Below are 72089 nucleotides of genomic sequence, written 5' to 3' on the forward strand. Positions count from 1 at the left end.
GACACTCCAAATCTTCTAGCTATTTCAAAATATACAATAATAGTCACCCTACTGTGCTATTGAGCACTAAAATGTATTCGTTTTATCTAATTGTATTTTTATACCCATTAACCAACCTGTTTTCATCCCTCCCTCGCTCCTACCCTTCCCAGCCTCTGGTATTTATCATTCTACTCTCTACCTCCATGAGATCAACTTTCTTTTAGCTTTCAAATATGAGTAAAAACATGTGATATATATATATATATATATATATATATATATATGTATATGTATTTAAATAAACAAATTTATGTTACAAACTTTACAAACTTACAGGGTTTCAACTTATTAGAGAATGAGTCATGAAGATTAGGGGTTTTATCCTTATGTGATGATAGATATTCCCAGGTATGGACAGATAAACGTACACAAACACAGAGTTCTACAAAATCATTTCCCTTCTCATAAGACTTAAAATCATGATGGAAAGAAGAATGTTAAGGCTAGTGTTTCAATGCAGCTTCTTTTATTTAATTACATAACTTGGTTACATAGTGACATAGTTAAGTTAGGGGCAAAGTACCCAGAAATTGACTATAGACTTGACGAGGTGTTTTGTTTTATTTTGTTTTGTGAGACTGAGTTTTGCTCTTCTTGCCCTGGTTGGAGTGCAATAGCTGAGCTCAGCAAACCGCAACCTCCGCTCCCCAGGCTCAAGCAATTTTCCTCCCTCAGCCTCTCGAATAGCCTGGATTACAGGCATGCACTACCACGCCTGGCTAATTTTCTGTACTTTTAGTAGAGATGGGGTTTCTCCATGTTGGTCAGGCTGGTTGGTCTTGAACTCCCGACCTCAGGTGATCCGCTTACCTTGGCCTTCCCAAGTGCTGGGATTTCAGGGGTGAGCCACTGCGCCCAGCTGACGAGATTTTAGACTACGCCGCTGTTTAGAGAACTGCAGCAGGAACACCTTTCTCTCCTTGCTCTACATAGATGAAACCAGCTTGACTACTGGAAGCATGGCAGAGTGTATTTCCAAGTGAAGATACCAAGGGGCATTGAGAAAAACTTCTTTTCTTTTTTTTTTAATTTGTCTAACTTTAAAAAAAAATTATTTATTATACTTTAAGGTCTGGGGTACATGTGCAGATCATGCAGCTTTGTTACATAGGTAGACACGTGCCATGGTGGTGGTTTGCTGCATCCATTGCCCCGTCATCTACATTAGGTATTTCTCTTAATGCTATCCCTCCCAAACCCCCCCACCCTCTGCCATTCCTTCCCTAGCCCCCACCCCCCAGGCCCCGGTGTGTGATGTTCCCCTCCCTGTGTCTGAAAGCACATGATATTTGTCTTTCTGTGCCTGGCTTATTTCACTTAACATAATGAACTTCAGTTCTATCCATGTTATTACAAATGACAGGAGATCATTCTTTTTTATGGCTGAATAATATTCAATTGTATACATATACTACATTGTCTTTTTCTTTTCTTTTCTTTTCGAGTTGAAGTCTAACTCTTTGCTCAGGCTGGAGTGTGCAATGGCACAATCTTAGCTCACTGCAACCTCCGCCTCCTGAGTTCAACAATTCTCCTGCCTCAGCCTCTTAAGTAGCTGGGATTACAGGTGCCTGCCACCATGTCTGGCTAATTTCAGTATTTTTAGTAGAGACTGGGTTTCACCATTTTGGCCAGGCTGGTCTTGAACTCCTGACCTCGGGCCATCCGCATGCCTTGGCCTCCCAAAGTGCTGGGATTACAGGTGTGAGCCACCACGCCTGGCCACCACGTTTTCTTTATTCATTTATTCATTGATGGACACGGGCTGGTTTTATTTCTTAGCTATTGTGATTAGTTCTGCAATAAACATAGAAGAGCAGATATCTCTTCCAAACCTTGATCTCCTTTCTTTTGGATAGATACCTGGCAGTGGGATGGCTGGATCATATGGCAGATCTATTTTTAATTTCTTGAACTTTTGTACTGTTTTCCATAATGGCTGTACTAATTTGCAATCCCACCAATCATGTATGAGCATTTCCTTTCTCTGCAGCCTTGCCAGCACCTGTTATTTTCTGTCTTCTTGATAATAGCTATTTTAACTGTGATGAAGTGATATCTCATTGTGGTTTTGATTTGCCTTTCTCTTATGATTAGTGATGTTGAGCATTGGCTCATCTATCTGTTGGGCATTTGTATGTCTTCTTTTGAGAAGTGTCTATTCAGATCATTTGCTCATTTTTAAATTGGATGATGATAATTGTTATTATTTTGCAATTGAATTTTTCTTAACATCTCAACTATCAGGGAATGAAACTTATCCAAAGTTTCTGCTTTGCTTGGAGCCCAAGATTCTTGTGGGAAAAACAAGTGAACTCTGTCCACTTTTGGAATTTTAATATGTACTGTATTTTCTGAGGTACTTGCAGGGGGTGTCTAAAGGAAGCCAGAATGAAGAGAGAGAGACAAAACATTTATTTTAAAAATATCTCTGTGTGAGAAAGAATTTTGGCCGGTTGAGCTAAGCTGAGTAGCAGGGCCTAAATATTAGAGTTCAGATAGAATGTGAGGCTGTGATTTTCAACCCAGACATGGCCTTTATTCTCCAAATCCCCTTGCACAACCACCAGACCCCCTTTCTAGCCCTGCAATGCCTTCTTACTCTATCCAATCTATGGGGAATGGGGCTGTGTACACAGGAGAGAACCAGAGGGTTCAGCAACTCTGCTGTGGCAGACTCTTCTGCAAGAGTTCTGATGAGAGGCAGCAGGTGTTGCCCAACTGGCTAGAGTTGAAGCGCAGCTGATCTGCATAGCTTAGAGGAGACTAGTTGGCCTGGAGGGGTAGTGGCCTGTGGGTGATGGAGTAAAAGTGGTCAACAGGGCAGGGAGAAGAAGGCAGGTGGGGGCCATAACCGTCTAAGCAACAATCTCCACCTTTCTTTATGACCCCTAAGGGAATTGGTCCAAAGACCTACCAACCAGTGGACATTTGGGTTACAGCCCTGAAAATTATTTGAGCTGGTTGGGAAAAGGAAATTCAAAAAAGTACTGGACTTCCAGCTAATAAGTAGGTGCGTGTGTAGAGGGGGCAGTGGTGGGGGATGTCAGGGCTGGGGGTGGTTTTGTATTGAGTATTTAGGTTTGGGATCTTATTTGTAACCTCTCTATACCTACTGGCTAATCTTACTTAGAATGTATGGGTTGTCCCCAGTATTTAGAATCATGACTTGCTGCTGTTACCTTATAGTTTATCTTGTCTTATGGCAAGTGCTTGATGCCTGCTGTGTAAAAAAGCCCTCACTAAGTGCCCCATGGGGGCTGTGGTCCTGCCCTTGGCTGCTCACTGTCCACACAGTCTGGTCTCATGATCCTTCCTCCTCATGAGTAAAAGTGCTTCTTTCATCCTTGGATATTTCTCTGCAGATAACACAAGCGGTAGACTAGAACATTTCCAAAATAATATTTTTATTGTAAAAATATCATTTTTATAGGAGGAAAGTTAAAATTTTCTCTTAACAAAAAAGAGTTTCACTCAGATCTCATTACTGTCAATTTGATATAAATTCTTAGAGTCTTCTTTTAATGCATACTTATCTTTCAATAAACATTGAGTCAACTGCATTTACAAAATGAATCACTCTGTGTATATGGTTTTGCAACTTGTTTTTTCATGCACTAATACTTTGTGAATAGTTTTGCACGGATAGACAGAAAATCATTCCTTAGCTGGGTCTTGGAAATGACCTGGCACTTTTTTTTGGATGCTCTCTTTAATTAAAACTTAAGTTCCATATACAGATCTTTTCCTTCCATCCCTAAATTTGTATATTCCAAGAAGCCCATTTGTTAAAAATTATGAACGGAAGGATTGAAAGGAGAGAAATATTTCTTTCCATTTAAGAATCGCATAAAAATGCTCTGAATGTATATTTGACATTATCATCTGCTTCACAGATTTCTTTGGGTGGTGTCCATTTAAATTGTTTTACTCTGTGCCACATGGACTCTGTGAAGCTATCAGCTGGTCTTCACTGGGGGACATGTGGCAGAAGAGAGCTGAGAGGTAGTAGGAGGTAGGAGTGGGGGGCAGGGAGAATCATTGAGAGTAACCAACACTTGTTCCCAGTCCGGGGCCTGGGATTCACGGAAATGTCAGCATCACTCTTGTGAGGACTTATGTACCAAGAAAATTTTCTTTGGAGGCAAATTTGCCTTTATCTTCAAACCAAACAAAATCAAAACAGCCAACAGCCAAATGCAGGCTTTTCTTTTGTGGGGCAATGTTTTCTGCAGAATATTGATAGGTGTTAGGAACAAAAAGGTTCTGTGGTCAAGCAAATTTGGGAAATGCTGTATTTTCCATAAACCTGTTTCTTCAATGTAGGACTTGTCAAACTTTAGCATGCTAATGTGTACTGTGATCCAAGAGAAGGAATCTATTAACTTTTCCCAAACTCATACACTCTTATTCTTTTGATTTTGGGTGTATGTATATTAACAACTTTGGAAAATGCTAGTCTTGGAGGTATAGTCTTCTATTGATACTGAAGTCAGGAAAAGCAAAAGTGGTTCTGTTTTGTATTTTGGGTTCAGATGTTAGCTTGTAACTTGTCCTTCTTCAGGGTACTTCAGTCAAAAGCTACCTTCTAATATTGGGAGGTGGATGTGGCAGAAATCATTATTGGGCATTTTAAGTGACAAATTCTAAACTGAGATGCTTTTCTGAGCAATCTTTGAGTAGAGCTGGTTCTTTCCTTAGACTGCTTACAAAGCTTGCAAAATAGCAGGTGTTGGCTGAGAGATGAAAATTGTGTTTATAGGTCTTAGTATTTTCCCTCTTAGATTCCTCAAACCTTTCACCTTTGTAAGGGCTGTCATCCTGGAATGAGACCCATGCAGCCTTCCTTCCTGGACGCCAGCTGAAGGATCTCCAGTTGCCATCCATGCCCCGCCTCCCCTTCTTGGAGCTGATGATTTACTGCTGTAGTCTAAGCACTGGAGAATGTCCTTAATGAGCCTTAGGACTGGGGGCTGTGCTTGGAGCTGCCTCTAACCACAACTATTCTTAGTGAAAAAAAAAAAAAAATTACCAGAAAACTAAGACCCCAGAAGAGGACCTCTGATGGAGGAGTGGTGGGTGTTTGAAAAAAGAAGGTAGGGCAGCATTCCTGGTCATCCATAACTTAAAACAAACAAAGACAAATCATATCCGACTGTAGTCAATTGCTCCTGTAAGAGAAGGAGTGTAATTCAAAGAGGTTTATGTATTTTGGCGGAGGATGGCGTGTGTGTGGGAGTTTGAAAGCATAGAATAACATGAGTAGGAACCAGCTCCAGTGGCTGGGCAGCTCGTGCTTGCTCACTGCGTCCTGCTAATGTACCTGGAGCCAACCTTTTTTTGCCTCCTTTATCCCTATTTGATCTCTTCCATGTCTGAGGCACCAAGGGGTGTTGGAAGAAAGGCTGCATGTATCTGACATAACATCTTATATTTTCACAATTAGGAACCATTTTAAAACACAGTCGAATATTATGCTGTTACTCTCTCTCTCTTTTTTTTTTGACAGGCTCTCACTCTTGCCCAGGCTAGAGGGCAGTGACACGACCATAGCTCACTGCAACCTCAAATTCCTAAGCTCCAGCAATCCTGAGTAACTGGGACTATAGGTGTCTGCCACTGTGATTGGCTATTTTATTTTTTTTGTAGAGATGAGGGTCTTTCTCTGTTGACCAGGCTAGTCTCAAACTCCTAAGCTCAAGCATTCCTCCTCCCTTGACCTCCCAAAGTATTGAGATCATAGATGTGAGCCATGGTACCCAGCCCTGTCTTATTCTTATACCAAGCCTGTGAGCAAACATAGGATTTGTCTCCATTTTATATATAAGACAGTAAAACACAGAGACATTAAGATCTTATGCCTGAAATTATAAAGCAAGTTAATGGCAGAGCCAGGAGGGGACTTGGCTTTCCAGCTATGGGTCCAGGCTTTTCTAACCCTTTGGGTTGCCACACTAACTTTTTGGGCTTTAACATTTCACATGAAAAAGGACTGAGTTGTGGTCATGCTGGTCCACTCAGTACAGGCTGAATCAAAATTGTTAAATGTGTTTATTAGAAAACTTTTTTGAGTCACCTTTCAGCTGTGGGGCTTAGGTTGGGATTGTGAAATAAATGAAGACCACTCAAATTAGAACAAGCAAAGGCTATTTACATATAACTTTGTCTCACAAGGGAGTCAGTCACCACCACTCATATTTGGCAGAGACTCGAAAGCAGGCATAGGAGTGGGAAAGTTTCACAGTAGAAAAAGGAGAAGACCTTCAGTACACCTTGATGAGGCTGTTAGCATAGGGAAATCACAGGTGGGCTAATTGGAATGGGCGTCTATGTGATTAGTTAAGGGTGCTTATTTGGTTTTCTCCAGTTGGCCGTAAATTGGAAGTGGGAACAAAAATAAGGGAAGCAGTCAGTGTCAAATGTTGAGTCCTGACCCTTTTGCATCAGTTGCTATAGAGATTATTGTTTGGCTTTCTGGACTGGTTACTACAGAGAGTAGGTTGGCTTCCTGGGCTGGTTGCTGCAGGTTATGGGTTCTGGTTTTATTTTTATATATAATCAACCCGTTGTCCATTTGTACATTTAGCTTCTCAGGATTGAGGGGGAGTGAAAGAATAGGGAGGGGATCTGGGAAGTGCATGGAGTGAGGGTTCTGGCACCACTTGGGGGTTAACATTTTGCCCCCACTTTTTTGGTCAGGTACTGTTGGTGGTTATCAGGAGATAGAAGGGGTTAAGAGCTAATCCTATAGTCTTAATATCCTCTCTTGCTCAATTTCATTTCATTTGACAATATTAGTTTCTGTTGTGTGATGATTACTTTTTTTTTTTTTTTTTTTTTAAAGTGATGGGGTCCTGTTATGTTACCGAGGCTAGTCTCCAACTCCTGGGCTCAAGCTGCTTTCCCACCTTAGCCTCCCAAGTAACTGGGGCTACAGGCACACACCACCATCCCTGGCTGAGAATGGCTTTAATGCAGTAGACTATTGCTTACTATTTCCAAAGTAGTGAACTTTCAGATGCTATTAGCAAATGTGGACCCAGACCTTGGCTACCTGGTCCTGGATACTCTGGGTATTTCTTGATTCTGGTTCCTTGGAGAGATTCTACTTTGGAGGAAATGGGGAAGGCTTTTAAAAGAAATGGATGTAAGAAAGAAATTTTGAAGAATGGGTAGCTTTGGGGGCAAGTTAAAAATATGCTGAAAAGTGAAAAAGGCAGGGAAATAGGAGCAGTGTGGGCAAATGTATGAAGTGGAAATATCATGTGTCCACGGAATGGCAGATAGCCTGGTATAGGAATGAGATTGGTATGGGGTGAGATTGGAGGGACCTTGAATGTCATTTTTAGGAGCTTGGATTTTATTGGTGTTGGAAGCCTTAATGTTTTAAGCAAGATCTGAAATCCAGCCTGGGCTACGTAGTTAGACCCCATCTCTACAAAATAAAAAAAAAAAACAGAAAAAACAAAAAAAAACTAGCCAGTGTTGTGGCACTCCTGCAGTCCCAACTACTCAGGAGATTGAGGTGAATGTAAGTTGATTGTGCCCAGGAGTTTGAGGCTGCAGGAGCCATGAATACACCACTGCACTTCAGCCTGGGCAACAGGGCAAGACCCTGTCTCTAAAAAGGGAAAGAGAGAGGAAAAAATGATCAAAATTGCATATTTAGGATGATTACAATGGCAAAAGAGTGTGTGTTGACTTTGAAGAACAAGACAAGGTTGCAAGTGGTGGAAACTGATGCTTTCAATAATGAAGAAATCAGTTTTAACAGAAATTAACACGTCTTTTGAAAGGCAGCTGTCAGCATACTTCCAATTGAATGTTTTGAGGACATCCGGCTTTTATATTGACATAAGCATGAACCCACCCCAGATCCCACGTGGAAGTTCTGAAGGTATACCTCAGGCTCAGCTGTGAGCCCAGGTAAGGTCATCAATAGCCAATTTTAAAATGCAGCTGATAACAACAGGAAAGACCAAGGGGAGGGGCTATGAGGAGTGAAGGCAGGAAGTACAGTGAGCTGAGAAAAACAGCTTAGTTTGTGTGGCAAACGGTAACAGGGTATAGAATGAATGATTATACAGCAAAATAAGAGGAGAAACTTCAAATTATTCTGTTATAATGTGTCCTTACAAACCTTGGATTCTTATTTTAAAAAATGTTAAATTATGTCAAGATTTGACTAAATCTGTATTGATTAAAAATCTAGCTTTTTGGAACAAATGTGTAATATTAGATTATTGTAAGTATTCTAAAAGGCTTCAAATAAGTGCATCATTTTGACATGGTGCATGAATTAATCTTACTGAAACAATCAGATGAGTTTTTGAAGTGTGCATGAGGATGCTTATTATTTACAATGGTGAAAAAATGGGCACAACAGAAAAATAAATATGTTATGATATATTCAAGCAATGGCATACTATGTAGCCTTTAAGATGATATGACTCTATGTTGACTTGGAAAGACATCCATGGCATGCTAAGTTTTAAAGAAAGGAGGTATCCAAACTTTGGATATAACATGTTCCCATTTTTGTGCTTTAAATATGTAAATATTCTTATATATAAACATCTGGAAGGCTACATAGCAAAGGCTAACAGTGGTTTGATCTAGGCTGTTTGACACAGGCTTCTCTATTTTCTTATTTCCCCCATTTTCTGAAAAAATTTTTTTTGCCACGAGGAAATAGAAATTCATTTAAAAAGTTTACTTCTGTTAAAAGAAATAAAATGATATAATTCTCTTGGAACGTCTTTAGAATAGAAAGAGTGTTTAATAAACATCTACATATTTATAAATACATATGTAGTGTACGTGTGTTTGGGTTTCTGTGGCTAAATATACATGTCTATGTAAAGGCTATATATGCATAGGAAACCTAGAAAATATACTTTTTTGATGTGGTCAAATTTTCTTTTGCAAAAAGATTAAGTGACTCTGTGTAATGGTGTATTTTTCCCCTTAGAAATTATAGTCCTTTCCAGGTGGGAAAAATCACTGCCTCAGCCCTGGATCTTTCAACCAAGCCTTGGAGAGTGGTTGCATAGCAACTACTGTTGACGTAAATGACCAGTCCTGGTTCTCTGGGGGATGATATTGACTTGCACAATAAAATGATGCATTCAGATACTTTTCCAGCTATAGTAGGATAAAAGAGCTAGGACCTTTTGGGAGCCATTTGAAAAAAGACTTGGTGAAATGGAAAGCATTCAGTTTGTTCTGTTAGAAATGATGGACTGAATACAGGACAGCTTTGAACAATGAAATTCAACGATGCAAACTCCTCAAGAAAGGAATCATTTTCCCTTCTTTTCATCAATGCTCGTACTAGGTACCAAGTGCTGTACTAGTTGCTAGGGATATAGTAATGATAATAAGCAGTCTCTACCATCTGGGAACTTATAGGACAGTAGGAAAAACACAAAAGCTAAGAATTCCAATACCTGATGCTAAGTGATCGAAGTATACAGGATGGTGTTATGGGACACAGAGAAAGACTATCCAATGCCACCTTGGGATTGTTCCATAAGCCTTTCTTGAGCAGTGACTGTGTGTTTTGGCATAGGGATACAAAGATGAATGAGGTTTGGCTCCTGGCCATAAGGATTTAAAACCTGACAGAAGAGACATATAAACAATTCAATCTAATACAATGTGGTAAATGCTCAGCTGGCAGAGGGATTAAAGTATGAGAGAACAGAGGTAGAGATTAATGAATGAATTAATGCCTACTTAATACTCTATTGTTTGCAAAACCCTTAAAACATATGTGATCTCATTTGATGTTTATGGACAGGTAGGATTTATCTCTATTGATGAAGAAACTCAGGCTCAAAGATGTTGTGATTTGTCTAAGGTTGGTGTCATAGTCTGCTTGAACTGTTGTAATAAAATACCACAGACTGGATACCTTAAGCAATACAAATGTATTTATTATTATTATTATTATTGTTATTATTTTACAGTTCTGGAGGCCAAAACTCCCAGATCAAGGTCCTGTAGAGTTGGTTCCAGGTAAGGGTTCTCTTCCTGGCTTGCAGATGACTACCTTCACAAGGTGTCCTCCCATGGTAGAGAAGGAGAGAGAGTGAACAAGCTCTCTAGTATCTCTTCTTATAGGGATACTAATACTATCTGACCAAGGCCCCACCTTTTTAAAAATCTTATTTAACTTTAATTACTTCCAGGGAGGCCCCATGTCTAAATACAGCCATGCTGACAGGTTAAGTCTTCAAAATAGGAATTTTGGGGGAACACAAACTCAATGCATAAGAGTTGGGCTATGAACTTAGGGGCTTCAGCCAACAAATTGTGTGTGTGTGTGTGTGTGTGTGTGCGCGCGCGCACACCCTTGTGTATTTCCTTCACCATATTAGATCTAAGAGGCATTTTTTTCCCAATGTTATGAATCTGTGACTTCCTCTTAACACTGAGGACATAAACAGGTCTGGCATTTGGGGTCTCTGGCTACTCTTCCTTTCCCAGCTTGTCTTGAGGACTTGCTGACATGCAGTCCTTTCCACAGTGCTTTCCTTGGGCTTATGTACAGTCCATCCATACCCATTTGGGGCTTGTCACTTGGGATCTTTAGTTTTGAGGACAAGGTGGGATAATAGTGGAGATCATGACCTGGAGGCTAGTTCTATTTAAAAAGAGTTGGATGCCTGGGGCAGGTCCCCATTGCCCTGTCCAGGATGAGACTGCAGCCTGCTCCAGGACCATTTAGAGGAGTAGGAAGGAGGTGGTGAAGGTAGCCCAGGTGGCAGCCAGGACTACAGGGCTGGGAAGGGAATTTTGCCCAACAGCAGCAGCTGCTATTCCATGTTGGGCTTCCTGTCTTCTTACCCTCCCAATCAAGGAGCACAGTTAATGTGTGGGGCTGGTGTGCCCCTTTCCTGGCTTCCTCCATCTATGCCTCACGTTCAAATTACTAGGGGGACATTTAAATATTATTAGTGCTCACCCCATCCTGAGAGATTCTGCTTTAACTGGAGTGGGACTTAGGGTCCCTATTTTTGGAAAGCTCCTTAAGTGATTTCAACATGTGGCCAAGGATGAAAATTGGACACATTCCCTCTGCCCCATTTTCGAGGGGGGTGGGGCAAATGCTGTGATTCCCAGGCTCCTACAGCCCCATCCAACTTGATTCTCTCAAGACCTGTGGGATAGAAGGTATCATTCCCTTGCATTTGGCCTGTGAGTTGGGAGGCTTTTGTGGGTAGGCAGGTTTAGGTAGAAAGAAAGGCCAGTCTTGGTATAAGGAAATCAGGAAGGAATGATATTGTGTTCTTGCTTTTTAGAGCAGACAGGATTTCATTCAGTTATTCATTGAACAGTATTTACTGAACAGCCCCTCCATGCCAGGTGCCATACCAGGGGATGGGTTAAGAGCTAGCCCTTGACACGTGACACCCTCTGGGGCTCAGCCTTAGTGATTCTTTGGAGAAGCGTGTGTTGTCAGAGCACTGTGGAACTGGAAAAGATACTGCCAGGCATGGTTTTCTTTGCCTACACGACTCAAATACTGAAAGAATGAAAGTAATTTATTCTTCCATTTAAAATGAAGCCTAGTCAGAATTTGTAATCTTGCTGAGATGTAAATTCACAAACCATAGCAAAAGATAATTATGGCAAATTGAAATTATAGCTTGATGACCAGGAAGAGAGAACACATCACGCTAGACTCACAAATTCTACTCTGGCAAAGCTGATGGCTCTGACACCCATGAAGTCCATCCATCTCTGCGCAGGGACATTCCGCTAAACCAAGCCAACTGATATCTCACATTCTGAAGATTTTTTGAATATTACTAAGGCATTTTCCATTGTTTTGTTTTAATTCAAGTGGGTTTTTATTTGAGACTTAGAGGTCATAAGTTTCATATCCTCAGGCTTGATTTGAACAGCCACGGCAGATAGTAAACAACGGTCTCATTTTCTTGTAACAATAGTTCATGACATTGTGGTAATAAGCTACGCTTAGCAGCTGAACATAACAAAAAAACGCATGGTCTTTGGAGTTGAACTGGCCCAAATATGAATCCTGGTTCTTTCATTTACTTTGTTGGGATCTAGGGCAAGTTACTTAAGCATTTTAAGCCTCTGTTTCTTCATTTTAAAAATGGGGATAGCAATGTGAAAGAGTATATGTATGCCTTGAGCAGTGGCTAGTACGTAACTGGTTTTTGATAAATATTCCTTTCTCCATGTGTAATGACATGACACATGGCACATCTCAGGACCCTGGTTTAAGGATAAGTGAAGCACACAAGAGGTCTTAGTTGAAATTTTGCATTGGAAAAGGAGATTTTATAATTTCCACCATGAATTATAAATATCTAAGGAAAAGAAATGGTGTGTTTCTTATGCTTGTAGATTGACTTTAATCCTGTACGCTTGTGAATAGTTGAATAGTAGGCAGACACAACGGCTTTATGTTAAAGTAACAAGACAAACAATAATACCTGTCAATAGAGCCTGCCTTCTGTGCCACACACTTTGTATCTTCTTATTATTTTTAAGGCAGAGTCTTGCTCTGTTGTCCAGGCTGGGGTGCAGTGGCATGTTCACAGCTCACTACAGTCCCAACCTCCTGGTCTCAAGCAATCCTCCCACCTCAGCCTCCTGAGTAGCTGGAACCACAGGCACGTGCCACCATGCCCAGCTGATTTATTTTTATTTTTGTAGATATTTGTCTACAAAAAATATTTCTCCCTTCAAAATATTTTGAAGAGAAGATGGGGGACTCACGATGATGCCCAGGCTGGTCTCAAATTCCTGGGCTCAAGTGATCCTTCTGCCTCAGCCTCCCAAAGTGCTATTTTATCCTCATAATAACTTTTATGAGAGGTGTTATCTGTATTTGCAAATAAATAAACTAAACAGTGGACAGGTTAATTGTCTTTCCCAAAGTCACACAAACAGTGGTAGAGGTGGGATTTTTAAGCTAAGGTTTGTCAGTACATCACTGGAGATGGTGGCTATCATATTAAGAATGTTATTTCTTAAGCTCAGTCATGAAATTAGCATTCCAGTACCAATATGCTGGACACTTGCTGAATAAATGAATACATAGAATCAGTGCCTGAAAGCAGGGAATGCTTAGTTATTTAGCACAATTATTTCTTAGATGAGGGCTTGAGCCAAGTGAATGCGGTAATGGCCCCTAATGAACCCAGGGCCCTTGGGTCAGTGGCATCTGCAATGCAATGATTACATGTTAATAATTTCAATTTGCATTGTAGTTCAGGAAATGGATAGACAATTCTTATTGCTTTGCCTTTGTTGGACATTTTGGTTGAGTACAATTTTTCCTTATTGCCTTCTCAATACTTTCCAGAATACTTTCTTATTTTGGTTTAACAGTGTTTGCAAGTGTATCCATTGAGTGATATGTATGGTTTTATGACATTGATATTCTAATGACACATAAGGGCTTCCAGATTTGTAGTAAGTCTAGAATTCATCTCCAGTGACTACACTGAGCAAAAACAGAATATGTACTTTGTAATGATAAAAACTTTTAGTAATGTTTCTCTAATTAGCTTAATGATTTCAACAACTGATCTTTAATATGCATGAGCTTAATTCCTGTCAAGAACAGAAATCTCAGATTCCTCTGAAGGTCTCCCTTCATACTTATCTTCAATAATTTAATAAATGTGTATGAGTCTATAGTTGCTCATGTTTTCTCCATTTATATGCATTTATCCAGGTCAACATGTGGTTAGAGTGATGACATGCAAAGGAAATTCAGTCCTCTTGACTCAGAGCCAGAGGCCTGAGTAATGTATAAACATTCCTGTGTCTGAGATTTGGGGGTTGAAGAAGGTCTCTGGACCTGTCCCCTCAAAATGTCAGGAGCTTACTGCATTTCCCAAAAGGATCATGCTTAGAAAATGTAGGCTTTGTTGATAAAAAATACATAGTGATCATTACTTTGACATTTGAAGTATCTGGCTCTTTTCAGATTAGGCAGATGATAGCAAAAGGTGATTGGTGGTGTTGAGGAAGGAGAGAGGGGCTGATGAATAGGGTATGAATAATAACCCTTTACTGAGGCAAGCAAACAGAGCCCAACAAACAATATATGCGAAAAAACTGTTAAAAACACAGTAACACAAAACCTCACAGGGCTCCACAGAAATACAACCCAAAACAAACTCCAGACCTCCTGGCTTAACATAATTCCAGAAAAGACCCAGTAAGGGTCTGAATAAAGTGTCCATGGCCAAGAGGAACTGACAGTCAGACTCCAGGGGTCCTCATATTTCTGGTTTCCCGTTAGATTTTGTCTCCCATCTCATGCAGTAGGATCTGGCAAGAGAGATACAAAAGACTCAGCAATTCAACGTTCAGAAAAGCTGGGGGAAGAAGCAAGGCCATGCCCCTCTGTTAGTAATCCTCTGTGCTTTAGACCACAGTGTGAGAATTCGGAGGCGTGGGGGCAAAAGGAGGCTGCAGCAGGAATCTTGGCCTGGGATTAGTTTGAGGGTGTTTTGCATAAAAGTATTTACTTTGGGAAGATAATATTAGCTCAATTATTTCCCATGGAAACTGGAAAATAAACTCCCACTTAACTAAACACACGCACATACTTCGTTTCTATTTGCACTCTTTTCCTGACTAGTGAGTGAGAAGGGTCTGTGTGCATGTGCGTATGTGTATGTGTGTCTGTGTGCATGTGTGTGTGTGTACATGAGTATGTATGCTTCTTTGTGGCCCTATTTTTGCTTTGATTTATCTTATTTCATTATTTCATGCTTGCTGCCTAGCAGACATGGATGGATGGATTTTGATCAGGGTAAAGGCAGTTTGCCCACTATCTGCCATGGCAGGACTTAAGCCTACCAGTCAGTAGGCCTTCCTGAAGTTCAGCTTGTCTTGTCAAAATGCTGATGCATCAAGATTGATGTGTTTTGAGTAGGAATTATTTTTCAAAGTCTTGTTTGGGCCAGCTCTGGTCTGGTGCCATATCTTACATAATGTGTATCATGAATCTTCACTGAGAAAGAAACAACAGGCCTGTGTTTCTGAAGTTTCCTTCTGCTTAGGTTTGCCCATATACTTTTGGTAAAATCCTTTTTCTAGAAGCCTCAGAGTGAGTCTAGGATCCAGAAGAGGAGTGTATCATGCTTGTGGGTTTAACAGTTAATCTGTCATCATCCCTTCCTGCCCTGTGAAAAAGCCAAGCTCTCTCACTGGGGATAATTTAATGCTACTCTTCTAGGATAACAGAGAGTTACTTAATGCATGTATTTAGTCAGTCTTTGAAGTAAAGGAAGTGTGTCGATTTCTGTTTAGGAGGAGTGTGGAGTGGAGTGGTTCTGTTCCTTCTCTTTTTTTTTTTTTTTGAGACGAAGTCTCACTCTGTTGCCCAGACTGGAGTGCAGTGGCACGATCTTGGCTCACTGCAACCTCTGCCTCCCATGTTCAGGCAATTCTCCTGCCTCAGCCTCCTGAGTAGCTGGGATTACAGGTGTGTGCCACCACTCCCAGCTAATTTTTGTATTTTCAGTAGAGATGAGGTTTCAGTATGTTGCTCAGGCTGGTCTTGAACTCCTGACCTCGTGATCCACCGCCTTGGCCTTCCAAAGTGCTGGGATTACAGGCACGAGCCATCGTGCCTGGCCCTGTTCCTCCTCTTTCACCTCTTCCTTCCCTTGATTTTGAGCACTGCATAAAGCATGGTATTATTGAGGATGTTGCTGGGGATGTTCCCTTTATTTTTTACTACATATCAAATCACCCCCTAGTTTTTGTAGGTTAGAAGTTTGTAAACCTGTGATGTGTGGTTCTGGAAGTGGGTGTCTCCTGCAGGAACATATAGGAGCTTGGGTCTGGCAGGACATTTCTCTCTCTCCATGTACCTTTCTCAGGGTGTCTATGTGATCTTTCTTCTTGGGATAATTTGGACTTCCTCACAACATGGTGGCTTCAGGGAGTTGGACTGTTACGTGATGAATCAGGGTTTCAGTGCTAGTGTCCAGTGAACTAGGGGAAAGCATCATCTTTCCCAACAGACTTGGAAATCATGTGGTTCTACTTCTGTTGCATTCTGTTGGTTCTAAGCAAGTCAGTGTACTCAGAAATAAGGAAAATGGATACAGATCCTACTTTTTGATGGGAGGAGTATCAAGGTAATATTGTAGAATAGCATTTGCCATCTTTGGGGAATACAATTTGTCATAGGAATAGCTCTATTCGAGAAAAAATGATTACAGTAAGGACAGTCCAACTGGAAATAATCCGTTTGGGAAGTTCTGTGATCTCAAAATGTTGCACTCCAGTTTGAATGGTAAAATATACATTGACCTTTCTGTGCAGTCATTTTTTTATACTTTAAAATGTTACATTGTGGCATACTTTACATTCAATAAATAGAACATATCTTAAATATACAGTTTAATAAACGTTGATAAATGTATGCACTTGTGTGACAACCACCCCAATCAAAACACAGAATGCTTCCATCACTCAAAAAATTCCCTTGTGCTCCTATGGAGTAAACCCTTGCTGTCCTTGGTCCCAGGCAACTTCTGGGTTGCTTTCCTTTACTATTGATCAGTTTTGCATATTCTAGATTTTCATGGAATCTTACAGCATATGCTCTTTTGTTAGCATAACAGTTTTGAGATTCATTCATTGCATTGTATGTATCTACATTATTTCCAAGTAATATGCCATAGAATAAATATACTGTAATTTATTTATCCATTCTCCAGCTGATAGACATTTGGGTTGTTTATTCTTTTGGGGTATTATGAATAAACCTGGTATGAATATTCACCAGTTACGAATAACTTATGTAGACATACCCTTTCATTTCTTTTGGATTAATAACTAGGAGTGGAATTGCTGGGCAGTATGGGAAGTTTATGTTGAACTTTATGAGAAATTATCATTCTGTTATCCAAAGTGGTTGTTCCATTTTACAGTCTCATCAGCAACATAAGAAAGTTTCCATAGCTTTACATCCACACTGTACTTGGGCATGTCAGTCTTCAATTTTAGATAATCCACTGTGTAGTGGTTTAAAGATACATTTTCCTGATAATCAGGATGTTGAGCAATTTTCATTCATTTATTAGACATGTATATATCTCTGTTTGTAAACTATCTGTTCAAATCTTCTGCCCATTAAGTATTTTAAAACATAATTTTTCCTGTTGGATTATAGTTATTGAAATAGTCTCAATACAAGACCTTCATTAGGTATGTGTGTTGTGTGTTTTTCCCAGTCTGTGGATTGCCTTTTTATTCTTTTATTGTGTCTTTGCACTAAAAGTCATTAATTTTGATAATGTTTTATTTATGCTTTTTAATTTTATGGTTTGTTCTTTATGTCTGTTCTATCTAAAAAAATCTTTCCTATTCCATAGACACAAAGATTTTCTTCCACATATTTTCTAGAAGTCTTATAGTTTTAGCTTTTATTTCTGTGATCAATTTTTGTTTATGGTATGTTTCTTCCACATATTTTTCTAGAAGTCTTATAGTTTTAGCTTCTATTTCTATGATCAATTTTTGTTTATAGTGTGAGGTAAGGACCAAAGTTTATTTGTTAAAATATAGGATGTGGTTTTTCAAGAACTGTGTTGAAAACACTGTCCTTTATTTATTGAAGTACCTTGGCATCTCTGTTAAAAATCAATCGACCATTGTGTAATTATATTTTTTGACTGCCTATTGTGTTCCATTTATTTATATGTCTATCCTTATGTAAATATTACACTGTCTCCATTTCTATAGCTTTATAGAAAGTCTCAAATTTCATTCTAAAACTGCTTTTACCATTCTTGGTTCTTTGCATTATATCACTATAAATTTCAAAAACACTCTGTCAATTTCTTTTAAAAAGCTTCTTGGGATTTTTATTAGAATTACATTGAATCTATAAATCACTTCAGGGAAATTTGTCTATTTAAAATGTTTAATCTTTTGATTCATGAACTTAGTATATCTCTTCATTTATTTAGGATTTTAAAAATTTATCTCATACACAGTTTTTGTTAGATTTATGCTTATTTTATGTTTTAATCCTATTGTAAATAACTTGTTTTATTTTTGTAATTATTCATTGTATTAGTATACAGAAGTAAAAATGGTTTCTATATTAATCTAATATCTTGCAACCTTGCTGTTGACATCTATTAGTTGTAATAGTTTTTATTATGGATTCCTTATGTACAATCATATCATCTTTGAATAAAGGAAGTTTTACTTCTTCCTTTCCAATCTGTATGCTTTTTATTTTCTTTTTCTTGCCTTATTGCACTGGTTAGGACCTCCAATACAACTTTGAAAGGAAGTGATAAGAGTATGCATTCTTGCCTTCTTTCTAATATTAGAGGGAAAACATTCAATATGATATTAAGTGTGATGTTAACTGTAGATTTTTTTTTTTTTTTGGTAGATGCCTTTTATTGGGTTGAGGAAATTCCATTTTACTCTTAGTTTGCCGAGGGATTTAAAAATAATTATGCCTGATTTTTGAATTGCTTTTTATGCATCTATTGGAATGGTTATAAAGTTTTTCTGCTTGATTCTACTGATATAGTCTGTTGCATTAATTACTCTCTAATGGCAAACCAGTTTGCATTCCTGAGACAACTCCCATTTGGTCATGATGTATTATCTTGTTGCAGTGTCTATCAATGGAGTGTCTCTCTTGAGGTTGGAGTAAAGATATTGGCTAGGACTGAAGTTATCTAAAGCCTTGTCTGGTTGAAAGTTTCTGCTTCCAGGAAACTTCCTGCTAAAAGTCATATAACTGTGTTTGGAAGTAGACCTTTCTTTACTGGCGAACCTGTTTTCTCAATGTGACAGCTAGATTTCCCCAGAGTGAGTGAGTGTGTGGGTACCTTGTGGCAGAGGGAGGAGAGAAGAGAAAAAGAGCAAGTGTTAGAGTGAGAAAGACTGAAAAAAAAACTTTTATAGTTCTGTTTTCTATTTCATTGACCTCTGCTCTTATAATTTTCTTCCTTCTATTCATTTAGTTCTCACTTTTGGTCCTCTTTTTTAGTTCCTTGAGTAGGAATATTAGAGCATTGATTTTTAAAATGTATTCTTTTTCATGTGAGCATTTAAAGCTTTGAATTTCTCTTTAAGCCTGCTGACACGAAAAAGAATACATTTTAAAAATCAATGCTCTATGCATTCTGATGTGCTGTGTATTTGTCATCAGTTACAATACATAAAAGTTTCTCTTGAAATTTCTTCTTTGGCTTATGGCTTATGGATTATTTGAAAGTGTTTTTAGTTAATTTCCAAAAAGTGAGGATCCTACAGTTATATTTTTGGTATTCATTTCTAATTTATTTTCATTGTGATAAGATAATATACTCTGTATAATTTTAATTTTAAAAATGTATTTCTATCTCTTTTATGACCCAGCATAGGTCTACCACAGTGAATGTTTTATTTGTACTTGAAAAGAATGTGTATTTGTCTATTTACAGGTAGTGTTTTAAAAATATCAATTAAGTCATGTTGCTTGATTGAGTTTTCCATGTCTTCTATATCCTTACTGATTTTTAAAAAATATACTTGTTTTATCAGTTACTGGCAGAGGAGTGTTGAAATCTTCATCTCCCCGTTGGCTTGTTTATTTTTCCCCTCTGTTTATCAGTCTTTCTTCATGTGTTTTGAAGTCCTATAATTGAATGGAAACACATTTAGTACTGTTATGTTGTCAAGAAGATTAATCCTTTTTATCAATGAGAGACTATATCTCTTTTTGTCTGTTAATCTTTCTTATCTTGATATCTGCTTTGTTCAAACTTTATATACTTTCCAACTTTTTTATGATTAGTGTCCAAATGGTATGTATTTTTCTTTCCTTTTACAACAATTATCTTCTCTGTTTCAAAATGTTTGACATACATTTCTCCTAGACAGTATGTATGGTCTTGCTTTTTGAAAATCTGACAGTCTCTGTGGGTGTTTTCTATTTTTTTTTGACAATTTCTGTTGTTCAAATTATAGTGCTTAGGCTGTGGTTAATGTAATATCAGTATGCTTAAATTTAAGTTTATCATCTTGCAACTGATTTTTTATTCATTCCATACTTGATTTTCTCAATTTTTCTTTTTCTGATTTACTTTGCATTGAGTATTTTAGCATTTTATTTTATTTCTAATATTGGCTAATCTTTATATTTTTAATTTGTGGTTATTATAGTGTTTAAAATATGTATCTTAAGTCATCAGAGTCTACCTTCAAGTAATACACTAGCACTTCATGTATAAGAACATTAAGATTATACACTTCCAATTCTCTTCTCTCATTCTTTGTGCTATTGTTGTCATACCTTTTGCTTATGCATATATTATAAATTTCATAATATATTGTTCTAATTTTTGTTTTAAGTCATAATTATGTTTTAAATAAGCTTAAAAATGAAAAATAATCCTCTTATATTTGCTCACGTACTTGCCATTTCTGGAGCTCTTTGTTACTGTTGAAGATCTGAGGTTTTATCTGTTGTTTTCCTTTAGCTTGAAGAACTTCCTTTTAAATTTATTGTAGTACAGGTCTGATAATCATACATTCTCTCAGCTTTGGTTGGTGTGAAAATGTCTCCATTTTGTTTTTATTTTTATTTATTTATTTATGTTGAGACAGAGTCTCACTCTGTTGCCCAGGCTGGAGTGCAATGGCATGATCTCAGCTCACTGCAACCTCTGCCTCCTGGGTTCAAGTGATTCTCCTGCCTCAGCCTCTCAAGTAGCTGGGCCTACAGGCGCGCGCCACCACACCCAGATAATTTTTTGTATTTTTAGTAAAGACAGGGATTCAATGTGGTAGCCAGGATGGTCTTGATTTTCTGACCTTGTGATCCACCCACCTCAGCCTCCCAAAGTGCTGGGATTACAGGCTTGAGCCACTGCACCTGGCCTGTTTTTATTTTTTATTTTTTTTAGTTTTTTAATTTTTTTTTTTTTTCTCCAAAGAGTATCCGTGGCTTTAATCTGATTCTCAAAAGGATCCTATGATCCAAGAAAGTTTAAGAACCATTAAAACAGTAATTTATTCCTAAGCTATTTCACTGCCATCAATCCATTTCTTACAAAACTGAAGGGAAAACACATATTTGAATCACTTCTTCCAAAGCTTTAGTAAGTGACCTGTTCAAATAAGCAATTACATAAAACAAAAAAACCAAATTTCCAACCTAAAATTCAGACAGGAGAGTCAACATGATGGTTAAGGCCTATTTCATATTCAAACTTCAATCTATGAAAGAGTAGAGGGGGAAGGTTCTCTTCTTTCAAATTAAATACTATAAAAACAATTTAAAAAATGTAGTCATAAAATGCAGCCTGTTTTTATTTTTAACAATATGTTTGATGAATATAAAAGTCTAGGTTTACTTTTTGTTCCCTTTTGGAACTTTAAAACATGCTATTCAGTTGTCTTTTGGCTTACTTCATTTCTAATATGAAGTCATTGGTTTCCTTATCTTTTTTTTTTTTTTTTTTTTTTTTTTTTGACTCTGGCTACCTTTTCTCTCTATTTCTAGTTTTCAGCAATTTTAATATGGTGTGCGCTAATGTGTTTTTCTTTGTGGCTATGCTATGCGAACTGTATTCATATTCTTGGATCTGTAGGTTTATGCTTTTTATAAAAATTTGAAAAATGTAGCAATTATTTCATTTCTATTCCTATGTCTTCATGTTCATCAATCTTCTCTTTTCCAGTGTATATGCTGCTATTGATCTCAGTCAAAAAATTTTCACTTCAGATAGTATGCTTTTTAGCTCCATAAGTTTCATTTGGTTCTCTTTTATATTTTCAATTTCTCTATTTCTTTTAAATCTTTGAATATATGTATAATATCACTTTAGAAGTCTTTGTCTATGAATTGTCATCTGTGTCATTTCTGTGTATGTTTCTATTGACTGATCTTTCCCTCCTGGCTACCAGTCTCATTTTACTGCTTCTTATCAGGGTTACTCTTTTTTTGATAGGATACTGGACATTGTAAATATCACTTTATTGAGTGGACATTGGAATCTTCTTTTACAGATATTTGGATTTTATTTTGGCAGATAGTTTAGCTACTTTTAGACCAACTTGATTCTTTTGAGGTTTGTTTTAAGCACAGGTCTGCAGGAGCCTCAGTCTAGGCTTAATACTTCTGGGGTCTTTTCTGAATGCCCTGCTTGTTCCATAAGATTTCTGCACCACAATTGGTTAGAACTTGGATGACTCCCAAGCTTGTATGAGTTATGGGAATTGTTCAGCTTATAGCTCCTTGTTAGTTCTTTCACTGATAGTTATTTTTTGCCTGGTTTCGTGGTGTCTTACCACATATGTGCAGAACAGGGTATGTTCTGAAGACTCAAGGGACCACCTATGCAGCTTTCTGAAACTCTTTCTCTGTGTGATTTTCTTCCCTTTGGAACTCTGCCTTGCAAATTCAAGCTGCCCCAGCCTCTTCTAACTCCAACATTGTCTCTTTAACTCCATGAGATTTATGTGGGTCCCACTTTTCTTTCTATCTATCTATCTATCTATCTATCTATCTATCTATCTATCTATCTATCTGTATTTTGAGACAGAGTCTTGCTCTGTTGCCTAGGATGGAGTGCAGTGGCACAATTTTGGCTCACCATAACCTCTGCCTCCTGGGTTCACGCAATTCTCCTGTCTCAGCCTCCCAAGTAGGTGGAACTACAGGCGTGCATCACCATGCCCAGCTAATTTTTATATTTTTAGTAGAAATGGGGTGTCACCATATTGGCCAGACTGGTCTCGAACTCCTGACCTTAGGTGGCCCACCTGCCTCTGCCTCCCAAAGTACTGGGATTAGAGGCATGAGCCACTGCGCCTGGCTGGATTCCACTTTTATATGCTCTAGTCTTCAGGTAGAAAGCTGGGATGGTTTTAGGGCTTACCTTGTTTGTTTTCTTTCTTTTGGGGATGAAGTCCCATGCAGTCTGCAGCTTATGTTTAAAAAGAGTTGTTACATAAGTCTTTTTCCTTTTGGAAAAATAGTTTATAGTGGGCAAGTTAGTCTAGTACCAGTTATTGTATCATATACAATAAGGAGAAATTATAAAATCACATTTTAATCAAAGTGGAACAATATTTTTTTCATTATTCTTTGTAGGCATATATAATTTTATCTGATGAGTGGTTAACTGAAAAAAAGAAATCCCTTTAGTACAATACTGAGAAATTAAGAATTTCCAATGAGAGAACTAGACTCTTAGAGTTGAGTTAATTTGATGTGTCTTTTAACCATTGGACAGGGCTCCAAAATGATCTGGGAGAGAACTTGGCTGTAGTCTCTCTTAACAAATATCAAAGTATCCTTTATTTTCTCACTCACTCTGCTTTTGTCTACAGAAAGTGAATTCAAAACAGCTGTGGAGGAGACACATCAGGTCAGAAGGGATTTGCTGCTCTGAACTGCCAGTTACACTGCACAAAAATATGTCACATACCTTTTTGTAGAGCCACTAGTGCGGCATACAAAGAAAGGGTTCTTATTGGTATCTTGGCTGCCATTGTGGTTTTATGTTCTCATGGCTTGGAAGCCATGACTTAGAAAAAGCCATGGTACCTGGCTGACAAACCAGCTGACATGAATGTGCTAACCATTTTCTGGCAGGTGGCCTGGTCTGCTAGCTGGCTTCTGAGAAATGATACACATAGAGGCCTCACAGACAGATCGCCACTATCTCCAGCCTCTGAAAGTTCTGGAATCTGAATCTGGAATGAGTTTATTGCTCTCTATTTTCACTGGAAATAGACCAAAGAAACTGCCAAAGACTCTTTCTGTGTCAAATGTCAATGTGACTGTGTTTGTTAAGGTGTTGGATTCTTCAAATGGGTGAGCCTAGGAAGAGTTAAATCTCTCTCTCTCTCTCTCATCTATCTACCTATCTAAATATATATGCTGTAGCTCTCTATATAATATTCCTAGTTTATACATTGTTTTAAGATATAGATAAAACTAATGCAGGCTAGTTTCTCAATCTCTCATCTGTAATAAAAAATAACATTAACTTGTACTGCATAGGATAGGAAAATACAATGAATTTATGCGTGTTAATAACTTAATACCTAGCACATAGTGCCTTAGCTCAATACATTTTTACTACTGTTATTATTGTCTCATATTATAGATGGAAGGTAGTGCTTCTTGGTTACTCCAAGACTTATTCTGTAGAATATACTAGAGCTTGGCTCCTCTGTGGCCCTGTTTCAGCTTTTTGGTGATGTTTATCTATATCCTCTTTTTAACATTTGCTTTAGAAAACACATTTCCCTTCTCTTTCCCCTCCCCTCCCCTCTTCTCCCCTCCCCTCTTCTTCTCTTTTTTCCCTTCCCTCCCCTTCCCTTCCCTCTCCTCTCCTCCCCTGCCCTCTTACCTTGCCTCTTCCCTTTTCTCTTATCTTCCCTCTTCCCTTCCTTTCCCTTCCCTCTTCCCTTCCTTTCCCTTCTCTCTTCCCTTCCTTTTCCTCTTCCCCCTTCCCTCTTCCCCCTTCCCCCTTCTCCCCCTTCCCTCTCTCCGCTTCTCTTCCTCTCTTTCACTTCCTTCCCTTCTTTCTTTCTTCTTTTAATGGGTATAGTATTTATAATAAGAATAGTCCTATTAGACAGACTATAAATAATGATATTTGTAGATTTATTTGGTTATGACTTTGGCTTTGAATTTACTTCAGTGTTCAGCATTATCTGCCAAAACTAAGAAGAGAACTGAGGTAAGAAAATTAAATTGTGATAATTCACAGATGTTGTGTGAAGAAGCATTTGGAGGCATGGTTCTCCTGTCTAAGGCTTGGATTTTGGTGTGGCAGACAAGAATGTAATTTTAAAGTATTAACATAGCAGTACAGTTCACAATTGCAAAAATGTGGAACCGGCCCAAATGCCCATCAATCAACAAGTGGATAAAGAAACTGTGGTATGTATATGATGGGATACTACTCAGCCATAAAAAGGAATGAATTAATGACATTTGCAGCAACCTGGAGGAGATTGGAGACCATTATTCTAAGTGAAGTAACTCAGGAATAGAAAATCAAACATCACATGTTCTCATTCACAAGTGGGAGCTAAACTATGAGGATGCAAAAGCATAAGAATGACACAATGGACTTTGGGGACTCGGGGATAGTGTGGAAAGGGACTGAGGGATAAAAGACTACAAATAGGGCTCAATGTATACTGCTTGGATGATGCGTGCATCAAAATCTCACAAATCACTACTAAAAAACCTACTCATGTAACTAAATACCCCCTGTTCCCAAATAACCTATGCAAATAAAAAATTTTTAAAAGTAATGAGTGTACTTATAAAATGTTAAAAGGTATAGAAGCCACCAGGCCTATTTTAAACAGAAAGACACTGAGAAACATACCACTATCTGTGTTGATAGCTTGCCTATTGACTCTCATCCCCAAGCCCACAATTGTATACTCTGCTCTGTGGTGCTAGATTTAGAACTCTGCCAATTGCATATCCCATACTGTTTTGCCAGATGACTTCCTTTTGGGTTCTGTTAATTTCTGTCACTGGGAGAAGACTGGAAGGTAGGAGCTTATTTCCTATTTCTTGTTGGTCTTGTCAGTGAAAGTTTACTCTTGTCTTTGTTTTCTTTTACCATTGCCAGAACTAGCTTCATCTTACCTCTCCAGGGATATAGTTGGGAGCCAGGTGTTCATTCTTTCTCAGAGATCTGAGCCCCAGCTCAATGGGGCGGCTCCTCTGAGACTCTGAGATTCTATCAGCAGCTGGGAAGTACAGTACTATCTCCTCAGAGGGCTAAGCCCTAGTTTAATGGATTGCCCTCTTTTGAGGTTCCAGGTTTTGATAATCCCAAACACTTCTCTTTTATTCACCTAGTCCTAAGGGTTGTAGATTCTTATCTCTGGGTTATTTTAATGCTTTCCATTTGTTCTTTCATATTTCCAACAACTGTAAAAACAATTTCCTAAACAGTAGTCTTCCCTTATCCATGGTTTCTCTTTCTGTGGTTTCAGTTATCCATGGTCAGCTGTGGCCTGAAAATGTTAAATGGAAATTCCAGAAATAAACAACTCTTACTTTTTAAATTGTGCACCATTCTCAGTAGTGTGATAAAATGTGTGCCATCCCTCTGGGTCTCGCTGTGGTCTTCCCAGTACAGGAATCATCCCTTTGTCCAGCATATCCACACTGGAGATGCTATCTCCCTGTTAGCCACTTAGTAGCCGTCTTGGTTTTAGATTGAAAAAACATAGTATACATAGGGTTCAATCCTATTTTCTGTTTAAGGTCTCCACTGGGGGCCTTGGAACATATGCCACATGGATAAGGGGAGATTACTGTATTAAATTCTTTTTATTTAAATATTTGGTATAATCCTTTCGCTTCCCTTCCCTTCCCTTCCCTTTTCCTTCCCTTTTCCTTCCCCTTCCATTCCCTTTTCCCTTCCCTCCCCTTCTTCTCTTCCTCTTTCCTTCTCTTCTTTATTTCTTCTTTCAAATGGATAGATTTTTTCTAATAAGAATAGTCCTATTGGACAGACTATACATGATGATATTTATGGATTGATTTGGTTATGACTTTGGCTTTGAATGCAGCCCTGAGCTCCTTTCCAAAGGATACTCTTAGTTCATGGTATGCAGTAGATAATAATTAAACTATCAACTATTGTCACTTAGGATAAAGTTTCTATTAAGTTTCCTGATAAAGTACATTTCTTGGGGCACCAAATGGCAACTGTGCTTGACTCTTATGTAGCAATATTGGCTGCAAGGACTGTTGCATGAGATGGTTTTTTTCTGTCTGCACTGGAGGAATAGTAAAAAGAAAAAAACAAGTTTAGGCTTTTAAATTCTCAGCTAAAGTGTCAGTCAGAAAGCCAGAGAACTTCTACGATTACTCTATAAAAGACCATTATATTTCCCGTTGCTGTGGAACAACCATCACTGAAAGCCAAACTCCAGATTTATGTGGATTGCAAAATTAGAATCTAAATTGAAATAACAGACTCACCAAATTCTTATATGTAAGTTGGAGAACTGATTGGGAAGAAGTGGGACCTTGATATTTGAAATAAGGGTGTTCTGAATGGACTCAGAAAAAGCCAACAATTTTGAATTTTGCAAGCATCCCTAAACTTCCTTGCTAGTCGAACAAGCTCCTTCTTCCATGTCCGAGGATATCTCTTCCCTGGTTGAAAACTCTTAATCTCATCTTATCCTATTGTCTTGTGAGAGTGTTTTATTCTCCCACTCCCATCAAGACCCATTCTTCATTGCCTCAAGACTTGTACATCAAGTCAGATCTCCTCAGGTACAGGAAAGAGTTAGCATAGACTTCCAGAGAGCTGCATGATTTAGTTAACAGCAAACATCTGGGGAGTATGGAGCATTGTGAGAATAAATTCTAAGTATATTAGACCAAGGAGAACAGAATATAATATGAAGTCAGCCTGAATTTATTGACATGAGTACACTTACCAGAGATTCTGGATTTAATGTGTCAGCATAACTAGCTGGAGGTGGCCTGACAGTGTGGTTAGTTGACTGAAACTTGGGCTAAATGATGGCCTATATTCCATGAGGCAGAGATGTCACAACTTCTATGGCATAATGTAGAGTATGAGTCAGCAAATTATGGTCCATGGGTCAAGTCTGTGGGCTAAGAACAGTTTTCATAATTTAAAGAAGAAGATGAGAGAAGGAGGAGGAGGGAAAAGAGGAGGAGAAAGGGAAGACAGAAAGTCCATTGGTCCACAAAGCCTAAAATATATACTCTCTGGACATTTGCAGAAAAAGTTTGAGGACGCTTGACATAGACAAAGAAATCCAAAGGTTTGGGGGTGGGTATAAATAATGGAATAGATTTATCCTGTGCAAGCTCTCATTTTTTGTATATCTTCCAAGTGTGTTCACAGCCATGGCTCAGGCTCATGCGGGCTCAGGGCAAGCATCACGAGGGAGAAGTGTCTCTTCTCCTGCCTCACTGTTTGCACTGAAGGGAGAATAATGACATGCAGAGAGTCCTCCTTGTCTGTACCTCTGTTACCCTCTGGTATCCCCTGGGAGATAGAGGACATGGGATGTTAAAAACAAAACAAAACAATGAGGTTTTGAGTAAGCACACATCATCTGTTGGTTTTTTCTTCCTTTAATTAAGGTGGTTTCCTGAGAAGCTAAGGGGAGAGAAGACTTAGACGTTACTAGGATTCATTCTCCAAGACACTGTAGTCAGGCGGAGGTAAAGTCCTTGTGCATAGCTTCGCATACCTCCTTAGTCAATACTGTGGCAGATAAAGTGATTGTTGATTAGATGTTTAGTTTTTATGATTACCTTTTTGGAGAGAAATTATTTTTTGGAGGAGAAATTGTGTTCCTTTTCCAGCTTACCTTTTCCAACTTGTGTACTTTTAAAAAGCAATGTTTGCAGTTTCTGCCACTCCAATTTCAATGATAGAATTTATTTTATAATGTGTATGAACTGGCAGCTTCTCAGAAAAAAGCATTGTTTTGGGAATGAAGTCATCTGTTTGGAGAGCAAAGCCTCAAGTATCATGGAAGGGGCGGGAACCCAGTGCCCTCTGCCTGCTCAACCCTTTGGCACACAGAGCCCTTGTCAAAACCTGTTTCCAGAGGAACTGAATTCTCTCTTGAAATTACTTGGCAGTTGACAAGCTCTTCTCCCTGAGGGTCTGGAGTAACTCCTTTCAAGGGTCTTATTTTAAGGCAGCTTGTCCCTGATGGAGACTAAGATCATTGCCAGCTGAAGAATTTACCAATACTCTCAAGTTGGCTCACCTGACACATTTTTATAGTAAAGATCAAGTTGTGTGTTTGTGATTTGGGTTCTATTTGATGTCTTCATCATCTTAGAAATATGTATGTCCTAAAGTCAAAACAATAGCTGGCTTTTTGGGTTATTTGCAGGATAATATTGTATCTGGAAACACAATGTTGGCAGCCTTTGGGAGGTATTCCTCACATGGATTTTCCCAAATTGTGTAACTATGTGTGGAGTAAATAGCCATTCAGTATTATAGACTCTGTTTTCTGACAGTGGCACAGTGGGGCTGGGGAAAGGAGAAGACTGGGCCTTCCTTTGACTTTGTAAGTCTTTGCTTTAAAAAATCATTTAAAAAAACACAATAAAAGCTTAATTTAAAAACGGATGTCCAGGATGAATTGCTAGGTCAAAACTAACAAAAGTGGAATTTAATATAAGTGTAAAAATCCTGTGATTAAGTTAAAAAAATCAGCTTCCTAAATAACTACCAGGTGGGGAAGCTCTTGATTTTATAGTCACAGTGAATCTTTTTCTACTAAGGGAGGCCAACTTGCATGACTTCTTCAGCCAGCCCCCAAGAACAGCCTCTCCTGGGCCATGTGCAAACAAAGAATAATTTAAATCTCATTAGAGAAAAAAAGATTAAACAGAACTCTTCATTGTTGAATGGTATCCATTAATTAAGGGCAAAAGAGTAAAAGCATTTTAACTATACAGCTGAACTAACAAAATTTGATATTTAGGCTATTAAAACCTAAAATCCAGGTCAATCATTGAAAATAAAATTGGACACATACAGAAAGTAAAAACATAACTGAGAAAATACAAACGGATACACAGAGAAAAGGAGAAGGCATTGGGGCCCATGGACAATCTTTCTGAGCTAAGTATATTGGGGAAACGTAGGTCTCTTGATTAAACCCAGGTTGTTTTTGGCATTTCTGGGGGATGAAAGAGGGGAATGGGTTCCATTAAGTTACGTGATGGTGGCTGCAGCCAATCAAAAGTAGGACCCATTAGAAAGGCCCTGCTTAGCTCATCTAGAACGGGCTTTTCACATGCCGTGGTGCATTACACTTTCAAGGCACCTTCACTTTCATGATCTCTTTTGCTCCTCCTGTCTTACAGAGGTGATCACTGGAGGACTGAGAGCAAAAATTGCTTCAAGTTCCCAGAGCCAATTAGCAGCAGGGCTAGGTCCGGTCCCCTTGGCCCCTGTTTTTTTTTTTTTTTTTTTTTTTTTTTGATTACCTCTCTTAGAAGATTGCCTCTTACAAAAGGTTATTACCTTATCTAGGAAACATTAACCGTCATTCCTACCTTGAATTAAAATTGGTTGGGGAGTTGGGGTGGGGGGTGAGGATAAGAGTTAAGCACCTGCCTCCCAGGCTCTCCTCCCTGGGGTAGCCTGAGCCACTTCTTGTCTTCCGGGTCCCAGATTCTTATTTCCTTTTAGTGGCGTCTACAGATGAACTGGGAGTTGGCAATATCAACTGGTGCCTTGGGGTTGATGACGCTTGGTTGCCTCTTCTTGAACCAGTAGAGCCTGGGGTAACCTTTATATGATGTAATGGGATTCACAGGCACTACACTCAGTGCAAATGCCTTTGTCTTTCGAGAGAGCAGAAATTCTGGTGGGTACTGAATTGGAGAAATCTCTGCTGTTTTATCTCCTTCCAGTTCTTTCCTCTTACGTTGTCCTCCTTTCCCCATCAATGTTCACATTTCTGACTTATCTAGAATATTTTGTCTTTGTATATGTGGAGCATTGGCTCAATTATGAGCAGACATACTTTTCAGATGAGTTTGGGAATTGTCAGCCACGTAACCGCATCGCTGGTCTTATATGGATTCCCATGATGTCATTTCTGGGTCCTGTGGGGGTAAATCTCAACCTGTCCAACCAGTCCTCCTGGTTTGCAGGCTCATTTACTTCATTACTCACTTCAACACCCTTTTGCACTCATCTCTCCCCACTTTGGCCATATGTCATTCCATATCTCTGTGTTTCAGAAACTTAATTGCAAACTGAAATTCACGGATCGAGTTTATTCAGTTTTATTATTACAATACTGAAAAGTATTTATTAAGCACTTAATTGTGCATGGTGATATATAAAGGGGCTGACTTAATGATGTGAAAATAATAATAATCCCTTATATTTTATTACAGCTAATGCTATTATGCCCATTATCTCCTTTAGTATATCAACTCCAGCTATTTGTGTCTTATAGATTTGTCTAAGGAGGTGTGGGATACTCTTGGCACACCCAGAACACTGCTTGCCAGTAAGTCTGATCCCTAAGTCTTATGGCCAAAAGGGCTGTGCAAAGGACCTCAAGGATCAATTTTAAGCCTTTTAGCATTTCTTTGCCTCTGATTATTAGTTCAAATATGCATCATAGGGAATCAGATTGGAGGGCAGGGGCAATAGACATCCCTCTCCCCCAAAGTTTAGGACCTTGAGAAGGTGAATTGGAGGCAGGAGAAAAAGTGTGGCCTTATTAAAGTTGTTGTTTAATATCCCAGGGTTGGGTTCTGTGTCAAGTAGCCTCCAATTAGACTCTTGCTGAACTCAAAAAGGGTTTCATTCACTAAAACTCTTTAGTGAGATGTTAATAATTATGACACACAAAAGGGATCCATGTCAAAAGAATTTAGAAAATGAGTCTTTCTCAACACACGTTAGCATATTGAAGACTTGGAGAAACCCTTCAGCAAAGGAAACATTTTAAACCATCCTTAACTTACAGTTTCCTAAAAGCATTGCATCCTGGAACCATTTGCTGGTGCAGCACCTGTGAGCATCTGTGTATCCCAAGTTCTGGGAAGTGCTGAATTTGACTAAGTTTTGTAAGGAGGGGATGTAATAACAAAAGAAACACACAGTCTTAGGGGTGTCTAAGGAGGAAATGAAGCAGTCAGAAGAAGGCAGAGGGACTCAAGTGTAGGTGGTGGCTGAGGCCCTGGCCCGTGTTTTTGCCATGGGGAGGCATCTACTGTCCTGAGGTCTCCAGCCCTGGCCATCTCACTGTGCATTGCCTTTGAGGAAGGATGGATTGTTCTTTCTCCTGTCAAAACACATGATCCATTTAGAGAGAAAGTTAGAAGTTTCTAGGATTGGGTCCTGGCAGAGTTTGCATCTAGGATAAATGGATTCAAACTTGAACTCCTGATTTTTTTTTTTTTTTCCAGTTGGAGTCTCTATCACCCAGGCTGGAGTGCAATGGTGCGATCTTGGCTCGCCGCAACCTCCGCCCCCTGGGTTCAAGCGATTCTCCTGCCTCAGCCTCCCAAGTAGCTAGGATTACAGGCACCTGACACTGCACCCAGCTAATTTTTGTGTTTTTAATAGAGACAGGGTTTCACCATCTTGGCCAGGCTGGTTTTGAACTCCTGATCTTGTGATCCACCCACCTCAGCCTCCCAAAGTGCGGGGATTACAGGCGTGAGCCACATGCCTGGCCTGAACTCCTGATTTTTTAGCTGCAGGTGTGACCAGAAAGCAAAGTATTTGCTAGAATTTACATTGCTGACCCTTCACCTACTTTTAGAAATCCTTTTCACTTTTGCATGTTTTTCCCTGGAGGTTCGCTATCAGGCTGCTGCAAACCCACCAGATGACAGGTACCCAGAGCTGCTATTTCTAGAAGCTCTTGGCTCTGTAAAAATACCAACAATATTTTTCCTTTGTTAAAATATAGGAACAAGTCTTAGTGAGATTTAAATCACACATTGATTTTGCTTGGAAAACCCCCAATCTTTGGTCTGTGTTTTCGGATGGACTTTGAGGTTCAGTTCCAGGTCTTTCGAATATGTTCTTTAGCAAAACACTTGATGAACTTACATGGTGCTTCTAAATTTCTGAAATAGCACTGAAGGATGTTATTTTTTGGTGTGGCTGGGAATAAAAATACCCTGTTAAACTTTTGAACCATACATCCCTCTGCCTACATAGTTGGGCAGATGGGGAGAGAAACTACCGCTTTCCTTTTTTTTTTTTTAATTTGGAAGTGGGTGTGTACCAAGTAAAGTTCTCTCCCAGCATAGTTTTGCTTTATTTGAAGAAGCTTACTAGACAAGATTAGTCTTCAGGCAATAATAGAGATTCTTCAGGAACCAAATATTTACACTTTGAACTAGCTGTAGAAATATTTACCGATTCTTGTGAATTTAACTTAGACACTGCTACCTATTGTATCCAGTTCATGCTTTCTTCTTGGGAACAAAGTTTGAGGTAATCTATGAAATGTATAAATAATTAAGACAATGGAAGATAGTTTTAAATGTAAAAATTATGGAGCGATTTTTCCATTGGCCAAGGTTTAGGAATGATTTAAAAGAAATCTGAGGCTGGCTTCAAACTTCAGAATGCGTTTTTGAGGAAAGAAGGGCTCTTTGATTTTATAAATATGTTTTAATTGAATAATCGCTGTGACTTTGTGTGGAGGTTAGGACTTTCAGGAAGGGGATTGAAACATTAATGTCTATTCTGATTATCTTTGTTTTGAATTCATTGCTTTTAATTTGCCTCCCCCCCACCCCATTATTTTATGTGGGTAAATGGAGAGTATTCTGGCTGTTAGTGCTTTGACATTTTTATTAGATAAATTTGAAAACCATTTATCCAGGCCAATTCCATATTCTCCGAAGCTTCAAATGAAAGAGTGCAATATCCCAGTCATGAAACACCTCAAGAAGGACTTACATTTATCCTTTAAAATGAGGTTTCACTTGGTATATGTTTGGCTGACATATTGCAGTTCTAAAACTTGAGCAGACAAGCAGTTTGAAAAGATTATTTCACCAATTTAAAAGTGATTATGTAACATCTGTGAACTCAGTGTGCATTTCAAGAAAAATGCTGTTGGCTTTGTCTTCATCTTTAAGTCATACACTAAGCATTGAAACTCAGAAGTGTCTTCTGAGCTGTCATTAACGACTCTTCAACTGCCCCTTCTCTTTTTTATGTTTCAGCATAATAATTGCATACGAATGAAATTAGAATTTCATGTAGTATAGGCTTCAGTGAAAAACAATCTAATAACATTCTTCTAATCTCTTTCTTTTTGTTCAAAGACTAGTTTCTTTTGTCGTATTCCTTTAAATCCAGAATTCTCAAATTTCCAGTACAAATGGCTATTATGCCTATGAAAAAGCAAGCTGATCTCAGATTCATCCAGACGATAGGCTTACTCTGGACCAGTGGTCTCATATTGTGTTATTTCCATGTGATGATTTTCTGATATAGTGGTAATTTAGTGGAATTTCAGGGTTTATAGACTGCTGTTCCGTTCTAAGTCATTGAAACAACAACAAACAGGTTATACTGCAGATAATTGGAAGGTATTCCTAGTTAGCTTTTGGGGTAATCAAATATTAAGCAGATGTGTATTTCTGGTCCCCCCTTTTTGTTGAAGGAATGAATGAATGGATGATAAATCAATCAAAAGACTCCCTGTCTATCAGAGCCAAGCTGTAGAGAAGCTTACTTAATGAATCTGCTGATAATAAATTTGTACGAACCAGTAATTCTCATTGGTCATGTACCATATATTGCTGTTTCTCAGATGTCCTTGCACTGTTCCTGCTGCCTCATCTTAATCCAGACCCTCATCGCCTTATACCAAAGACAACTATAACAACTCTCTTGTTGGTCTCTGGCCTCCAGTCTCTGGTTTCTTCCAGTTCACGGTGGGTCTAGCAGTAGCTGAAAAATCTCCCAAAATATCCTATTAATCCTTTTCAAGGACCTGCAGTGGCTCCCCATTATCGGCCTCATTGTGTTGAAATGCCCCATTCTATGTGGTGATGAGCACACTTGTTCTGTTTCGGTCCAGCTGAGTATGGCCTTGCACTTATTTATTTTTGTTTATTTTTTGAGATAGAGTCTTGCTCTTTCTCCTCAACTGGAGTGCAGTGGTGTGATCTTAGCTCACTGTAACCTCTGCCTCCTGAATTCAAGTGATTATTGTGCCTCAGCCTTCTAAGTAGCTGGGATTATAGGCGTGTAGCACCATACCCAGCTAATTTTCATGTTTTTAGTAGAGACAGGCTTTTGCCATGTTGACCTGCTTGGTCTGAAATTCCTGGTCTGATGTGACCTGCCTGCCTCAGCCTCCCAAAGTGCTGGGATTACAGGAATGAGCCACTGTACCTGGCCTGGCCCTGCATTTTTATTTACACTCGTTTTTTTTTTATTTGATTAAGTTTTTATCCATCAAACAATTTGACAATATGAAGTAGGTCTTAAAATTTCTCCAATTCCCGGTGAAATAATTGTTAATATAGAAAAAATTTTAATGTATAAAGATGGTCATTGCAGTTATTCATATAATTAAAAGTCGCAAACAACCTAAATATTCAGCCAAAAAGAATTAAGTGTGGCACAGCTGATAAAACCGACATTAAAAATGATGTGTACACTAAGTTTGTTAACATAGGAAATACAGTCACACATCGCTTAACGGGGGTGATATGTTCTGAGAAATGCATCATTAGGTGATTTTGTTGTGTGAATATCATAGAGTATAGTTACACAAACCGACATGTTCCAGCCTACTACAAACGTGTACATCTATATAGCACTCCCTGTTGCACCTAAGCTACAAACCTGTGCGGCATGTTACTGTGCTCAATTATGTTGGCAACTGTAATACATGGTATGTATTTGTGTATTTAAACATAGAAAAAGTAGAGTAAAAATAAGATATAAAAAATAAAAAATGGCACACCTTTATATTGCGCTTACCATAAATGGAGCTTGCAGGACTAGAGGTTGCTCTGAGTGAGTCAGTGAGTGAGTGAGTGAGTTAGTGGTGAGTGAAACTGAAGGCTAGGGTATCACTGTACATGACTAGACTTTATGAGTACTGCACACTTAGGCTACACTAAATTTAAGTATTTTTTCATTGTTCAATAATAAACCTTAGCTTACTGTAACTTTTTAACTTTATAAACTTAAAAAATTTTAAACTCTTGACTCTTGTAAGAACAGTTTAAAACAGAAACATGTTATATAGTTACACAAAACTATTTTCTTTTTTTGTATTCTTGTTCTTTTTTTTAATTATACTTTACATTCTGGGGTATATGTACAGAACGTGCAGGTTTGTTACATAGTTATACACGTGCCATGGTAGTTTGCTGCATCCATCACCCTGTCATCTTCATGAGGTATTTCTCCTAATGCTGTCCCTTCCCTAGTCCCCCTACCCCCTGACAGGCTCCAGTGTGTGATGTTCCCCTCCCTGTATTCATGTGTTCTCATTGTTCAGCTCCCACTTATGTGTGAGAACATGTGGTGTTTGGTTTTCTGTTATTGTGTTAGTCTGCTGAGAATGATGGTTTCCAGCTTCCTCCATGTCCCTGACAAGGACACGAATGCATCCTTTTTATGGCTGTATAGTATTCCATGGCGTATATGTGCCACATTTTCCTTGTCCAGTCTATCATTGTTGGGCATTAAGGTTGGTTTCAAGTCTTTGCTATTGTGATCAGTGCCACAAAAAACATATGTGTGTATGTGTCTTTATAATAGAATGTTTTATAATCCTTTGGACATATACCTGGTAATGAGCTTGCTGGGTCAAATGGTATTTCTAGTTCCAGATCCTTGAGGAATAGCCACACTGTCTTCCACAATGGCTGAACTAATTTACACTCCCACCAACAGTGTAAAAGTGTTCCCATTTCTCCACATCCTCTCCATCATCTGTTGTCTCCTGATTTTTTAATGATTGCCATTCTAATTGGCATGAGATGGTATCTCATTGTGGTTTTGATTTGCGTTCCTCTAATGGCCAGTGATGAGGAGCTTTTTTTTTTCATATGTTTGTTGGTTGCAAAAGTGTCTCCTTTCGGGAAGACTGTTCATATCCTTTGCCCACTTTTTGATGGGGTTGCTTGTTTTTTTCTTGTAAATTTGTTTAAGTTCTTTGTAGATTCTGGATATTAGCCCTTTGTCAGATGGGTAGATTGCAGAAATTTTCTCCCATTCTGTATGTTGCCTGTTCACTCTAATGATAGTTTCTTTTGCTGTACAGAAGCTCTTTAGTTTAATTAGATCCCATTCGTCAATTTTGGCTTTTGTTGCCATTGCTTTTGGTGTTTAAGTCATGAAGTTCTTGCCTATGCCTATGTCCTGAATGGTATTGCCTAGGTTTTCTTCTAGGGTTTTTATGGTGTTAGGTTTTACATTTAAATCTTTAATCCAGCTTAAGTTAATTTTTATATAAGGTGTAAGGAAGGGATCCAGCTTCAGCTTTCTGCATATGGCTAGCCAGTTTTCCCAACACCATTTATTAAATAGGGAATTCTTTCCCCATTGCTCATTTTTGTCAGGATTGTCGAAGATCAGGTGATTGTAGATATGTGGCGTTATTTCTGAGGTCTCTCTTCTGTTCCATTGGTCTATATGTTTGTTTTGGTACTAGTACCATGCTGTTTTGATTACTGTAGCCTTGTAATATAGTTTGAAGTCAGGTAGCATGATGCTTCCAGCTTTGTCTTTTTTTTTTTTTTTTTTTTTTGCTTGGGATTGTCTTGGCTATGTGAGCTCTTTTTTGGTTCCATATGAAATTTAAGGTGGTTTTTTTCCAGTTCTAGCTTGATGGGGGTAGCATTGAATCTATAAATTACTTTTGGCAGTATGGCCATTTTCACGATATTGATTCTACCCAGCCATGAGCGTGGAATGTTTTTCTATTTTTTTTTGTGTCCTATCTTATTTCTTTGAGCAGTGGCTTGTAGTTCTCCTTGAAGAGGTCCTTCACAATGCTTGTTAGTTGTATTTCTGGTATTTTATTCTCCTTGTAGCAATTGTGAATGGGAGTTTTCTCATGATATGGCTCTCTGTTTGTCTGTTATTGGTGTATAGGAATGCTTGTAATTTTTGCACATTGATTTTGTGTTCTGAGACTTTGCTGAAGTTGCTTATCAGCTTAAGGAGATTTTGGGCTGAGACGATGGGGTCTTCTAAATCTACAACCATGTTGTCTACAAATAGAGACAATTTTACTTCCTCTTTTCCTAACTGAATACCCTTTATTTCTTTTTCTTGCCTGATTGCCCTGGCCAGAATTTCCAATACTATGTTGAATAGGAGTGGTGAGAGAGGGCATCCTTGTCTTGTGCCAGTTTTTAAAGGGAATGCTTCTACTTTTTGCCCATTTAGTATGATATTGGCTGTGTGTTTGTCATAAATAGGTCTTAGTATTTTGAGATACGTTCCATCAATACCTAGTTTACTGAGAGTTTTTAGTATAAGGAGCTGTTGAATTTTGTTGAAGGCCATCTCTGCATCTATTGAGAGAATCATGTGGTTTTTATCTTTGGTTTTGTTAAAGTGGTGGATTGCGTTTATAGACTTGCATATGTTGAACCAGTCTTGCATCCCCAGGATGAAGCCTACTTGAATGTGATGGATAAGCTTTTTGATGTGCTGTTGCAATTGGTTTGCTAGTATTTTATTGAGGATTTTTACATCAAAGTTCATCATGGATATTGGCCTGAAGTTTTCTTTTTTGTTGAGTCTCTGCCGGGTTTTGGTATCAGGGTGATGTTGGTCTTATAAAATGATTTGGGAAGGATTCCCTCTTTTTGGATTGTTTGGAAGAGTTTCAGAAGGAGTGATACCAGCTCCTCTTTGTATGTCAGGTAGAATTCAGCTGTGAACCCATCTGGACCTGGGCTTTTTTTGGTTGGTAGGCTATTAATTGCTGCCTCAACTTCAGCCCTTTTTACTGGTCTATTCTGGGTTTCAACTTCTTCATGGTTTAGTCTTGGGAGGGTGCAAGTGTCCAGGAATTTATCCATTTCTTCCAGGTTTACTGGTTTATGTGCATAGAGTTGTTTGTAGTAATCTCTGATGGCAGTTTGTGTTTCTGTGGGATTGGTGGTGATATCCCCTTTATCATTTTTTATTGCTTCAATTTGATTCTTCTCTCTTTTATTTTTTATTAATCTGGCTACTAGTTTATTTTGTTGATCTTTTCAACAACTCAGATCCTGGATTTATTAATTTTTTGAAGGGTTTTTTTGTGTCTCTATCTCCTTCAGTTCTGCTCTGATCTTAGTTATTTCTTGTCTTCTGCTAGCTTTTGAGTTTTCTTGATCTTGCTCCTCTAGCTCTTTCAATTTTGATGATAGGGTGTCGATTTTAGATCTTTTCTTGCTTCTCATGTGGGCATTTATTGCTATAAATTTCCCTCTAGACACTGCTTTAAATGTGTCCCAGAGATTCTGGTACGTTGTGTCTTCACTCTTGTTGGTTTTGAAGAACAACTTATTTCTGCCTTCATTTCATTGTTTATCCAGTCAATATTCAAGAGCCCGTTGTTCAGTTTCCATGAAGTTGTGTGGTTCTGAGTTAGTTTCTGAATCCTGAGTTCTAATTTGATTGCAGTATGGTCTGAGAGACTGTTTGTTATGATTTCTGTTCTTTTGTATTTGCTGAGGAGTGATTTACTTCCAATTATGTGGTCAATTTTACAGTAGGTGCAATGTCGTGCTGAGAAGAATGTATATTCTGTGGATTTGGGGTGGAGAGTTCTGTAAATGTCTATTAGGTTTGCTTGGCCCAGATCTGAGTTCAAGTCCTGGATATTCTTGTTAATTTTCAGTCTCGTTGATCTGTCTGATCCGTCTAATATTGACAGTGGAGCGTTAAAGTCTCCCACTTTTATTGTGTGGGAGTCTAAGTCTCTTTGTAGGTCATTAAGAATTTGCTTTATATATCTGGGTGCTCCTGTATTCAGTGCATGTATATTTACAATCGTTAGCTCTACTTGTTGCATTGATCCTTTTACCATTATGTAATGCCGTTCTTTGTCTCTTTTGATCTTTGTTGGCTTAAAGTCTGTTTTATCAGAGACTAGGATTGCAACCCCTACTTTTTTTTGCACTCCATTTGCTTTGTAAATTTTCTTCCATCCCTTTATTTTGAGCCTATGTGTGTCCTTGTGCATAATGGGTTTCCTGGATACAGCACTCCAATGGGTTTTGGCTTTTTATCCAATTTGCCAGTCCGTGTCTTTCGATTGGGGCATTTAGCTCATTTACATGTAAGGTTAACATTGTTATGTGTGAATTTGATCCTGCCATTTTGATGCTAGCTGGTTGTTTTGCCCATTAGTTGATGCAGTTTCTTCATTGTGTTGATGCTCTTTACCATTTGGTATGTTTTTGGAGTGGCTGGTACTGGTTGTTCCTTTCTATGTTTAGTGCTTCTTTCAAGAGCTCTTGTAAGGCAGGCCTGGTGGTGATGAAATCTCTCAGCAATTGCTTGTTTGTAAAGGATTTTATTTCTCCTTTGCTTATGAAGCTTAGTTTGGCTGGATATGAAATTCTAGGTTGAAATTCTTTTCTTTAAGGATGTTGAATATTGGCCCCCATTTTCTTCTGGCTTGTAGGGTTTCTGCTGAGAGATCCGCTGTGAGTTTGATGGGCTTCCCTTTGTGGGTAACCCGACCTTTCTGTTTGGCTGCCCTTAGCATTTTTTCCTTCATTTCAACCTGGTGAATCTGATGATTATGTGCCTTGGGGTTGCTCTTCTTGAGGAATATCTTTGTGGTGTTCTCTGTATTTCTTGGACTTGAATGCTGGCCTGCCTTGCTAGGTTGGGGATATTTTCCTGGTTAATATCCTGAAGAGTGTTTTCCAGCTTGGATTCTTTCTCTCTGTCACATTCAGGTACCCCTATCAAACGCAGATTATGTCTTTTCACATAATCCCATATTTCTTAGAGGCTTTGTTCATTTTTTCTCTAATCTTGCCTTCTAATTTTATTTTATTGAGTTGATTTTCAATCTCTGATATCCTTTCTTCTGCTTGGTTGATTTGGCTATTGAAACTTATGTATGCTTCTTGAAGTTCTCATGTTTTGTTGTTCAGCTCCATCAAGTCGTTTATATTCTTCTCTAAGCTGGTCATTCTTGTTAGCATTTCATCAAACCTTTTTTTCAAGATTCTTAGTTTCTTTGCATTAGTTAGAACATGGTCTTTTAGCTCAGAGAAGTTTCTTATTACCCACTCTCTGAAGCCTGTTTCTGTCAATTCATCAGACTCATTCTCCATCCAGCTTTGTTCCCTTGCTGATGAGGAGTTGTGATCCCTTGGAGGAGGAGAGGTGTTCTGTTTTTTGGTGTTTTCATCCTTTTTGCACTGGTTTCTTTCCATCTTTGAGGATTTATCTCTCTGTGGTCTTTGTAGTTGGTGACTTTCGGGTGGTATCTCTGAGTGGATGTCCTTTTTGTTGATGTCGAAGTTATTTCTTTCTGTTTTTTAGTTTTCCTTCTAACAGTCAGGACCCTCTGCTGTAGGACTGCTGGAGGTTCACTCCAAACCCTGCTTGCCTTGGGCTCACCTGCGGCTGCTGCAGAACAGTAACAGTTGCTGCCAGTTTCTTCTTCTGTTATCTTTGTCCCAGAAGGATACCCGCCAGATGTCACCCTGAGCTCTCCTTTATGAGGTGTCTCTTTGGAAATATGGGGGTTGGGGAACTGCTTGAGGAGACAGTCTGTCCCTTATAGAGCTCAAGTGCTGAGCTTGGAGCTCCATTGTTCTATTCAGAGCTTCTGGGAAGGTATGTTTAAGTCTGCTGCCGTGGAACTCATAATCACCTTTTTGCCAGGTGCTCTGTCCTGGGAAGGTTGGGCTTTATTTGTAAGTTCCTGATGTGCTGCTGCCTTTTTTCAGAGATGCCCTGCCCAGCAAGGAGGTAGCCTAGTCACAGTCTGCTAGCAGAGGTGTTGCTGAGCTGCTGTGGTCTCTGCCCAGCTGTTGTGTGAACTTTCTTGTGGTTTTGTTTACAGAGGTTTAGTTAGAACTGCCTCGGTAATGGCAGTCTACCTCAGTAATGGCAGACTTCCTTGGTAATAGAGGACTGCCTCGGTAATGGCGGATTTCTTTGGTAATGGCAGACTGCCTTGGTAATTGTGTACTGCCTCGGCAATGGCGGACTGCCTCGGTAATGGTGGACTGCCTCAGTAGTGGTGAACTGCCTCAGTAATGGCAGACATCCTTCCCTCCACTAAGCTGGACTGTCCTGGGTCCAGCTGCACTTGCTGTGAAACTCAATCAGAGCATTTCAGATCGGTGGTCTTTGTGGGGGTGGGACCCACTGAGCCAGATCCGCTGGCTCCCTGTTTCAGCCCCCTTTTTTTCAATGAATGGGCAGCTCTGTCTCCCAGGTGTTCCAGGCACCAGTTGAAATAGTGTCCCAGATTTGTGTGAGTTTTTTTATGGAGACCCACTGTGCCAGCTGAAACAGCTGTGCTTGAAACTTGTGGTGCTTTTCAGCCTGGGAATCTCCTGGTCTGTGGGCAGTAAAAACTTGTTTGGAAATGCAGTGATCACTCACCCTCTGCATTTTCTCGCTGGGAACTGCACTCCAGAGCTGTTCATATTCGGCCATCTTGGATCCCAAGAAATTACATTTTATGAAATGTACCTGAATAATAGAGCTAGAGGGGATCAGAAATGGGAAAGAGATAAACTTTTAGTTAAGCCAATTTTACTATTAGAATATCATGTAACTGCTTTGGTGGCTAGACTTAAGAAAATGGGGCTTTAACATTACTTTTTAACTTATATCTTTGTAAGCTTTTTTCTCTGTTTCTGAGATAATAGAGATGTGACCGAATTGTACTTTTTGTAAGGAGCAGGCTAGTGAATATCCAAATTTGAATTTTTGAAGGAATCTCTTCCTGTCACTACAGATATGGGTCAAAGGCAGTGTGGAGTAGCAGTAAAATGGTTGATTAAAGATTATTTTATGTTGAAATATGTTTTTCAAATGTTATTTCAAAGGAACCGAGGAATTCCACACAGCTGTTGAGTGAGGTAGAACACTTGTTAAGAATTCACATGGAACTCCATAATAGGTTAAGTCAAGGTTCTTAGACAATAATTGTGAAGTGGGAGGCCCTCATAGTTATGAAGATGATATGGGGTCCTAAACCTCCTTCGAGAACATTGAGAGGATCTTGGTCATACATCACAGGATTGCAGGGTGCTCAGTGCATTCCCTGCTAGTAGAGTGGGTGGAATGGAGAACTGTACTCTTGTTTTACAGAGGGACTACTATTGCTAAAGAATCAACAGGCACAATGGAAGATAAGTACATCTTCTATACTAAAGTAATTATAGGTACTAATGATTTTGCAATAACACGATAAACAAATCAGAAACAAACAGAAAAAGAAATTCTTTCTTTGGGAAAGCCAGCACATTAGTCTTTTTCCCATGCCTTTCCATGATCAAATACAAAAGATTCTCTAGTATTTTACAGGAAAAAAAAAAAAGAAAAAACTTCTGGAGACCCAAGAAGAGTTTTGGTGGAAAAGACTAACAGAGGTTTTAGTCTCAAACTCTGGGAGATGTCTCATCTCTGTAAGTAGAAGCAGATTTGATATCATTTCTTTAATTAAAACCATCTGATGCAAAAAAAATCCCTTCTCAGTGGCCTTAGATAACTTATTTTCCAACTCCACCTTCAAATGGTTTGTCTTCCAATAAAGTGTGTTATCGTTTATTCAAAAGATTGATAACCCAAAAGTCGTGAATAGTGGGAAAAAAGACAAAACTTTCTATACATAATCAGTTGGCAAAGGATGGAGAAATAACAGCTGCTTAACTGTGAGAACATATATTTTTAAATTGAGCTTGTAAGTCAGTGTAGCTGCCAAGTCACAGATTTTCTTCAGTAATCTCAAGATGGCTTAAGGCCATACAGATAGGAGTTTGTTGGTGGCTTTCTTCTACCTCAAGCCCTTGCCTTTGAAAGGGTATTGGGCATGGAGAAAGGGTGCTTTTAGAACTGAGCTATGCAGGGTTCCAGATCCTCTAATGTAATGCCAATTGAACCTAGACAGTGACTTCCACCTCCATGAATGCAGGCAGAAACTGACATATGAAAAAAAAAATCAATGTTATCCTGAAAAATTGGTTGGCAGTCAAGTTAAGGTAAATTAAAATAAATACTCAATGCAATAATGGAGCTTGATCTTTATAGAACTCTATGAATCACCATATTGCAAGATAAGGATTTCTTGGAGAAGCATGTTGATTCAAGTGACTTAAGCTGGAATTCCAGCTCTACCCCTATGGTTTTGAGAGTGTCATTAAGGGATTTAACCTTAAGAAATCTGTCTTCTTATCTATAAAATTAACACATTTGAATAAAATCTTATTGGGGAGGTTCTACTAAGATGAGTTGATGAATATATAAGTGATTTGCTTATTAATTTTTAAAACTTATAAAACTGAAAAATGTGGAAAATAATTTAACAGGTACCCATGTACGAACCACTAGGTTTAAAAGTAACATCTGCCTTATTCTTCCCTTTTCATCTTCAGAAATCAAATATTACAATACAGCTGACTGTTTCTCATCCCATCCTTTTCCCTTCTTTCATAGATTTAACCACTACCCTGAAGTTGTATCTTTCCTATCCATATTTTTGTTTTTTTAATTAATTAATTAATTAGTTTTTGAGATGGAGTCACTCTTTTGCCCAGGCTGGAGTGCAGTGGCACCATCTCTGCTCACTGCAACCTCTACCTTCCAGGTTCAAGCAATTTTTTTGCCTCAGCCTCCTGAGTAGCTGAGATTACAGGTGCCTGCCACCACACCAGGCTAATTTTTGTATTTTTAGTAGAGACAGGGTTTCAACAGGCTGGCCAAGCTGGTCTCTAACTCCTGACCTCAGGTGATCCACCTGCCTCAGCTGGGATTACAGAAATGAGCCACCATGCCTGGCCACATCCGTATTTTTGTATGTGTATGTAATCCCTAAACATTATATACTATTGTAAGTTTTACATATTTACATAAATGGAATGGTTCCAAATCTTTTTGCAATTGCTTTTTATTCAACATTGATTGTGAGACTTAGCCATGTTGATGCATTAATAAGTAGTATATTCATTTAAACTACTATCTAATATCCTGTTGTATGTAATTATTTATTTCACCGGTAAAAAAGCTTGATCTTTTTCTAACTTTTTTTCTGTGCATACAAGGTTGCAATGAACAGACTTTCATTTAGGAGTAAAATTATGGGCCACAGGGATGTACCTCTTCAGCTTTGCTGGCCATTGCCAAATTACTCATCAAAGTACTTGTAGTAGCCATATAATAGAGTTTCAATTTTCCCATATCTGCCTTAACAATTAGTATTTTAAACATCTTTTTCTGAAGTGGTATCTCACATTAACTTCATTTTAGCTAGTGAGGCTGAGAAATTTTTAGGTGTTTCAGTTTTCTCTTGTGTAAATTGTCAGTTCATATCCTTTGTCCATTTTATTATTGTATTCTTTGTATTTTTCTTACTGATTATATTAATTTTATTTTAAAATATATTTATGAAGGATACTAACCTTTTTCAGTTATATGTGTGATGTGTATCTTCTCCAAAGGATATAGTTTACATTTTAACTTAGTTTATATTATTTTATATTATCTATTTTTTAATTTTAATGTAATAACATTCTATATAATCAAAAATGCAAATCAGTCATTTCTTTTATGATTTGTGTCCCTGGCATCTCTTTTAGGAAAGGATTCACTTCTTCATTGCCATAAAAATATTCTTTTGCCATTCTTTCAAAATTCTAATATTTACACTTAGGATTTTAATGTGTCCATGGAGTAAGGTTGGGATCAGTTGTACATTTTTTTTTGCATATGGACAACCTTAGTTGCAGCGATATGTATTATGTAGTCCGTTCTTTCCCACTGACTTCTGCTGACATCTTGTATTCATGTGATTTTTTTTTTTTTTACCCTAAGCTTTCTCTTCTATTTTACTGGTTATTTTCTCTTTCTTTGGACAAATCTTATAAATCTTTTTTATAAGATTTTTAAAACTTTCGTTTTAAAGTTTAAAACCCCTGTTTTAAGTTCAGGGGCACACATCTAAGTTTGTCATATAGGTAAACTCGAGTCATGATAGTCTGCTGTACTGATAATTTCATTTCTCAGTATTAGGCCATGTACCTATTAGTTATTTTTCCTGATCCTTTTCCTCTTTCCACCTTCCAGCCTTTGGTAGGCCCTAGTGTCCATTGTTACCCTCTATATGTCCATGTGCTCTCATCATTTAGCTCCTACTTATAAGTGAGAACAGGTGGCCTCTAGCTCTATCCATGTCCTACAAAGGACTTTATCTCCTTTTTAACGGCTGCATAGTATTCCATGGTATATATGTATCATATTTTCATTATTCAGTCTACCATTGATGGGCATTTAGGTTGATTCCATGTCTTTGCTATTGTGAATAGTGCTGCAATGAACATACATGTGCATATGTCTTTATGATAGAACAATTGATATTCCTTTAGATATATACTCAGTAATGAGATTGCTAGGTCAAATGGTAGTTCTGTTTTTAGGTCTTTGAGGAATCACCACTGATTTCCACAATGGTTGAACTAATTTTACACTCCCACCAATAGCATATAAGCATTCCTTTTTCTTTGCAACCTCACTAGCATCTGTTATTTTTTTGACTTTTTAATCATTGCCATTTTGACTGGTGTGAGATGGTATCTCACTGTGGTTTTGATTTGCAATTCTCTAATGATCAGTGATGTTGAACTATTTTTCATATGCTTGTTAGCCACATGTATGTATTCTTTTGAGAAGTATCTGTTCATGTCCTTTGCCTACTTTTTAATGGGGTTATTAATTAATTTGTTTAAGGTTGTTATATATTCTGGATATTAGTCCTTTGTCATATGCATAGTTTGTGAATGTTTTATCCCATTTTGTAGGTTGTTTATTCTGTTGATAGTTTATTTTGCTTTGTAGAAGCACTTTAGTTCAATTAGGTCCCACTTGTCAATTTTTATTTTTGTTGCAATTGCTTTTGAGGACTAAATCATAAATTCTTTGCCTAGATTGATGTCCAGAACGGCATTTCCTACGTTTTCTTCCAGGATTTTTATAGTCTGAGGTCATACATTTGTCTTTAATCCATCTTGAGTTAATTTTTGTATATGATGATAGGTAGAGGTCCAGTCTTCCGCATGTGGTTAGCCAGTTTTCCCAGCACCATTTATTGAATAGGGAGTCCTTTCTCTGTTGTTTATTTTGTTGGCTTTGTCAAAGATCAGTGGGTTGTAGGTGTGTAGCTGTATCTCTAGGTTCTCTATTCTATTCCAGTGGTCAATGTGTCTAATTTTGTACTAGTACCATGCTGTTTTGGTTGCTGTAGCCTTGTAGTATAGTTTGAAGTCAGGTAATATGACACCTCTAGATTTATTCTTTTTGCTTAGGCTTGCCTTGGCTGTTCACACTCTTTTTAGGTTCTACATGAGTTTTAGAATGGTTTTGTTTTCTAATTTGGTGACAAATGACATTTTGATATGTGTAGCATTTGATATGAATAGCATTGAATATCATAATTTGATGTGGATAGCATTGAATCTGTAGATTGGTTTGGGCAGTATGACCACTTTAATGATATTAATTCTTCCAATCTATGAGCATGAAATCCTTTTCCATTTGGTTGTGTCATCTCTAATTTCTTTCAGCAATGTTTGTAGCTCTCCCGGTAGAGATCTTTCATTTTCTTGGTTAAATGTATTCCTAGGTATTTTATTATTTTTGGACTATTATAAATGGGACTGTGTTTTTGATCTAGGTCTTAACTTGATTATCATTTATTTAAAAATGCTGATTTTTACTTATGAATTTTGTAGTCTAAAACTTTACTGAAGTTGTTTATTAGGTCTAGGAGTCTTTTGTTGGACTCTTTAGGGTTTCCTAGGCATAGAATCATATCATCAGTGGAGAGAGATAATTTGACTCCCTCTTTTCCTACCTTTTATTTCTTTCTCTGGCCTGATTGCTCTGGCTAGGACTTCCAGTACTATGTTGAATAGGAGTAGTGCATGTGGACATCCATCTTAGTTTTGTTTCAGTTCTTAAGGAGAATGCTTCCAGCATTTGCCCATTCAGCATGATGTCTATGGGTTTGTTATACATGGCTCTTATTATTTTAAGGTATTGTTCCTTTAATGTCTAGTTTCTTGAGGGTTTTTGTCATGAAGGGGTGTTGGATATTAAGAAAAAGCTTTTTCTATGTCTATTGAGCTGATTATATAGTTTTGTTTTTAATTATGTTTATGTGTTGAATCACATTTATTGATTTGTATACGTTGAACCAACCTTGCATCCCAGAAATGAAGCATACTTGATCATGGTGAATTAGCTTTTTCAGGTTTAGCATTCAGTTTTCTAGTATTTTGTTGAAAACTTTTGTATCTATGTTCATCAGGGATACTGGCCTGTAGTTTCCTTTATTTGTTGCTCTTTTGCCAGATTTTGGTATCAGGATGATACTAGTTTCAAAGAATGAGTTAGGAAGGAGACCCTTCTCCTTTACTTTTTGGAATAGTTTCAGTAGAATTGCTACTAGGTCTTCCTTGTACGTATGGTAGAATTTGGCTGTGAATCAATCTGGTTGAGGGCTTTTTATTGGTTGCTAGTTTTAAAAAATTATTATGATTCAATTTCAGAACTCATTATTGGTCTGTTCAGGGTTTAATTTCTTCCTGATTCAATCTTGGGAGTTTGTGTGTTTTCAGGAATTTATTTCCTCTAGATTTTCTAGTTTGTGTGCATAGAAGAGTTCATAAGTCTCTGAGGATCTTTTGTATTTTTGTAGGATTGGTTGTAATGTTACCTTTGTCATTTCTAGTTGTGCTTGTTTGGGTCTCCTTTCTTTTTTTCCTTGTTAATCTAGGTAGCAGTCTATCACTCTTTTTTATCCTTTCAAAGAATCAATTTTTCATTTTATTGATCCTCTTTGGTTCTTTGGATCTCAATTTCACTTGGTTCTTCTCTGGTTTTAGTTATTTGTTTTCCTCTGTTGGCATAAAAAAAAATCTCAGGAGACTCTTTTTGGGGGGGTTATCCATTACCTCATGTATTTATCCTTTGTGGTACAAACAAGCCAAGTATACTCTTTTAGCTATTTAAATATGTACAATTATTTTTTACCTTACTAGGTCTTATTCATTCTTTCTGTGTTTTTTTTTTTTTTTTTTTTTCCCATTAACCATTTCTGCACTTCCCTCAGGCCTCTACTACTTTTCCCAACCTTTGGTAGCCATCCTTCTGTTCTCTATATCCATGAGTTCAATTATTGTAATTTTTAGCTCCCATAAGTGAGTGAGAACATGTAAAGTTTGTCTTTCTGTGACTGGCTTGTTTCACTTAACACCATGACCTCCAGTTCTATCCGTGCTATTGCAAATGACAAGATCTTGTTCTTTTCTATAGCCAAATACTACTCCATTGTGTATATGTACCATTTCTTCTTTGTTCATTCATCTGTTGTTGAATGCTTAGGTTGCTTCCAAATCTTGGCTATTGTGAATAGTGCTGCAGTAAACATGGGAGTGCACATATCTCTTTGATACACTGATTTCCTTTCTTTTGGGTATGTACCTAGGAATGGGATTCCTGGATTGTATGGTACCTCTATTTTTAGTTTTTTGAGAAACCTCCAAATTGTTTTCTATGGTTTTACTAATTTATATTCCTACCAACAGTGTATAAGATTTCCGTTTTCTACTCATCTGCTAGCTTTGGGCTTCGTTTGCTTTTATTTTTCTAATTTTTTTAGGTGCAGTGTTAGATTATTAATTTAAGATATTTTTATCTTGTTGATACAGCATTTAGTGTTATAACCTTTCCTCCTGACACTGCTTTCGCTGCATCCTAGAGATATTACTATGTTGCGTCTCTGTTTTTATTTGTTTTAAAGATTTTTTTTTATTCCTGCCTTAATTTTGTTGTTTACCCCAAAGTCATTCAGGAGCAGGTTGATTCGTTTCCGTGGCATTGTGTGGTTTTGAGAGTTCCTCTTGTATTGATTTCTATTTTTATTCCACTGTGGGCTGCAAATATGCTTGGTATGATTTTGGTTTTTCTGAATTTATTAAAACTTATTTTGTGAGCAAATAGATGTTCAATATTGGAGAATATTCCATGTGTAGATGAGCATATACATTCTGTGCTTGTTGGCTGGAGTATTCTGTAGATGTTTATTAGGTTCAATTGATAGAATGTTGAATTTAAGTCTAGAATTTCTTTGTTAGTTTTCTGCCTTGATGATCTGGCTAACGCTGTCAGTGGGATATTGATGTCCCCTACTATTATTGTGCAGCTGTCTGTTTTTCCTAGGTAGAAAACTTTCACTCTATTTCTAACTCTGAACTATGTATAAAATATAAGTTGTCTGCTATTTAAAGATTTGATAAAGTTTGCTTTAAAGCTTTTGGGGCATTTTTCTTTTTGTCTAGATCTTTTACTACTGATCAGTTTGAAACTTTATATAGAATTTTACTGGTATTCTATTTTTTCATTAGCCAATGTTGACAATTTATGTTTTACCAGAATTTTCATTTAAGTTTCACCTTTATTGACATAAAGTTTTCACAGTATACTGTTGTTTTTTAAAAGTTCCCATTCTATCTATAGTTGCATCGTTTTTTTGTTCCTAGTATTGTTTATATATTCCTTTTTTCCTTGATCAGTTTTTGAGAGACGTGTATTTCCTTTGTGCATTTTTTCTCCAAAGATCAGTTATTTTTTGTTTTGGTGATTAATTCTAATATGTCTTTGTTTTCTCTTAGGCTTTCATATTTATTTATTTACTTATTTATATATTTATTTATTTTTAGAAATGGAAATCTCATTATTTTGCCTAGGCTGGTCCTGAACTCCTGGCCTCAAGTAATTGTTCCCCTTAACCTCCTGAGTATCTGGGATTACAGGTGTATGCCATTGTTTCCAGCTTACTTTCTATTTAATATTTCCTTTAAACTTACTTACACTGTTGTTCTTCTCACTTCTTGAGTTGCTGGGCTTGTTATCTTTCTGTCTTTTTTTCCCCCAACGCGTGCATTTAAAAGTACACATATTTTGTCTTAAAGCATACTTACATTACCTGTCACACATTTTAAGTTATGTTTTCTTATTTAGTTGCAAGTATTAAACATTTCCATTATTATTTCTTCATTAAATGCAAATAATTTAGAGGCATGTTTGTATATTTCTAAATGCACATTTTGACCTTGTAGTTGTTGGTTTTTAATTTTATTTCATTTTATAATGAGCTTAATGCTGTTATTTTGACTCTTTTAGATTGCCTTTTCTTTTTTTTTTTAAATCTACTTCTAGTTCCTAATTGAGCCTCATGTCATGTCTGCTGATTTTGTCTTGTTGCAAATAATTTCTAAGCATTGGCTGTGTTTTCCATTGTGAGTACATCTTCAGTTTGACATTTTGCATGGGCTTCCTGTGAGGTTTTGAATATTTCTCTTTAGGGTATTTTGCATTTACTTCTACTAGAAGCCCTAGGGTTTCAATAATGCAAGATCTGTTTTTATGCTAATTTCTCAGTTTATTATTTATAATACAGGTAGTATAAATCTGACCCCATATATTTACCTGTCACAGGTTTGAGATTTTTCTTTCTTTTCATGTGAACTTTCTTATAGATTACAAGATCTCCTACTGCTGGCCTGGACTGGTGAGAGGTTACCTTTCTAGAGTTCTTGTTTTGTATGAAATTCAGCTCTAGCTTCTTTCTTCTCAGCCTCTCAGGGATCAAAAAAGTCCCTTATGTTCCTGGGGAGATGTTGAAACTCCAGCCCCAACCAGGATAACCCCTGAGTGACTGAGACCTCTGCTTACATGCTTGCTAGTCTAGTTTTGAGTAACTGTTAATTTCTATATTCCCTTTTGAGATTGGTTATATATTAAGAATGATTTTGGTTGTATTATAAAATTTCTAATTTTCCAAGAGAAGGAAAGGATGTACTGTCTAGTCAGCAAACTTATTGGTATAACCAGTGTAGAATTTTATAAATGTAATTTAGAGAGAGATCTTATGCTCCAAAGTATCATTGTAAAAATAATTATTTTAAAAGTATCATTGTAAAAATAACTATTTTAAAAGTATCACTTTAAAAATAATTATTCATATAAATAACTTTTTATGTATTGGGTTTTCTTAAAGCAGGCTAGACATAATTATTTTAAATTGAGTTCACTTAGAGAGGAGACATTTAAGTATGAATTATGGTTCTATTCTAAGATTGTCATAGAGTCTTGGAAAAAAGAAAGAGCCTTGGCTTCAGGGAAATAATATAATTTCATTTACTGCTGATTTATGGGAGTATCAAGATTTATATCACTATTAATTCTCTGGACCAAGATCAACTACAGCCTGTTGGGCAGTATAACCCCAAGAAACTCAAAGTGATATGTGCAGTGCTGTATGTCTAAAATAATGGGTTTTGGCATTTTGATTGATTGACAAGCTTTGCACTTGTCTGATTTTTCACTGAGTTCTAAAGATAGAAATGGGCTTCTTTCCCCTACAAAGAGAATAATAAGGATGTATTTTCTAAAGTATTTAGGAAATGTATTAAAATGTATTTTGTTCCTAAAGAACAAAAAATTGTTTTTCCACTCTAGGCCTGATTCTCTTTGACAGGATGAAGATTTTCTTGGGAATAGATGAGATTTTTTTTGGTTGGCCTGAGTACCTGTCTACTAAAGATCCCAAATACTAGCTGATACACTCAAGTTAATATGGGCTATTTATCTTTTTTATCTACTTCTAGTTCCTAATTGATCTTGTTGTCATGTCTGTTGGTACTGTCTTATTGCAAATAATTTCTAAGCGTTGGCTGCATTTTCCGTTTTGAGCTCATCTTGAGTTTGACATTTTGCATGGGCCTCCTGTGAGGTTTTGAACATTTCTCTTTGGATATTTTGCATTTATTTCTACCAGAAACCCTAGAGTTTCAAAGTACAAAACCTGTTTTTATGTTAATTTCTCTTCTTTGCTTTTAGTGTTTATTACTCATACATTTATTTTTGTTTTGCATTTCAAAAAGTATGGGGCAGTTAGTAAGCTCAGATAATTTCATCCCAGAACTGTGCTTTTTGTTGTAAGAATAGTTTGACAGCTTAGGAAAAATTAGTAACTTGATTATGTGAGCTGATGCTTGAAGATGTTACCTGAGTTTAGGAACTGACTATGGCGGGGAACCTACTAACAAGTGAAAATTCACACATTAGTATATTTAAAATATAGAGCTCATTTACATAATTGGTAAAAGAAATAGAAACAACATTCTAACTAATATCTGATTTTCTTCACAGCTTTTTGTAGGAGATGGGTCAGGGTGGCGGGAAAAATTATAGGAAAGATGCAAACCTTGGAAGTCCGGAAGGTTTTGCAAAAGCTTTGGGAAAGGATTATGGCTGAAGGCAGCCTAATCCTCTCCTTGAGCTAATAACAAAGAGCAGATAACAAGGGAATGTAGAGGAGTTTATCTGAATAGCTTGTTTACTCATGTTGTCCTAAAACCAATCTTTGATCATTTGTGCACAAGACTGCTCTCTACTCAGAGATGGGGGGTGTGGGGCTGACAGTGTTTATTACCCACAAATTGAGTTTGCTCTAGGCCTTTGTCATTAAATCTGTACAAAATAAAAGCAAGTCTTATGGGCTTTTTGGGGCTGCTGTGGACTCTGGCAGGAGCCCCATAGTGGCTCTGACAGGCAAGCCTGTGTCTGTGAACTTCTTTCATCTGTCACTCAGCCAGTCTGTGGGACAGACTTGACAGCTTTTGAAATTGGCAAACTTTTAGTCCATAAAAAAAGTGATCAATGGGCTTACCTTCTGTTAAAATCTCTTTGTCTGGCTGAACCCAAGGGCTTTAGGGGAAATTGAAGGAAAGCTTGAGGGAAGGCAAGTCAACCATCGCTGTGGCCAGGTATCCTCTCATTTCCTTATTTGGTCTACATGAGGTCAGCTCTAAAGCACCATCAGATCATTTTAACATAAACTTTGGGATAAGTAGGCAATTATTTCATTCAAGAGATGAACAATCTAACATTTGAGTCATGTTGAGTCTTCTTGACACTTTGCTTATTTCAACTTTTTACAGTAATATTAACACATCAAACTCATAGAGCATGACTAGTCAAATATTTTTTGACACTTTACTTGCCAGTTGGTATAGATAATTTCTATTTCTAAACTTAGAGATTTATACTTTGATTAGGATTGTATAGAAGATATTTTGAAACACTCTCCTGAAGACAGCTAATGCAGTGGTTAGGGATCCTGTCTGTGTTCAAATCCCAGCTATGCCCTGCTGAGTGGTTACCCTTGGCAAAGTTGCTTTAGTGTCTCATTTTGGAAACAATAATTGCATCGCTCTCATTGGGTAGTTGGGAAAATTAGAAAATACATTCAAAGTATGTGCCTCCATGTAATAAGCATTCAGTGTTACCCACTGTAATTAGATATGCATATATTCTGCATGGAAACATACTCAAAGAGCCTAAAGTATAGCTCTTACCAACATACGATTTTTGAGATAGTATTTATCATCCCTTTGGGAAAGAAAATTTATTTTTTCTAAGAAAGTAAGCAATCTAAGTTGGTGATTCTACAAAAAAAAAAAAAAAAAAAAGAAAGAAAGAAAAGAAGAAAAAAGTCTTTTTGGATATTTCAATCTTCTTAGGAGTGAATCCTAGAAAACTAAGTTCAAATTTTAGCTCTAGCTGTGCTTTGCTGATAGCTCCTCCTTCCAATCCAGTATTTAGTGAAATAAATCTGATTTTCACGTTTGGGCAAGGGAAACTTAAACATTAATTGTTGTGTTATTCATACGGCCTTGTCTAATTTCTTTGTCTTTGCAATGTCATTTTACTCTCTTCCCCCTCCTCACCCCTTCTTTTGCTATTTAGAACTGAGGCTTTTCCAATTGGAACTATCCACTCTGACTTTTGAAATGTTAAAGTTCCAGCTGGTAACAGTGTGTGTCAGCTGTAGAAAGCCTGTGCTTGTAAATTTCTGGTTTGCATCAGACCATCATGCTTTATTGTTCTAAAGGCTCTTGAAGGAGGGTTCAATTCCATGGTGCCATGCAACCTCTCCAGGATGGGGCATTTCTTTCAAACAGCTGTTCACTTGATGTTCTTGATTTCAGAAATCACTTGGGTAAATCTTTAGGTACAGTTCATCACCATCATGTATCAAATGAGGATAATCTGAATCCCTTGAAAGCATGCATAAAATGTTTAATTGCCCTTCAAAATAAGCACAAATAATTTACTGGTAAATATTTGTTTTACCAGACCACATCCCACTTCTCCAGGCTGTAGTCTGTACTCCACAGATGCTGGTAAAACCCACATTAAAAAAATTGCTTCATTATAGCCCTAAGTCAGTGGCTACTTCTAAAGCTTTTTTTTTTTTTTTTAAACTGAGTTAAAAAGTAATAAGAGACAGAGTAAAGGATCTTTAATTTATTCCCCTGTTGACTTTCCTGACAGCAATTTTCATTACTACCCAGGCTGGTGTACTGTTGCTCATTAGATTTCATTTAAACACTTGGAAAATCAAGACCCTCCATATCTGAATGCCTTATACTTACCGCTCTGGTTCTCCTAGCAGTGTGTTTTCTCTGCAGCTAGGTGTGTGAGGACAGTCCTGGTGTCAGCTTCATATTTTGTCTGATTCTCTTCTTCTAGCCCAACACTGTCATCTGTAGCTCTCTTCTGACATCTAAAAATGTCCTTTGATATGACGGGTCATTCTCCTCTGAAGCCCCCAAGAAGTTGTCATGTCCATTTCCACTGACCTAAGACATCTTTGAGTTTAGAAATCAATCTGTGCACACAATGAATAATTTCATATATTGTCTTTGATTTTTAGCAAACCCAGTGTAATTACTGGTTGTCTTCTCCTACCCTCAACTCCAAGAGGGTTTGTAGAGCTAGAGATAGGCTTTTATTTCTTTCTGTTATTTCTTTATCTCAAGCACAGTAAAGTTAATACAAGAAAAATACCCACTGTCCATGTCTGTTTATGTATTTTGTTCATTGTCTCATCTGTGTCTAGTGTGCCTTTGTTTTCAAATGACTGTTATAGTGCATATTAAGCATGCTATTATTAACAGTGGTGTCCAGAGAGACAATCCAAGATGGCAGAATAGGAACAGCTCTGGAGTGCAGTTCCCAGCGAGAGCACAGAGGCCGCTGCAGGTGATCCCCAGGCAAGCAGGGTCTGGAGTGAACCTCCAGCAGTCCTACAGCAGAGGGTCCTGACTGTTAGAAGGAAAACTAAAAAACAGAAAGAAATAACTTCAACATCAACAAAAAGGACATCCACTCAGAGACCCCCATCCAAAAGTCACCAACTACAAACAACTCTAAGCAGATAAACCAGTAAACCTGGAAGAAATGGATAAATTCCTGGACACTTGCACCCTCCCAAGACTAAACCATGAAGAAATTGAAACCCAGAATAGACCAGTAAGAAGGGCTGAAGTTGAGGCAGCAATTAATAGCCTACCAACCAAAAAAAGCCCAGGTCCAGATGGGTTCACAGCTGAATTCTACCAGACATACAAAGAGGATCTGGTATCACTCCTTCTGAAACTATTCCAAACAATCCAAAGAGAGGGAATCCTCCCCAAATCATTTTATAAGACCAACATCACCCTGATACCAAAACCCAGCAAAGACTCAACAAGAAACGAAAACTTCAGGCCAATATCCATGAGGGACATAGATGCAAAAATCTTCAATAAAATACTGGCAAACCGATTGCAACAGCACATCAAAAGACAGCAATACCATTACTGGGTATACAATCAAGTAGGCTTCATCCTGGAGATGCAAGGCTGGTTCAACATTCACAAGTCTATAAACGTAATTCACCACATGAACAGAACCAAAGACAAAACCACATGATTATCTCAATAGATGCAGAGAAGGCCTTTGACAAAATTCAACAGCCCCTTATGCTCAATAAACTAGGTACTGACGGAACATATCTCAAAATAATAAAAGCTATTTACGAGAAACCCACAGCCAATATCACACTGAATGGGCAAAAACTGGAAGCATTCCCTTTGAAATCTGGCACTAGACAAGGATGCCCTCTCTCACCACTCCTATTCAATATAGTATTGGAAGTTCTAGCCAGAGCAATCAGGCAAGAAAAAAAAATAAAGGGTATTCAATTAGGAAAGGAGGAAGTCAAACTGTCTCTATTTGCAGATGATATGATTGTATATTTAGAAGACCCCATCATATCAGCCCAAAAGCTCCTTGAACTGATAAGCAACTACAGCAAAGTCTCAGGATACACAAATCAATTTGCAGAAATTACAAGTATTCCTATACACCAATAACAGACTTAAAGAGAGCCAAATCAAGAATGAACTACCATTCACAACTGCTACAAAGAGAATAAAATACCTAGGAATACAACTAACAAAGGATGTAAATGACCTCTTCAAGGAGAACTACAAACCACTGCTCAATGAAATAAGAGAGGACACAAACAGATGGAAAAACATTCCATGCTCCTGGTTAGGAAGAAACAATATTGTGAAAATGGCCATACTGCCCAAAGTAATTTATAGTCAGTGCTATCCCCATCAAGCTACCTATGACCCTCTTCACAGAACTGGAAAAAAACACCTTAAATTTCATATGGAACCAAAAGAGAGTCCGCATAGCCAAGTCAATTCTAAGTAAAATGAATAAAGCTGGAGGCATCACGCTACCTGACTTCAAACTATCCTACAAGGCTACAGTAATCAAAACCACATGGTACTGGTACCAAAACAGAGATATAGACCAATGAAACAGAACAGAGGACTCGGATGCAATGCCATACGTCTACAACCATCTGATCATTGACAAACCTGACAAAAACAAGCAATGGGGAAAGGATTCCCTGTTTAATAAATGGTGTTGGGAAAACTGGCTAGCCATGTGCAGAAAGCAGAAACTGGACCCCTTCCTGACACCTTACACTAAAATTAACTTCAGATGGATTAAAGACTTAAACATAAGACCTAACACCATAAAAACCCTAGAAGAAAACCTAGGCAACACCATTCAGGACATAGGCATAGGCAAGAACTTCATGACTAAAACACCAAAAACAATGGCAGCATAAGCCAAAATAGACAAATGGGATCTAATTAAACTCCAGAGCTTCTGCACAGCAAAAGAAACAGTCATTAGAGTGAATTGGCAACCAACAGAATGGGAAAAAATTTTTGCAATCTACCCATCTGACAAAGGGCTAATATCCAGACTCTACAAAGAACTAAAACAGATTTACAAGAAAAAAACAAACAAACCCATTTAAAAGTGGGAGAAGGATATGAACAGACACTTTTCAAAGGAGGACAGATATGAGGCCAACAAACATATGAAAAAATGCTCATCATCACTGGTCATTAGAGAAATGCAAATCCAAATCACATTGAGATACCATCTCATGCCAGTTAGAATGACAATCATTAAAAAATCTGGAGACAACAGATGCTGGAGAGGATGTAGAAAAACAGGAATACTTTTACACTGTTGGTGGGAGTTTAAATCAGTTCAACCATTGTGGAAAACAGTGTGGTGATTCCTCAAGGACCTAGAAATAGAAATTCCATTTGACCAGCAATACCATTACTGGGTATATATCCAAAGGATTATAAATCATTCTATTATAAAGACACATGCACAGGTATGTTTATTGCAGCACTGTTTACAATAACAAAGACCTAGAACCAACCCAAATGCCTGTCAACAATAGACTGGACAGGGAAAATGTGGCACATATACACTATGTAATACTGTGCAGCCATGAAAAATGATGAGTTCGTGTCCTTTAGGGACATGGATGAATCTGGAAACTATCATTCTCAGCAAACTGACACAAGAACAGAAAATCGAACACCTCATGTTCTCACTCATAGATGAGTGTTGACCAATGAGAACACATGGGCACAGGGAGGGGAGCATCACACACTGGGGTCTGTTGAGGGGAACTAGGGGAGGGACAGCAGAGGGTAGGAAGTCGATGAGGGAAAACATGAGAAGTTATAGGCAATGGGGATGGAGGCAGCAAACTACATTGCCATGTGTGTACCTATGCAACAATCCTGAGTGTTCTTCACATGTACCCCAGAACCTAAAGTGCAATAGAACCTAAACAATAAAGTGTTTATATATATATACATATACATTAAATATATATTATATATATAATATACATTAAATATATATTATATATATAATATATATGTATAATATATATCTACATATCTATCTATCTATCTATCTATCTATATCAGTGGTGTTTTAAATAAACTTTCAGGTATATTGTTTAAATATAGCATTACCAATATATTGTCTATGCCTTCCTATTATTTAAAATCAAAAAGGGCAATCGGACAAAAACAGCAGGAGAAAATGGAAAGGCTAGAAAAGCTTACCTTGAGAAAGTCAAGAATGGGCTGGGAGGATATGTGGAAGACACTAAAAGGGATAAAAGATTTTTCTAACTACACAATATGTACATATTTGCTTCTTTATCTTTTTCCCATAGTGTCTTTTCCCTCATCAGATAAAATTATCACAAGAAAAATAAGGCTGGTGATATTTTGTTTAGGAAGGTACCTTACTGTGTTTTTTGATTTATGCTTACGGGTATATCAATTCAGTTTTCCTGGGTCTCAACCTTATAAGATCAGAGTTCTAGAAAGGGTTAATGAGTTAGTTTGCTGAAGTGTGTCTGCTTAGCCTGCTAATGTATAGTAATTTATGAATATTGCAATTATGCATAGCTATTTAAGATAGAGAATACTCCAAGCATGCTTAACAAATCCATTATCCGTGAAAAACTGTATGTATTTAGATGATTCCTAGGGTAACAGCATTCTCCATTCCACATGTTTTAAGATGTTTTCTTGAGAGCTTCAGTGTCTCACAGAATCTCTGCCTGCTGACCCCAGTGATGTCTATTCACCACTGCGAGGAGGTTCTTTGTACCCAAAATGGACCTTCCTAACTTTGGTTGAGATTAAAAGATTAGGAAGAAAAGGAATAATAGAGCTAGAATATATTTACCTGTCTTCCAGGAGACCAAGGTTTGAGGTGAGATCTGAAGGAGGTGGTGTTAATCAAGCCTGGCACAGGTGTGTGGGGTAAGAAGACAGGAAAATATATTCTAGCTCTATTATTCCTTATTTACCTTGGTAGTTAATGGTGCCCAGTTGTTTGGTCAAACACTAATCTAGATGTTGTAGGTTTTTGGTTTTTTAGATGTGATTCGCATTTAAATCAGTAGGCCAGGCCCAGTGGCTCACACCTGTAATCCCAGTACTCTGGGAGGCTGAGGTGGGTGGATCATGAGGTCAGGAGTTCAAGATTAGCCTGGCTAACATGATGAAGCCCTGTCTCTACTAAAAAAGAATTTTATATATATATATATATATAAATATATAAAATTTATTACACGCACACACACAGAGAGAGAGAGAGCTGGACGTGGTGGCTCTTGCCTTTAATCCCAGCTACTTGGGAGGCTCAGGCAGGAGAATTGCTTGAACCTAGGAGATGGAGGTTGCAATGAGCCAAGATCGTGCCACTGTACTCAAGCCTGGGCAACACAGCAAGACTCCATCTCAGGAACAAAAACCAAAAAACCTTTTAAATCTGTAGACTTTGAGTAAAGCAGATTACCCTTCATAATGTGGATCGACTTCAAGCAATCAAATGAAGGCCTTAAGAGCAAAGACAGGTTTCCTTCTCACCCCACGAAGAGAAAGGAACTTGAATTCTCCTCAAGACTGTAGCATAGAAATTCTGCCTGAGTTTCCAGCCTTTGCTTCGGACTCAAGACTGGAATATCAACTCTTGCTGGAGTTTCCAGTCTGACCTGTGGATTTGCAGCTTGCCAGCCTCTACAAATTTCTTAAAATAAACCTCTTTCTCTCTCTCTGTCTCCCTCCTCCCTCCCTCCCCCCTCTCTCTTTCCATAGATAGATAGAAACAGCAAGCAAGAGAGAGAGAAATGTATCTATATCCCCCATTGATTCTCTTTTTCTGGAGAGCCTTAACTAATACAGGAGGGGAAGAAGATGTTAGCAGAAGGAACCATACATCCAAAGTCTTTGAGGCAGGAGGAAGCTGGTGTTTGAGAAAATAAAGACTGGGTCATATTGCTAAAGCATAGAAAGCTAGTGTCTGCAGGAATAGCCAGGCTGGATTTTGTGTTATGAAGTTATAAAGGCAGAGCTGGGACTTTAAACACAGATGCAAACATTAATTCTTTGAATTTATATAGGAACTCCTTTAAATCCACTCAATCTTTAATTTTTTTTATTATGAAGTGTTTATGTATTATGCATTCTTATACTTTTCTTACTACCATGTAAGATTTCCATTAATCACTTTCATACACTGAAATTTTCATTCTTTTCTCTCTTTTCATTGCTGCCTTCTCCTTTCTATACAGTGTGCTGCCTCTCTAGGCATTTTCTCTTTTGACCTTGAAATTCCTCATGTACGTGAAGGGCCTTCAGATTCCTTTTACACTTGAGCATTTCTGTACTCTGAGTCTTTAGCCCCAACTTCATGCTTTGCTTCCACAGTTTATACATTTTCAGTCAATTGGCTCCCCATATCCTTCACTGTGATTTATTAGTCCCAGGATCCTGATATGTTTTGAGAAATATTTATCTGTCATTCTACATGGTCTTGGGTGTCTGTCCATAAAGGTGCCCTAAGATAAAGTGTGGGATGTGGAATTTCTATCCTTGAGCAGGATAGAAAATGGTAGGACCTGATTCATCTCATGGTGTCTTCCTGAAGAGAGATGCCCAGCTGTTCCTGTGAAGTCCTCAGCTCTGCCCTGGTTTCTATTCTTTCTAAAAACTGGTTCTTCAGTTTTGCCTTCAATGCTGTAAGCTACCACATCTACTCCTGGTAAATCCCTTCTCTGCGGAAACTAGCTAGTTTCTGTGGCTTACAACCTGAGGAGTCTAACTTATCCAGCATGAAAGGAGAAAGGTGAAGAATTCGGTGTGGCTGGAGGGAATGGTATGAGTGTGAACATGGGGATAAGGCAGTTTGGGGCCAGGTTTTAAAGGGTGGCAGGAAGAGAACTGGGGCATAAAGATGCTCTCTGAGAGGACATAGATGGAATGTGTTAACTGAGAGAGTGAAGCAAGGGCCGATTGGGTCCATCCTGGAGTTTGTTACTGAAGAGTTTAGAAATTCCCAGAATTCCAATGGACATGCAATCTGAGGGAGGAAACATGGATCCTGTGCAAAACATGGGAACTCAATCCACCGTTTTGGCCAACAGAAGAGAACTGGTCAGCCTGGATCGTGGAAAATAGAAGACCAATGAATTGGTGTCATCAGAGAGCATTCCCTGTATCTGCTGCATGTACCTGCTCATCACAGCCTGAACCATCATTCTCAAGGCCCCAAATGGCTAAACAACTAACTTACCTTGAGCTAATTCTGTGGCCATAAAGAATCTTATTATAAAGTGGTTAGTCATGTAACCTCTAGAGGAGGAATATGTGGCTCAGGTCAAGATGAGGATTAGGACTTCTGTTTCAGGTGTATTTCCGTGAAAATTAATATGCTGACAATTTTGGTTCTTACATGACTCTTGCAGGCTTAGATTATGTGGATCCGCTGCTGTGATACTGACTGAATTTGTTAATCTGAGGACGAGGCTGTAGATTGCAGTGAATTCACTCATTCAAGTAATATCATGAAGCCTGAACTTTTTTGCACTTTCCATGAAGCCATGCTTTTTTTCTATTTTATCGTATAGGCAAAGGGTGCCTATTGAAGAAGGTTTTTAAGGTAGTAACTGACGAGATCAGATTAGAAAGAATCATGATTGCAAGGCAGAGGGACTCTGGCAGAAGACAGCAGGGAGGAAGGTACTGTGAGAGGCCTGAGAAAGCTGAAGAGATCTGGATTAAGGTCACAGCATGAGATGGGGTGGAGGTGCCAGCTGCTGGATTGAACTAGGATCCTCTAGATCTCGATGACCTGCTGGATATGAAGGGTAAGGGCTAGGCTGTAATCAAAAATACCAAAAGAATGTCTTTGTCACTTTTCTTTCATTAAATAGCCTTATCTGAATTCCCACAAACAATGCTGCAATAGTTAAAATTGTGACAGTATGAAAACAGAATCTGAATTAAATTAATGCTATGTCAGCCCATTGCATTGAACCATGAGTTCCCTAAGAGGTTTAGCAACATATTGGATAAAGTGAAATTAATCCTTGAGAGCCGCAAGTTGACATATGCATATGCTATGAATCCATAAACTATACTGTGTGCAGTGGAAAAGGAAGCTAAAAAATCCGTAGGAACACATCTGTATACTGTCCTGTGAAAAAAGCCTGGTTCGCAATGCTGTTTTCTTTTGTAGTGTGAAACCAGAAGGAGGCTCTGAAATGTTAACATTGTTGACCTTTATAGTCAGATGTGTTGTTGATTGCACCCCCAGACAAACTTGAGGAGGCTTTGCAATCAGGTCACCATTTAATATGACTTACTATCCTAAATTTAGAAAAGGCTGTGATTCTAATAGCAAATGACAAAAACCAGAGAATTTCAAGCTCTTGCAGGCTGCTCTGGGTTATATTCCCCTCCAGGCAAAGTCAGAGCTGCCAGCCTCATTAATGAAAATTATGAGCCTGTTAGGAGAAGAATAACCAGGAGGTGCTGCTGATAAGAAGTGAGAGAATGAAAATGCTCCTTAACTTTTGGCTTCAGACTTAAAATAGTTCCTTTGGTTTTAAATATTTTTAAAAGCAAGACCTGAAAGTGACTTTCACTAGCTTGCGTGAAATAAGGGGTTGTGTGGTTATGTGATGAATTCAGGATCATTACTGCAACCCGGCTTGATGCTGGAGAGCAGACTTTCTGCTTGAGTATGTGTAAAAATGGTTGCAGATTTGCTCCTAAGTTATACAATACAGCAGTTCACATTTGACTCTGGAGGCCCAGCCATGGACATTTTGAAAATGGGATCTCACCAAAGCCTGAACAAACCAGGAACGTTTAATCATTTGATTCTTTCAGGCTGATCCATACTTCATTCTTGGGCACAAAGAAGGCTTTGTGCTACAGAGCTGATAGGCTCTGCTGGAGGAATGTGGTTGGCAGAGAATATGCCACAAACTTAAAGAGAAAAGGAACTAGAAAGCTCGTGTAGACACTGTCAAAATGAGGTGCCATGCTTTTATCCACTCTCTGGGTGTGCATCTTTATGTTGAGCAGATCCAGGGACATGAACATGCTGGCTTTGCTTTTTGCATAAACATTTTCCTCTCCTTTATATTCTCTTCTGATTAGCAATCCTATGTTTAACATGATTCGAATGCTAATAGTCTTAATTTTATGAGAAAACAGCACAGGATTTTCAGCTTGGGATGTTAAAAGTGATATTTAGTCTCTGTTTTAACATAATTGGGTACAGATAGGATCCATGGGAGCTCAGATTTCCTAAATTCTAATCCCTAACTCGGTTCTTCAAACTTTTTTTTTGTATTCAGTGGAGATCCCTGAACTAGACATTTTGATAGCAAACCCCCAAACACACTGGGTAGCTAAAACATCAATGTAAGTACTTCTATGGTAAGATCATATTTTGCAATGTTCCTTAAACCATGCACAGTTATTGCAATAGTCACTGTCTCCCTTCAGCATGGTGTTGCTGTTTCAGTAGATTTACTGTCCTGCCCACATTCTCTGATATGCTTATGAAGCCAGCATATCACATTTCTAGTAAACATACTATCTTTCTTTGAATACTGTGCTTCTTAACACATTCTAAATTTGTTACACTCTGTGCCGTACCCGACCCCAAAAACCCACATTCCATCTGGCACACATTGCTAGAATGGTGTGTTTTACTCTGTTGTAGTAAAAATAAACTTTATACATATATGAAAACTTGGCAGCATACTTCCATGGTTCTTGAGAACGCCTTGGCACACTGCCTTTGCACAATATTGATATCTCAGTTAATCTCAAGCAAGTCACAGAAATTTTGCACCTCAATTTCCCCTTCTGCAAAATTAAATTCAGTTGCCACAGAAATAATGATGAAAGCATTGTGAGCTCTTCAAAGGTAATTGGTATATAATCTTGCTGCAGGCTGAATTCTCCAGAAAACTGATTCTGAGATGGTGATCAGCTCACAGGAAGGCTACCGTAGAGTATTCTTGGAATCAACAAGTGTGGAAGGCATGGCACAATGAGGACGTGGCAGGCGAGGGATTGACTGTGCTTCCATGTAATAAAGGCTCAGCCGCTCCATGGGGAGCTCTGAGGTTGGCAGGGTCCTTTAGAATTTTACCAACTTAGAGTTAGGGGCAAGATCTTTATCTAGTCATTGAATACAGGCTGTCTTCAGCTGAGGCAGTTCTTGGAGAAGGCGCTCTGCAGAGGGCTGTCATCTCATAATCTTCCCAGCAGGTAGGAAACCAATTCTTCATTCCTAAAGTGGGGATTTGGGCAGCACGTCACAGTATACATGACCAAAACCAAGCTAGGGGCAGCAAATTAACAAGTTTGCTTTCATCTGTGGTTGGTGACTTCCAATGAAGCCAGAATTATGGCATGGATGAGTATAGTGAGAATTCCTTTTTTTTTTTTTTTTTTTTTTTTACCTCCAGCCCATTACACAAAGTTCCCATATACCCTGATGCTGTATTCTAGCTTGAGGGAGTCTAGCAGGAAAATCCCTAAAAAGTCCCTTCTAGGGTCTGCTTGATTTTCCTGCCTTCAATGAGCCTGTCTTTGTACACTCAGTACTATATAATCTGGTTACATTTTCTCTCTAGTATGAATTCTCTAACATTCAAAGTGAAATGTTTATATCACTCTCTTTCAAGTCTTGGTTGTACATGCAAAAATAATCAGCTGCCTAAAGAAGAGAGCTTAAATGTCCTTGACATATCTTCTAAGTTTTGTAAGGTAGACCAGTACTCCTAATCTCTCCCTTTTTATGACATTGATGTTCTGAAAATGTCAGGCCAATTATCTCACAGAGCATTTCTTATTCTAGATGTGCCTGATTGTTCCCGCATACTCATGTTTAACTTGTTTCTCTTCAAGGAAGGAAATTAGGTAGATCTAAAGGCTTGATAAGATTCAGGTTAAACATTTGGGTAGGAATATTCAATTATATCCATTTTGGAAAACAAAAAGTTACAAAACACATTCTGGAAATTCAAAATACGTGAAGTAAAAATTGACATAAGGAAGGGAAAAATGGGTGATTCTAAAATTATACTTCAAAATCCATGAAGTAAAAATTGACATAAGTAAGGAAACGTAGGTAATTCTAAAATTATAGTTGGAATTTAAAACCCTACTCTTTTTTTTTTTTTCGTTTTACTTAAAATTTTTTTTTTATTGCATTTTAGGTTTGGGGGTACATGTGAAGAACATGCAAGATTGTCACATAGGTACACACATGGCAGTGCGATTTGCTGCCTTCCTCCCTTTCACCTATATCTGGTATTTCTCCCCATGCTATCTCTCCCCACCTCCCCACCACCCCGTCCCTCCCCCATTTCCCCCCAACAGACCCCAGTGTGTAGTGCTCCCCTCCCTGTGTCCATGTGTTCTCATTGTTCAACACCCGCCTATGAGTGAGAACATGTGGTGTTTGATTTTCTGCTCTTGTGTCAGTTTGCTGAGAATGATGGTTTCCAGGTTCATCCATGTCCCTACAAAGGACACGAACTCATCATTTTTGATGTCTGCATAATATTCCATGTAAAACCCCACTCTTGAGGGAGGATTGCTTCTGTCCAGGAGTTTGAGGCTATAATGAGCTATGAATGTACCACTACTCCATCCTGGGTGACAGAGCAAGATCCTTTCTCTAAAACAAACAAACAAACAAGCAAATAGAAAAATCTCTCTTTCAAAAATAAAAAAAAAACAACAAAAAACAGCAAGATGTAAGTAAAAGTATAGGGAATCTAAACAAGACTATCAAGCATCTTGATCTAATTGATATATTTATAAAACATTATACCCCAATACTGATCAGTAAACATTCTTTTCAAGTGTACAAGTTATGTTCATCAAGGTGCATCATATGTTGAAGCTTAAAACAAGCCTCAATAATTAAAAAAGATTGAAATTATATAGAGTGTATTCTCTGATTATAATGGCATTTTCTTGTAAATTAAAAACAATAAACTATTTAGGAAACCATTAACACTTTGGATTAAACACATCTAAACAATTTATGGATGAAATAAATCTCAAATTATATTTTAAACAAAAAGCAAATAAAAATACAATGTATCAAAATTTGCAGGAAGCAGCTAAAGTGATGCTCAGAGGGAAATGTGTAGCTTTAAAAGCTTACATTAAAAATGAAAAGCCTAAAATTAATAGCTAAGGATATACTTTAAGAAGCTAGGAAGAGTGAAGAAAACCCAAAGTAAAGTAGAAGAAAGAAATTTTAAAAAATAAGAGCAGAGTAAACACAGCAATTGGAAATCTCATACATTATTGGTAAAAGTATAAATGGTACATTCACTGTGGAAAAAGGTCTGAAAGTTTCTCATAAAATGAAATATATATCTACCCTAGGACTCAGAAATTCCTCTTCTGGGTATTTATCCAAAAGAAATGAAAATATATGCTGTTGACCCTTGAGCAACATAAGTTTAAACTGTGCAGGTCCGATTATAGGTGGATTTTTTTTTCAATAAAAGTTACATCAAGTGTTCCTGCCTCCCCTCTACCTCTCCATCTTTTTCACCTCTGCCAGTTCTGAGACAGCAAGACCAGTCCCTTCTCTTCTTCCTCCTCCTCAGCCTACTCAATGTGAAGATGATGAGGATGAAGACCTTTATGATGACCCACTCCCTCTTAATGAATAGTAAATGTATTTTTTCTTCCTTATAATTTTCTTAATAACATTTTCTTTTCTCTAGCTTACTTTATGATAATAATATAGCATATGACACATATGACATGCAAAATCTGTGTTAGTTGACTGTATATGTTATCATTAGGGCTTCTAGTCAACAGTAGGCTATTAGTAAAGTTTTTGGAGAGTCAAAGGTGATATTCAACTGTGTGGAGGGTGGGGACCTCTAACCCCCAAGATGTCCAAGGGTCAACTGTATTGGCAAAAACATTTGTACAGGAATTTTCATGGACATTTCATTCATAATAACCAAAGCCTAGAAATGATCCAGGTGTCCATCGCTAAGAGAATGGCAAAACAAATTGTGGTATTTTCGTAAAGTGGAATACTTCTCAGCAATAAAAAGTGTGAACTATATTTAACAACAGGCTGATTCTTAAAAGCATTATTTTGAATGGCAGAAGCCAAGACCAAAAGAGTATGTATTGTATAATTCTATTTATATGAGGTTCTAGAATAGGCAAAATTAATCTGTGGTTAGAGTGTTTGCCTCTTGATGGTGTGGAGTAGGAGAGAGGCTTGACTGGGATGGGTCATGAAATAACTCCCTGGTAATGTTCTGTTTCTTGATATGAACTTGGGTTACACAGATGTATTTATTTGTTAAAACTTAAGTATAATTTAAAATTTCTACATTTCACTGAATGTAAATTTTCCATCAAAAGAAAAAATCAAAAAGAAATACTGAACTCTAATGATTTGCATACAAAATAGTTAAGGGAAACTGTACTGTTGTACTTTCCTTTGAAATGTATCAAAAAATAAGATAGATAGATGAATAAAGTGTATATGTGAATAGATGTAAAGGCATGACCAGGTGCAGTAGCTTATGCCTGTAATCCTAGCACTTTGGGAAGCCAAGGTGGGTGGATCACTTGAGGTCAAAAGTTTGAGACCAGCCTGAGCAACATGGTGAAACCTCAGCTCTACTAAAAATACAAAAATTAGTTGGGCGTGGTGGTACATGCTTATAGTTCCAGCTACTCAGAAGGCTGACGTATGAGAATCACTAGAACCCAGGGGGTGGAGGTTGCAAAGAGCCAAGGTTGCACCACTGCACTGAAGCTTGGCAACAGTGAGACTGTCAAAAAAAAAAAAAAGAAAAGAAAAGAAAAGAAAAAGCTGTAAAGGCATGTAGCAAAACAATCATAGTAAAAAATTAGCTATACCATCTGGGTAGTGGGTATATGAATGTGCACTGTAAAATGCTTTCAACCTTGTTCTTTGAAAATTGTCCCAATACAGTGTTGGGGTAAAAACATTTTGAGGGCTATTTGGGTAAGTTCAATAAGGACTCGGTATTATGTAATATTTGAGAATTATTTTTATCAGTTTTCTTTGGTGTTTTAATGGTATTTAATGGTATTATGGTAAGAGCTTATTCTTATGAGAAAAGAGTTAAAATATTTAGCAGTGAAGTGTCATGATGTCTGCAACTCACTTGAAAATGGCTCAACAAAAATTTAGATAATAGGGAAAATAAGGCAAAATGGTACAATTGTTCATTGTAGACCGTGGTTACTAGGGTGTTTACTCTCCTTTTCTTTTATTATAAAATATTGAAAAAGTAAGCAGTAGAAGTAATTAGATACTATGTCAAAGGGCAGAGACTATAAAGTCTGGAAGTGCTGTACCTGAGATATTTACAATTTCCAGAATTTCTTTAAAAGGATCAACTTTGGGCTGGTAGCTGCAGGGGACTACTGCTAGACCTGGTTCAGAAGCCCAAGTCATCAGCACCCTCTTCTTGCCTTCTGTCTTAGTTTATTTCTCTAGAGAGTTCCTGTTTCAGAGTTTAAATGTGAACTTTTTTTTTTTGAGACTGAACCTTTCTCTATTTCCCAGACTGGAATGTAGTGGCACCATCTTGGTTCACTGCAACCTCTGCCTCCCAGGTTCAAGGGATCTTGTGCCTCAGCCTTCTGAGTAGCTGGGACTACAGGTGCATGCCAACATGCTTGGCTAATTTTTGTATTTTTTAGTGAAGAGAGGGTTTCACTGTGTTGGCCAGGCTGGTCTCGAACTCCTAACCTCAAGTGATCTGCCTGACTTGGCCTCCCAAAGTGCTGGGATTATAGGCATGAGCCACTGTGTCTGGCCCCTGAATGTGAAATCCTGAGTTCATGACCTTGACTTTTTGTCCTTATTCTGAACTACACTGTTGATGAATCTGATGTTATATCTTTTTCACCACAGATTGAGATCTGGGTTTTTAGTGTCTTCCTAGTCATTAAACAGTAATGCCTGTACATTGCTTCACTAGAGATTCGCTAGATGCTTAACAACAAGTTTACTGCCAAAAACAAATATAGGTGGGACAGCAGATATAATATAACAAGGCATCTCTCATTGTTCAGGCTTTTGTTTCTGTTCTGTGCCGTACCCTAGAAGTGACATAGAAACAGACCGTCCACATGACTCCCTGGGCCCAGGGATGAGGTTGGAGGGGACAGATGTACTCACAAAGACCAAGCAATATGGTCATAGTGCTGTGAACGTATTTGGAAAGCAGTATTTGGTCTCATTTGATGTCTGTGTCTGTGTCTGTGACTGGGTACACTTATGGCTATGTGGGTTTGGTCCAGGAACTGGAAGTCCTTCTTTGAAAGAATTATGCTTTGCTTCATTTCATTGAAAATTCCCTGGCTAACATATTTTCCTATTATGGAATCTCACTCTCCAAGGATTTTTGTGGGAAAAATAGATAAATTTCTTGATAAAATGTAAAGATAGTGAATCTCAGAGTATTTCAAGCTGCCTTCTTTTCACCACTCGGTGTGATTCCTGATGAAAAGTCGAGTGCCTTCACAACGAACACTCCAGATAAGTTGGTCCCAAATCTAGTTGTCCCCAAGATTTGCTGGAGAGCTACTTTAAAATGTAAATTCCTGGGTCCACCTAAAATCCACAGAATCATGATTTCTGGACAATGGTCCTTGGAATCTCTATTTTTTAAAAAGGTACACGAGTTACTTGGATGTTAAGTAAGTTTGTGGAACTTCAGACCAGTGCTTCTCAAATTTTAGTGTGTGTATGTGTATTTGTCCATTCTTGCATTGGTATAAAGAACTACCTGAAACTGGGTAATTTATAAAGAACATAGGGTTAATTGACTCACAGTTCTGAAGGCTGTACAGGAAGCATGGCTGGGGAGGCCTCAGGAAACTTAGAATCATAGTGGAAAGTGAAGGGAAAGCAGGCATGTCTTACACGGCTAGAGAAGGAGGAAGAGAGAGAAGGGGAAGGAGCTACACATTTTTAAACAACCAGATCTCCTGAGAACTCACTCACTATCACGAGAATAGCAAAAGACAAGTCTACTGCCAAGATCCAATAGCCTCCCACCAGGCCCCTTCTCCAACATTGAGGATTACAATTTGACTTGAGATTAGGGAGGGGACACGAATCCGAAGCATATCAGTATGAATCACTGGGGTGTCTTGTTAAAATGCAGATTCTGATTCAGTAGCTCTGAGGTAGATTCAAGAGCCTGCATCTTTAACAAGCTCCCTGGTGCTGCTGCTGATGTGCAGACCATACGTTGAGTAGTGAGGAACTTGATCAGGCCCTGATATATTTTCCCTAAAATGGGAGTCACATCTTCCTTTGTAGAGAGCCTATTTGGCCAGTGTTCAGCATGTGACAAACTATTCTCACCCCCTTACTTGATATCTCTTTGCTTTAAAATATTTTGCTTGAACAGCTGATGACTCAGATTAGTGACTATTCACCTTGGTGTGCTCAGCAAGTCCTAATTTATACCTACTGTCTTGGCATATTAATAATAATAATAATAGTTATTATTTTTTGAGACAGGGCGTCTATTTCCCAGCCTCAAGCAATCCTCCCACCTCAGCCTCACAAACAGCTAGGACTATAGGCATGCACCACCATGTATGGCTAATTTTAAAATTTTTTGTAGAGACTAGGTCTCACTATATTGCCTAAGTTGGTCTTGAACTCCTGGGCTCAAGTGATCCTCCCATCTTGGCCTCCCAAAGTGCTGGGATTACAGGTGTGAGCCACTGTGCCCAGTTCTGGCACAATTATTAAAGGGCTCTCTTAGAAGTGTCTCCAGCTGGAAGATAAATTATAAAGTCATCCTTTCTAAATTCACAGATGTTGAGAAGTGACATGATATAATGTACAGAACGTAGGTTGTATACCCAAAATCCTGCATAGCTTCATATCCTGGCTTCATTATCCCATACTACATGTACAACCTTGAGCAAGTCAAGCCTCAATAATCTCATGTGTAACACAGAAGTGGCTTACTATGAGAATTTATAGAAATAATATAGAAAGTTTCTATTAATAGCACAATAGCTAGCATATAGTAGGCACCTATTTATTTAGATCCCTGCCTCTTTATGGGTCAATGAAGTGAACATCTACTCTGCTTTGAAATAGTGAAAAGAGAGTGCTGTTATCAAC

The 72089-nt window shown here is 38.0% G+C and overlaps 1 long non-coding RNA gene across 1 annotated transcript; it reads left to right on the plus strand.

The window, feature by feature from the left end:
• The first annotated feature begins 7600 nt into the window (after positions 1-7600).
• Positions 7601-30075, plus strand: LOC116524177. The gene is made up of 3 exons (XR_004257210.1): positions 7601-7968; positions 10014-10062; positions 28190-30075. It is a non-coding gene; the product is annotated as an uncharacterized LOC116524177 (long non-coding RNA).
• The last annotated feature ends 42014 nt before the right edge of the window (positions 30076-72089 follow it).

The sequence above is a fragment of the Sapajus apella genome, unplaced genomic scaffold, assembly GCF_009761245.1.
Source record: "Sapajus apella isolate SASKATOON/1434 unplaced genomic scaffold, GSC_monkey_1.0 scaffold44, whole genome shotgun sequence".
NCBI classification, from domain to species: Eukaryota; Metazoa; Chordata; class Mammalia; order Primates; family Cebidae; genus Sapajus; species Sapajus apella.